Here is a 71129-nt window from a genome sequence, read left to right as displayed (position 1 = left end):
GGTAAAGGACCCTGGGCAGAGCCAGTGGAGTGTCGCCGCCCCAAAGCGGAGCTGGAGGCAGCGAAAGCGGAGAGGAGGCTAAAGCAAGGCAGAGCGGCTGGAAGCCCGAGAGGCTCACCCAAAAATTTCTTGGGGGGGGGGGCTGAAGGGGAGTGTGGCGAAGCCGGGTTGGTTACCTGAGCCAACTCCCCAGGCTTACCGTGGAGTGAGAGGGCGTCGTACTGGTCAGACACCGTGTTATGCGGTAAAGCGCACGGTGTCCCCAGTACGCGTGCTTAGCCCAGTGCGGGCTATTCCACCTTGCCGCACTGGGAGGGCTAGGTTAGGCATCGAGCCGGATGTCATGAAGCCGGCCCAACGTATCTGGCCTCCAGTACGTCTCCTCGGGCCGGCGTACATGGCACCAGCCTTACAGGTGGTGTCCCCGGTTCGCCTGCATAGCCCAGTGCGGGCTATTCCACCTCGCCGCACTGGCAGGGCTACGGGGACCATTCAACCTGGTAAGGTTGGGGAGGCTCGGTGCTCAAGAGCGCGTGTCCTCCTTCACGGTCCGGTAGATCCGGCGCCACCTTCCCACCCCAGCCCAGTACCATCAGTGCCGACACCACGCACCAGGCTTCCAGTGCGTTTCCAGAGCCCTGTTCCTCCTCCACGCACTCTCCCTGTGGTGCGTGTCTCCAGCCCAGTGCCTCCAGTTCCAGCACCACGCACCAGGCCTACTGTGCGCCTCAGCAGGTCAGAGTCGGCCGTCTGCCCAACGCCGCCTGCGCTGCTTGCCTGCTCAGCGCTGCCCGAACTGTCTGCCTTCCCAGCGCTGTCTGAATTGCCTGCCTGCCCAGCGTGGTCTGAACTGTCTGCCTGCCCAGCGCTGCCCGTCTGTCCCGAGCCTTCAGAGCCGTCCAGCCAGGACCAGCCAGAGCCGTCCAGCCAGGACCAGCCAGAGCCGTCCAGCCAGGACCAGCCAGAGCCGTCCAGCCAGGACCAGCCAGAGCCGTCCAGCCAGGACCAGCCAGAGCCGTCCAGCCAGGACCAGCCAGAGCCGTCCAGCCAGGAGCTGCCAGCCAGTCAGGAGCTGCCGGAGCCAGCCAGCCAGGATCCGCCAGAGCCTTCCGCCAGCCAGGATCCGCCAGAGCCTTCCGCCAGCCAGGATCCGCCAGAGCCTTCCGCCAGCCAGGATCCGCCAGAGCCAGCCGCCAGCCAGGATCCGCCAGAGCCAGCCGCCAGCCAGGATCCGCCAGAGCCAGCCGCCAGCCAGGATCCGCCAGAGCCAGCCGCCAGCCAGGATCCGCCAGAGCCAGCCAGGATCCGCCAGAGCCAGCCAGGATCCGCCAGCCGCCAGCCAGGATCCGCCAGCCGCCAGCCAGGATCCGCCAGCCGCCAGCCAGGATCCGCCAGCCGCCAGCCAGGATCCGCCAGCCGCCAGCCAGGATCCGCCAGCCGCCAGCCAGGATCCGCCAGCCGCCAGCCAGGACCCGCCAGAGCCAGCCGCCAGCCAGGACCCGCCAGAGCCAGCCGCCAGCCAGGACCCGCCAGAGTCCCTCAGCCAGGACCCGCCAGAGTCCCTCAGCCAGGACCCGCCAGAGTCCCTCAGCCAGGACCCGCCAGAGTCCCTCAGCCAGGACCCGCCAGAGTCCCTCAGCCAGGACCCGCCAGAGTCCCTCAGCCTGGAGCTGCCGCCCCTTATCCCGGTGCTGCCCCTTATCCCGATGCTGCCCCTTCATTTAGGTGGGTTTAGTTGGAGGGTGGTCATTGGGAGGGGGGTACGGAAGCGGGGAGTGACTATGGTGGGGTGGGGACCTCGCCCAGAGCCTGAGCCACCACCGTGGTCAGATGCCCACCCAGACCCTCCCCTAGACTTTGTGCTGGTGCGCCCGGAGTTCGCACCTTAAGGGGGGGTTATGTCACATTCCTGACCTGTTTTCTCTTGTTTTGTATGTGTTTATTGGTCAGGGCGTGAGTTTTGGGTGGGCAGTCTATGTTTTCTATTTCTATGTTGGGATTTTGTGTTCGGCCTGGTATGATTCTCAATCAGAGACAGGTGTCTATCGTTGTCCCTGATTGAGAATCATACTAAGGCAGCCTGGGTTTCACTTGTGTTTGGTGGGTGTTTGTTCCTGTGTCAGCGTTTGGGCCACACAGGACTGTTTCGGGTTTGTCACGTTTGTTGTTTTGTATGTTGAAGTGCTTTGTTGTTTTGTCATTAAATAATGAACACTTATCCCTCCGCATCTTGGTCCGATCCATGCTCCTCCTCGTCTGAGGAGGAGAACGACTACGACAGCGTTACAGGCCTGTGTTAGGTGTTCTAATTACCTTTTTTCCAAACACCAATGGACCAATGTTAGTTAAGTTATATCTAGTCTGCATTATGTTCTAATATAACTGAAGATGACTCATCTCACCAACAAGCATATTTTCCATCCACAGCAATGTTGTTAATCGAGAACAATAACACATTAACGTTTAACACTGTGACTCACCACAGCCACTATTTCTGTGTTAAGCTCCCCCTTATTTCCCTCATCTCTCTCTCTCTCACACACACACAGACACACACACACACACACACACACCATATTCACACCCCTCCACTACTTAATTTGAACCCTTTAGTGAGTCTGAGGTCTCTGGTCTATTGATGGGAATCACTGTCTTCAGGGCTGCGTCCCAAATGACACCCTGTTCCCCAGATACGGTAGTGCACTTATTTTGACCAGGGCTCAATGTCATTTGGGAAACGCCCTCTGGTGGAATATGTTTTAACCTCATCTGGCTCACACCTCCCCACTGTGTATGCGCTCGGTCTCGCTCTCTTTCCTACCTGCTTCACTTTCTCACGGTCTCGAGGGAGTAGCTCTGATCTTTAGCTCCACACAGTCCACAGTACCTCGTCTCCTCCAGGGCTCCAGTCCACAGTACCTCGTCTCCTCCAGGGCTCCAGTCCACAGTACCTCGTCTCCTCCAGGGCTCCAGTCCACAGTACCTCGTCTCCTCCAGGGCTCCAGTCCACAGTACCTCGTCTCCTCCAGGGCTCCAGTCCACAGTACCTCGTCTCCTCCAGGACTCCAGTCCACAGTACCTCGTCTCCTCCAGGGCTCCAGTCCACAGTACCTCGTCTCCTCCAGGGCTCCAGTCCACAGTACCTCGTCTCCTCCAGGACTCCAGTCCACAGTACCTCGTCTCCTCCAGGACTCCAGTCCACAGTACCTCGTCTCCTCCAGGGCTCCTGTTCACAGTACCTCGTCTCCTCCAGGGCTCCAGTTCACAGTACCTCGTTTCCTCCAGGACTCCAAAAAGGTAAGGGGCAGTGTTGGGGGGTTTCAGAGTGGTTCTTTGCAGAATATAATAAAATATGAAAGAGTTGTGTGTAGGACTAGGAATATCTGTGTTTGTTTTGTGTGTGTTGCTATGTGAGAAGGAAAAGACTTGTTAGAAGAGGGGTGTTTTTTAAATTGGTTTAAAGAAAACAGCACCAGTCACCCTACCTTCTAACTCTGTCTTGGTGCCTAATGTTTGACAGCGCTGTTAGATGTGTACACACAGACAGCGCTGTTAGATGTGTACACACAGACAGAGGGGAAAACAGTACTTCACACATCAGATATGGTTCCTGCCCATGGTAAATGGGGTATAGTAAAGGTCAGGTTTGGGGTCAATTCGAATTGAGGTCAGTCAGTTCAGGAGATAATCTGAAACAATCTATATTCAATGACTTCTCAATAAATGGAAGAGAAGCTATTTATTTAAAAAGTTGTAACATTTTGTATTTAAAATTCAATACACTTCCGGAATTGGGTGTCTTTAATTCTAATTAACCCACTGTTGACCAGGGCCCATAGGGTAGTGTACTACTGTTGACCAGGGCCCATAGGGTAGTGTACTACTGTTGACCAGGGCCCATACGGTAGAATACTACTGTTGACCAGGGCCCATACGGTAGTGTACCACTGTTGACCAGGGCCCATACGGTAGCGTACTACTGTTGACCAGGGCCCATACGGTAGTGTACTACGGTACTGCGGTGTGCTTTAGGACCATGTGGACGCCTCCGAGCCGTCAGGTAGGTTGTTTGGAGTGTTTATCCGAGTGGATAAAAATAATACAACTATGTCCCCCCACTTCTAAAACCAAAGTTGCGCCCCTGGTTTTAACAGTGATCAAGTAGACTACTATTTGGTCATAATGTAGACCTACCAGTTTGGTCTACCATCAAAAACAATGGAGAAAATGCATCCCATAACATTTTAACATGGAAATACCTGTTCTCTCATTCAGACAACAGTAGCAGCCAATGTGCGGTGTTCAATATAGGCGTACATTCCATGAGACGTTTGAAAAAAACATTCAGGGCTTAACATTAACCTGTTTATCCACTTGTCCTTCAGACAAGGAGGTGACTGAAAATGTTGTTGAGTCATTTGATGCAAGAAACCATTTTATTCCCATACCATTATTACAGCAAATCTGACAAATACAACAAAATACAACACTGCCCCTTTAAGACAAAAACGCTCTTTAACTGACTCAGGCCATTTGAAATGGGCACCTTTCATCCAAGCTACTCCTGCAGCCATAAGAAGTTAACTGACTCCCTTTTCAAAGATGTCTAGAAATGCACACGTGTTGTGCTCTTGTAGGAAGCAACCACTCCCCCATTGCTGACTCAAACGTATCTATAACTGGGCTAATAACTCACTAATGAGCAAAGGACATGAACAGATGTGTACACGTTGCTACATGCAGCTCTCGCTTTGATCTCAGAACAAGCTCATCTACTCACGGCCGCTGATTCTGTAAAGACAGTAAGTTCAAACAGTGTTGCCAAATCCTCAGTAAGGAAAGTAGCTATTGGCTGTCCTAAAAGTTGCTAAATGACGCCATCACCTAATTTGCATAATTGGCCTTGTGCATGTAATTGTGATGGACACTGTAGGAGAGAGGAATAATGTCGTGGGAGGGACAAAAAGTGAGTAAAAAAACACCCTAAATATGTTTAGAACTACAAATGAACTTTCTTCTGTCGATTCTTGTTTTTTTTAATGTCACAATTTCAACCCTCCTCCTTTATCCGGGCTTGGGACCAGCAAAAGTGACCCAAAAGAAACACTCTGGCGGAGTTATTTAAAAATATATATATATATATTTTAGTTTTTTTATTTATTTTTGTGCAGTGATTTATTTTAGACAAAGAACATTTTACATGTACATCCTACCCTGAATGTAAGCCAGGATGGGATCAGCCAGCGGCAGCTTCCCGCATGCGTGATTCATTTGCAGTCTGGACGTGGAGGGGTGAACATCTCCTGCTCTGACTGCAGCTGGAAGGGACTGCTGCGCGAGGACTGGGCCGCCTGTGAGTGCTTTGGGACTAGAGCTCTGTCAGAGTGACCATCGGTCCTTCTCCCCCGATTGCTCAGTTTGGCCGTGTGGCCAGCTCTAGGTAGAGTCTTGGTGGTTCCAATCTTCTTTCATTTAAGAATGATGGAGGCCACTGTGTTCTTGGTGACCTTCAATGCTGCACATTCTTTTGGTACCCTTCCCCAGATCTGTTCCTCGACACAATCCTGTCTCGGAGCTCTACGGACAATTCCTTCGACCTCATGGCTTGGTTTTTGCTGTGACATGCACTGTCAACTGTGAACCCTTATTTAGACAGGTGTGTGCCTTTCCAAATCATGTCCAATCAATTGAATTTACCACAGGTGGACTCAAATCAAGTTGTAGAAACATTTCAAGGATGATCAATGGAAACAGGATGCACCCGAGCTCAATTTAGAGTAAATTTCATAGCAAAGGCTCTGAATACTTATGTAAATGAGGTATTTCTGTTTATTTGTTTTTTTAAATTTGCAAACATTTTTACGAACCTGTTTTTGCTTTGTCATTATGGGGTATTGTGATGTCATTATTGTCACGTTCCTGACCTATTTCTGTTAGTTTGTTATATGTGTTAGTTGGTCAGGACGTGAGTTTGGGTGGGCATTCTATGTTTTCTGTTTCTGTGTTGGTTTATTGGGTTGCCTGGTATGGCTCTTAATTAGAGGCAGGTGTTTGGCGTTCCTCTAATTAAGAGTCATATTTAGGTAGGCGTTTTCACAGTGTTCGTTGTGGGTGGTTGTCTCCTGTGTCTGTGTATATGTTAGCACCATACAGGACTGTTTACGGTTTGTTCGTTTTATGTAGTCTGTTCCTGTTCATTGCGTTCTTCACATTATATGTAAGTTCGTCGTTCAGGTCTGTCTGCATCGTTTATTTGTTTTGTTGGTTTATGCAAGTTTAGTTTGTTTTTCCGTCGTGTTCAATAAATCATGTCATTTCACTACGCTGCGCCTTGGTTCGATCACTACTCCTCCTCTTCTGATGAAGAGGAGGAGGACCGCCGTTACAATTATGTTGTATTGTGTGTAGATTTTGGAGGATTTCCATTTTAAAATAAGGCTGTAACTTAAATAAATGTGGAAAAAGTCAAGGGGTCTGAATACTTCCCAAATGCACTGTATGTATAGCGCAGTAGTATAATCTATGCATTTCCTTATAATAGTTTGTTTTTAACGACTGACCTGGTTACTGTAATTAAAGGTTATTGATGAGCCTGAGGTTAGACTGAATCATGAAGTTAGAATTTGTATTTATTTATTGATGACATACTGCACTGTGTATTATAGCTGATTCCACATTACATACTGCACTGTGTATTATAGCTGATTCCAGATGACATACTGCACTGTGTATTATAGATGATTCCACATGACATACTGCACAGTGTATTATAGCTGATTCCACATTACATACTGCACTGTGTATTATAGCTGATTCCAGATCACATACTGTACTGTGTATTATAGATGATTCCAGATGACATACTGTACTGTGTATTACAGCTGATTACAGATGACATACTGCACTGTGTATTATAGCTGATTCCACAATACATACTGCACTGTGTATTATAGCTGATTCCACATGACATACTGCACTGTGTATTATAGCTGATTCCAGATCACATACTGTACTGTGTATTATAGATGATTCCAGATGACATACTGTACTGTGTATTACAGCTGATTACAGATGACATACTGCACTGTGTATTATAGCTGATTCCACAATACATACTGCACTGTGTAATATAGCTGATTCCACATGACATACTGCACTGTGTATTATAGATGATTCCACATTACATACTGTACTGTGTATTATAGCTGATTACAGATGACATACTGCACTGTGTATTATAGCTGATTCCAGATTACATACTGCACTGTGTATTATAGCTGATTCCAGATGACATACTGCACTGTGTATTATAGCTGATTCCACATGACATACTGCACTGTGTATTATAGCTGATTCCACATTACATACTGCACTGTGTATTATAGCTGATTCCAGATGACATACTGTACTGTGTATTATAGCTGATTCCACATTACATACTGTACTGTGTATTATAGCTGATTCCAGATGACATACTGCACTGCGTAATACAGCTGATTCCACATGACATACTGCACTGTGTATTATAGCTGATTCCACATGACATACTGTACTGTGTATTATAGCTGATTCCAGATTACATACTGTACTGTGTATTATAGCTGATTCCAGATGACATACTACACTGCGTAATACAGCTGATTCCACATGACATACTGCACTGTGTATTATAGCTGATTCCAGATCACATACTGTACTGTGTATTATAGATGATTCCAGATGACATACTGTACTGTGTATTACAGCTGATTACAGATGACATACTGCACTGTGTATTATAGCTGATTCCACAATACATACTGCACTGTGTATTATAGCTGATTCCACATGACATACTGCACTGTGTATTATAGCTGATTCCAGATCACATACTGTACTGTGTATTATAGATGATTCCAGATGACATACTGTACTGTGTATTACAGCTGATTACAGATGACATACTGCACTGTGTATTATAGCTGATTCCACAATACATACTGCACTGTGTAATATAGCTGATTCCACATGACATACTGCACTGTGTATTATAGATGATTCCACATTACATACTGTACTGTGTATTATAGCTGATTACAGATGACATACTGCACTGTGTATTATAGCTGATTCCAGATTACATACTGCACTGTGTATTATAGCTGATTCCACAATACATACTGCACTGTGTATTATAGCTGATTCCAGATTACATACTGCACTGTGTATTATAGCTGATTCCACATTACATACTGCACTGTGTATTATAGCTGATTCCAGATGACATACTGTACTGTGTATTATAGCTGATTCCACATTACATACTGTACTGTGTATTATAGCTGATTCCAGATGACATACTGCACTGCGTAATACAGCTGATTCCACATGACATACTGCACTGTGTATTATAGCTGATTCCACATGACATACTGTACTGTGTATTATAGCTGATTCCAGATTACATACTGCACTGTGTATTATAGCTGATTCCACATGACATACTGCACTGTGTATTATAGCTGATTCCACATGACATACTGTACTGTGTATTATAGCTGATTCCACATGACATACTGTACTGTGTATTATAGCTGATTCCACATGACATACTGTACTGTGTATTATAGCTGATTCCACATGACATACTGCACTGTGTATTATAGCTGATTCCACATGACATACTGCACTGTGTATTATAGCTGATTCCACATGACATACTGTACTGTGTATTATAGCTGATTCCACATGACATACTGTACTGTGTATTATAGCTGATTCCACATGACATACTGTACTGTGTATTATAGCTGATTCCACATGACATACTGTACTGTGTATTATAGCTGATTCCAGATGACATACTGTACCGTGTATTACAGCTGATTCCACATGACATACTGCACTGTGTATTATAGATGATTCCAGATTACATACTGCACTGTGTATTACAGCTGATTCCACATGACATACTGTACTGTGGATTATAGCTGATTCCAGATGACATACTGCACTGTGTATTATAGCTGATTCCAGATGACATACTGCACTGTGTATTATAGCTGATTCCACATGACATACTGCACTGTGTATTATAGCCGATTCCACATGACATACTGCACTGTGTATTATAGCCGATTCCACATGACATACTGCACTGTGTGTTATAGCTGATTCCACATGACATACTGTACTGTGTATTATAGCTGATTCCAGATGACATACTCCACTGCGTAATACAGCTGATTCCACATGACATACTGCACTGTGTATTATAGCTGATTCCAGATGACATACTGCACTGTGTATTATAGCTGATTCCAGATGACATACTACACTGTGTATTATAGCTGATTCCACATGACATACTGCACTGTGTATTATAGCTGATTCCACATGACATACTGCACTGTGTATTATAGCTGATTCTACATGACATACTGCACTGTGTATTATAGCTGATTCCACATGACATACTGCACTGTGTATTATAGCTGATTCCACATGACATACTGCACTGTGTATTACAGCTGATTCCACATGACATACTGCACTGTGTTTGCCTATGACTGACTAGTGTCTAAAAACTATCTGAGGGGTCCATAATATGGCTTGGAACCTTTTACTGCAGTGAGTGATTTTGGTAGTCTTTAACAAATCTACTTTGAAACCAAAGTATACACCTCACACACATGGTTATGGGCTCAAAAAAAGAAGACACCTGTACCATGTCAGGTATAGAGTTGAAATGTATTCAGTTTTGAGTTTGCATCCCAATATTACATTTTATATACATCACAGAAGACTGAAATATAACAAAACAGTTTGACATAGAAACACTGGATTTTCGTCGTGAATAACATTCCACCCATGAGGTCACAGAGGCACTTCTGGAAATTGACTGCAGGAAAGGGCCATGAGGTCACAGAGGGCGTGTAAGGGCTGTTGTCCTCCTCTTCCTCGGACGAGGAGAGGAGAGAAGGATCAGTGGACCAATACGCCGCAAGGTATGATGACATAATGATATTTATTGAAACACAAAGACGAATACGAAAACACTTGGAAAATTACAAAATAAGAAAACGACGTAGACGAAACCTGAACATGAACTTACATAACTACACGTAGAACTCACGGACAGGAACAGACTACATCAAACGAACGAACAGCCAAACAGTCCCGTATGGTACAGACATGGACGACACAGGAGACAATCACCCACAAACAAACAGTGAGAACACCCTACCTAAATATGACTCTCAATTAGAGGAAAATGCAAAACACCTGCCTCTAATTAAGAGCCATACCAGGCAACCCAAAACCAACATAGAAACAGAAAACATAGACTGCCCACCCAAAACTCACGCCCTGACCATCACACACATACAAAACCAACAGAAAACAGGTCAGGAACGTGACAGGGCGCTTCTGGACATTGACTGCAGGAAAGGGCCATGATGTCACAGAGGGCACTTCTGGACATTGACTGCAGGAAAGGGCCATGAGGTCACAGAGGGCGCTTCTGAACATTGACTGCAGGAAAGGGCCATGAGGTCACAGAGGGCACTTCTGAACATTGACTGCAGGAAAGGGCCATGAGGTCACAGAGGGCGCTTCTGGACATTGACTGCAGGAAAGGGCCATGATGTCACAGAGGGCACTTCAGGACATTGACTGCAGGAAAGGGCTACCTCTGTATTTTGTATTGTCAATTGATGTGTCATTGTGGATTGACACTTAAACGTTTTCTAACTGACTCTAACTGTTGATCATTCACCAGTAACATAGACCAGGGTTAGGGTTATTCTGATAGATTTAGTGGGTGTGTGGCATTCATTAGTGGTGGTGTTGTTATAGGCTTGTACTACTCAGAGTCTACAGGCCAAGTCTTTGTCCAATGAAATGTCACCAAACCTGCCCGGTTGAATACAGGGGTGTGTATCATTGTTATAAGCAACAGCTTGAACAAGAAGTGTGTGTGTATGTGTATGTGTGTGTGTGTGTGTGTGTGTGTGTGTGTGTGTGTGTGTGTGTGTGTGTGTGTGTGTGTGTGTGTGTGTGTGTGTGTGTGTGTGTGTGTGTGTGTGTGTGTGTGTGTGTGTGTGTGTGTGTGAGTGAGTGAAAGAAGACAGGTGAGAGAGATAGGGGGGAGAGAAGGTGGGGGCAGAGATATGTTTTCTCAATGTGATATTTTCATAAGGTGCTCACTGTCTTCCTCTCTCTCTCTCACTTCCCCCCAGACAGTATGGAGAAGAGCCAGTATGGACCCCCGCAGGACGTGTCTGCTCCCCCCTACCCCGGCCTCCCAGCGGGCTACCAGGGAAGTGGAGGGGGAACAGCCTACCCCCCTCAGCCTGGCTACCAGGGAAGTGGCGGGGGAACCGCCTACCCCCCTCAGCCTGGCTACCAGGGAAGTGGCGGGGGAACCGCCTACCCCCCTCAGCCTGGCTACCAGGGAAGTGGAGGGGGAACAGCCTACCCCCCTCAGCCTGGCTTCCAGGGAGGTATGAGATCAGATCTACACTGATACTCTTAGGGACAGTTTAAGCTTACACTCCTAGAAAATAAGGTGATGTCTAGAACTTGAAAGGGTCATACGACTGTCCCCATAGGAGAACCCTTTGAAGAGCTTTTCAGACCAGGACTAGGTTTCATCTGTGTTCAAGAAACCAGACCTTATTCTTTATGTATTATGTATATTAAAATGTTCCTGGAGAGCAACTCCCTTCAAAGTGTTTTCATTAAGCGTTTTGGAAGTGTCTGTTACGATAGCCATAGATGTCATGAACATCATTGTTAAGGGCTGGCCAACCACTCTGTATCCCTGGGTTTGTGTTCGCATAATACTGGCCAACCACTCTGTATCCCTGGGATTGTGGTCCCATAATGCTGGCCAACCACTCTGTATCTCTGGGTTTGTGTTCCTGTAATGCTGGCCAACCACTCTGTATCCCTGGGTTTGTGTTCCTATAATGCTGGCCAACCACTCTGTATCCCTGGGTTTGTGTTCCCATAATGCTGACCAACCACTCTGTATCTCTGGGTTTGTGTTCCCATAACGCTGGCCAACCACTCTGTATCCCTGGGTTTCTGTTCCCATAATGCTGGCCAACCACTCTGTATCCCTGGGTTTGTGATAAATGACACAGTGTATTGATGTATTTATTTATCCCTTATTTATCAGGTCCCCAACCCGGCATGTACCCACCACCTCCCCAACCCGGCATGTACCCACCACCTCCCCAATACGGCACGAGCATGGCACAACCTACAAACGCCCCCAGTGGTGAGTCACACACACACTGAAGAAAACTCCTAACTGTGTGACCAAAACTACATCAATCGGGTACCCCTACTCCTACCCCGTGAAAAGAGAACCAAGTTGTACACACACAAGGTATTGGCTGGACGTCCTGGCCATAGCAACCCTTCTAATCCTCTACCCTCTGTGGGGGTGTGAAATATAGAACAAAGAACACAATTTTGGGGGGGCCTAATTGGTTGTATCCACTTCTGTTCTGTTATATTGTGTATTTTCCGGTTCTGTCCAGTTCCATCCAGACTATCCAATGCTATCTGGTTCTGACCAGTATTTCCCTCTCCCTACAGTAACCTGGGTGGTGGTGATTCTTTCTAGTCTTGTCCAGTTCTATCCAATTCTATGAAGTTCTATCCAGTTTTATCTGGTTTTAACCAGTATTCTCTTCCTTCTGCAGTAACCCAGGTGGTGGTTCTGTCCTGTTCTAACCAGTATTCTCTTCCCTCTGCAGTAACCCAGGTGGTGGTTCTGTCCTGTTCTATCTGGATCTAACCAGTATTCTCTTCCTTCTGCAGTAACCCAGGTGGTGGTTCTGTCCTGTTCTATCTGGTTCTAACCAGTATTCTCCTCCCTCTGCAGTAACCCAGGTGGTGGTGATGCAGCAGCTGCTGCCTAGAGACGTACCCGGCCAGATGACGTGTCCCCACTGTCAGGTCCCGGTTCTGACAGAGACCACACACACCCCTGGACTGCGCACCTGGGTCCTCTGTGGAGTCCTCGGCGTCTTAATGTAAGTTGGTACACGTGGCAAACATTATTTTTTCTCTCTCTCATAAACAGCAAAGATGTCATCCAGACGTGGCAGGGGGTATTGGTCCACATGCAACATTGAATTCACAGTACAGATGGATACACACACTGAATCCCTTCTCTCTCTCTCTCTCTCTCTCTACCCCACCTCTCTCTCTCTCTCTCTCTCTCTCTCTCTCTCTCTCTCTCTCTCTCTCTCTCTACCCCACCTCTCTGTCTCTGTCTCTCTCTCTCTACCCCACCTCTCTGTCTGTATCTCTCTCTCTCTCTCTACCCCACCTCTCTGTCTCTGTCTCTGTCTCTCTGTCGCTCTCCTTCTCTAGGTGCTGGCCATGCTGTTTGATTCCGTTCTGTGTTGACTCCTGTAAGGATGTAGAACACCACTGCCCCAACTGCAAGAGAGTGATCCACATCCACAAACACATGTGAACAGACCAAGATGAGACGTCTGCCACAAAGTGATCCACATCCACAACTAGCCCCGGCCCACAGATACTGCTGCCACAAAGTGATCCATACCAATACACCACTACTCTACACCACTAGTCTACACTACACCACTAGTCTACACTACACCGCTAGTCTACACTACACCGCTAGTCTACATCACAACTCTACACCTCTACACCACTAGTCTACACTACACCACTAGTCTACACTACATCACTAGTCTACATCAGAACTCTACACCACTAGTAGATCAAGAACGCTTTTAGTACCTGAGTAATGGTGACTCATTTCCAACCATAACACACACACACACATACACACACACACACACACACACACACACACACACACACACACACACACACACATACTTGTGAAGCAACGTGCTCCTCATGAAAATATAAATATCTGTGGTGAGAAGTCACAGTGTAAAGACAATAGTCTGTCTGTGGCTGAAATGACTACTGGAAGACCAGCTTAACATTGACTAGTGTCAGTGTGTAACAAGCTAAGGTCACTTCTAGCAGACCTTTTACACTGATTGTAATGTATGTTTTCTTTCATTCTGTATTTGTATTGACGTTGGTATCGATTGGTTGTTGGGTTTTTTAAAGGCACAGTCCACAGTTGAAACAATAAAAAAGCTGAACCCCGCCTCTGTTTTTGTAAAAAGCTGTGGGATGGGGCTGGAGAAATGTAACCGCTCTCAAAGACAGAGCTATGCATGCAATGACTGACCATCCAACGTTATAGCTTTATCCAAGTTTTGAGGCTATACGGTGTTTGTTTACATGTACAAACATTGGAGCAAAACAAGCTTATATGTTGGGTTCTGATGGGGTACAACAGTTGAACTAAGCACAAGAAGCAGTCATAAGTTATATTCTTCTAGATCAAAAAATGGATGTATTAACTGCGGATTGCCCCTTTAATTGATTAACAATAATTGTTCTAATAAAGTTAATAACTTTGACTTTTGAGACGATAGTGGCCCTTGTTTCCAGAAACACACATATACACTTTAAAATATTTCTTTCTAAAATGTATTCACCTGAAAAAAGGCCTGTGTTAGGTGTTCTAATGACCTTTCTTCCAAACACCAATGGACCAATGTTAGTAAAGAAATGACTGTCTGGTCTGCATTATGTTCTAATAGTCTAACTGAAGATGAGTCATGGTGATAATAGGCTGCTCATGCATGGTTAATGCTCTCTGCTGGCTACTAGGTTTTCTGTCTTCTCACTAACAAACGTATTTTCCACAACGTTGTTTATCGAGAACTATTTCCCCTCAAAACACACACACACACACACACTAACACACACACACACTAACACACACACACACACACTAACACAAACAAACACACACACTAACACACTAACACACACACACACCCACACACTAACACACACACACTAACACAGCATATTCCCACCTCTTCACTTTAAAACCCTTTAGTAAGTCAGAGGTCTCTGGTCTATTGATGGGAATCAGTGTCTTCAGGTCTGCGTCCCAAATGACATCCTGTTCCCTAGGTACAGGAGTGCACTGCATTTGACCAGGGCTCATTGTCATTTGGGAAACACCCCTGGTGTGAGTGGAATTTAGTGTTTCCTGTTATACTGGGATTCGTCGTCACACAGTGATGATGCAATTACACTGGAACTAGTGATTGACCAACAGGTGTAGTTATTTTCCATCAGGCTTGTGTTCACTATTCAGCCACTTAAGATAACGTTGTTATCTCATCTGCCTCACACCTTCCTCATTCCTCCCCTCTGTGTGTGCTCTCGTTCTCGCTCTCTTTTCTACGTGGTTCACTTTCTCACGGTCTCGAGGGGGTAGCAGCTCTGATCTTTAGCTCCACACAGTCCACAGTACCTCGTCTCCTCCAGGACTCCAGTCCACAGTACCTCGTCTCCTCCAGGACTCCAGTCCACAGTACCTCGTCTCCTCCAGGACTCCAGTCCACAGTACCTCGTCTCCTCCAGGACTCCAGTCCACAGTACCTCGTCTCCTCCAGGACTCCAGTCCACAGTACCTCGTCTCCTCCAGGACTCCAGTCCACAGTACCTCGTCTCCTCCAGGTCTCCAGTCCACAGTACCTCGTCTCCTCTAGGACTCCAGTCCACAGTACCTCGTCTCCTCCAGGACTCCAGTCCACAGTACCTCGTCTCCTCCAGGACTCCAGTCCACAGTACCTCGTCTCCTCCAGGGCTCCAGTCCATAGTACCTAATCTCCTCCAGGACTCCAGTCCACAGTACCTCGTCTCCTCCAGGGCTCCAGTCCACAGTACCTCGTCTCCTCCAGGACTCCAGTCCACAGTACCTCGTCTCCTCCAGGACTCCAGTCCACAGTACCTCATCTCCTCCAGGGCTCCAGTCCACAGTACCTCGTCTCCTCCAGGGCTGCAGTCCACAGTACCTCGTCTCCTCCAGGACTCCAGTCCACAGTACCTCGTCTCCTCCAGGACTCCAGTCCACAGTACCTCGTCTCCTCCAGGGCTCCAGTCCACAGTACCTCGTCTCCTCCAGGGCTCCAGTCCACAGTACCTCGTCTCCTCCAGGACTCCAGTCCACAGTACCTCGTCTCCTCCAGGGCTCCAGTCCACAGTATCTCGTCTCCTCCAGGACTCCAAAAAGGTAAGGGGCTGTCTCTCTGCTCGAGGCTGGGTAAGGGTGCTCTCAGTTGAGGGGTTTCAGAGTGCTTCTTTGCAGAATATAATAAAATATGAAAGAGTTGTGTGTAGGACTAGGAATATCTGTGTTTGTTTTGTGTGTGTTGCTACGTGAGAAGGAAAAGACTTAGAAGAGGGGTGTTTTTTAAATTGGTTTAGAGAACAGCACCAGTCACCCTACCTTCTAACTCTGTCTTGGTGCCTAATGATAGATGTGTACACACAGACAGAGCTGTTAGATGTGTACACACAGACAGCGCTGTTAGATGTGTACACACAGACAGCGCTGTTAGATGTGTACACACAGACAGCGCTGTTAGATGTGTACACACAGACAGCGCTGTTAGATGTGTACACACAGACAGCGCTGTTAGATGTGTACACACAGACAGCGCTGTTAGATGTGTACACAGACAGCGCTGTTAGATGTGTACACACAGACAGCGCTGTTAGATGTGTACACACAGACAGAGGCAAACTGTACTTACATTTACATTTAAGTCATTTAGCAGACGCTCTTATCCAGAGCGACTTACAAATTGGTGCATTCACCTTATGATATCCAGTGGAACAACCACTTTACAATAGTGCATCTAACTCTTTTAAGGGGGGGGGGGGGGGGGGGGGGGGGTTAGAAGGATTACTTTATCCTATCCTAGGTATTCCTTAAAGAGGTGGGGTTTCAGGTGTCTCCGGAAGGTCTGATTGACTCCGCTGACCTGGCGTCGTGAGGGAGTTTGTTCCACCATTGGGGTGCCAGAGCAGCAAACAGTTTTGACTGGGCTGAGCGGGAACTGTACTTCCTCAGAGGTAGGGAGGCGAGCAGGCCAGAGGTGCAGGCCAGAGGTGGATGAACGCAGTGCCCTTGTTTGGTTGTAGGGCCTGATCAGAGCCTGAAGGTACGGAGGTGCCGTTCCCCTCACAGCTCCGTAGGCAAGCACCATGGTCTTGTAGCGGATCCGAGCTTCAACTGGAAGCCAGTGGAGAGAGTGGAGGAGCGGGGTGACGTGAGAGAACTTGGGCAGGTTGAACACCAGACGGGCTGCGGCGTTCTGGATGAGTTGTAGGGGTTTAATGGCACAGGCAGGGAGCCCAGCCAACAGCGAGTTGCAGTAATCCAGACGGGAGATGACAAGTGCCTGGATTAGGACCTGCGCCGCTTCCTGTGTGAGGCAGGGTCGTACTCTGCAAATGTTGTAGAGCATGAACCTACAGGAACGGGTCACCGCCTTGATGTTAGTTGAGAACGACAGGGTGTTGTCCAGGATCACGCCAAGGTTCTTAGCACTCTGGGAGGAGGACACAATGGAGTTGTCAACCGTGATGGCGAGATCACGGAACGGGCAGTCCTTCCCCGGGAGGAAGAGCAGCTCCGTCTTGCCGAGGTTCAGCTTGAGGTGGTGATCCGTCATCCACACTGATATGTCTGCCAGACATGCAGAGATGCGATTCGCCACCTGGTTATCAGAAGGGGGAAAGGAGAAGATTCATTGTGTGTCATCTGCATAGCAATGATAGGAGAGACCATGTGAAGATATGACAGAGCCAAGTGACTTGGTGTATAGCGAGAATAGGAGAGGGCCTAGAACAGAGCCCTGGGGGACACCAGTGGTGAGAGCACGTGGTGCGGAGACAGATTCTCGCCACGCCACCTGGTAGGAGCGACCTGTCAGGTAGGACGCAATCCAAGCGTGGGCCGCGCCGGAGATGCCCAACTCGGAGAGGGTGGAGAGGAGGATCTGATGATTCACAGTATCAAAGGCAGCCGATAGGTCTAGAAGGATGAGAGCAGAGGAGAGTTAGCTTTAGCAGTGCGGAGCGCCTCCGTGACACAGAGAAGAGCAGTCTCAGTTGAATGACTAGTCTTGAAACCTGACTGATTTGGATCAAGAAGGTCATTCTGAGAGAGATAGCAGGAGAGCTGGCCAAGGACGGCACGTTCAAGAGTTTTGGAGAGAAAAGAAAGAAGGGATACTGGTCTGTAGTTGTTGACATCAGAGGGATCGAGTGTAGGTTTTTTCAGAAGGGGTGCAACTCTCGCTCTCTTGAAGACGGAAGGGACGTAGCCAGCGGTCAAGGATGAGTTGATGAGCGAGGTGAGGTAAGGGAGAAGGTCTCCGGAAATGGTCTGGAGAAGAGAGGAGGGGATAGGGTCAAGCGGGCAGGTTGTTGGGCGGCCGGCCGTCACAAGACGCGAGATTTCATCTGGAGAGAGAGGGGAGAAAGAGGTCAAAGCACAGGGTAGGGCAGTGTGAGCAGAACCAGTGGTGTCGTTTGACTTAGCAAACGAGGATCGGATGTCGTCGTCCTTCTTTTCAAAATGGTTGACGAAGTCATCTGCAGAGAGGAAGGAGGGGGTGGGGGTGGGAGGAGGATTCAGAAGGGAGGAGAAGGTGGCAAAGAGCTTCCTAGGGTTAGAGGCAGATGCTTGGAATTTAGAGTGGTAGAAAGTGGCTTTAGCAGCAGAGACAGAAGAGGAGAATGTAGAGAGGAGGCAGTGAAAGGATGCCAGGTCCGCAGGGAGGCGAGTTTTCCTCCATTTCCGCTCGGCTGCCCGGAGCCCTGTTCTGTGAGCTCGCAATGAGTCGTCGAGCCACGGAGCAGGAGGGGAGGACCGAGCCGGCCTGGAGGATAGGGGACATAGAGAGTCAAAGGATGCAGAAAGGGAGGAGAGGAGGGTTGAGGAGGCAGAATCAGGAGATAGGTTGGAGAAGGTTTGAGCAGAGGAAAGAGATGATAGGATGGAAGAGGAGAGAGTAGCGGGGGGGGGAGAGCGAAGGTTGGGACGGCGCGATACCATCCGAGTAGGGGCAGTGTGGGAAGTGTTGGATGAGAGCGAGAGGGAAAAGGATACAAGGTAGTGGTCGGAGACTTGGAGGGGAGTTGCAATGAGATTAGTGGAAGAACAGCATCTAGTAAAGATGAGGTCAAGCGTATTGCCTGCCTTGTGAGTAGGGGGGGAAGGTGAGAGGGTGAGGTCAAAAGAGGAGAGGAGTGGAAAGAAGGAGGCAGAGAGGAATGAGTCAAAGGTAGACGTGGGGAGGTTAAAGTCACCCAGAACTGTGAGAGGTGAGCCATCCTCAGGAAAGGAACTTATCAAGGCGTCAAGCTCATTGATGAACTCTCTAAGGGAACCTGGAGGGCGATAAATGATAAGGATGTTAAGCTTGAAAGGGCTGGTAACTGTGACAGCATGGAATTCAAAGGAGGCGATAGACAGATGGGTCAGGGGAGAAGGAGAGAATGTCCACTTGGGAGAGATGAGGATCCCAGTGCCACCACCCCGCTGACCAGAAGCTCTCTGGGTGTGCGAGAACACGTGGGCAGACGAGGAGAGAGCAGTAGGAGTAGCAGTGTTATCTGTGGTAATCAATGTTTCCGTCAGTGCCAAGAAGTCGAGGGACTGGAGGGAAGCATAGGCTGAGATGAACTCTGCCTTGTTGGCCGCAGATCGGCAGTTCCAGAGGCTGCCGGAGACCTGGAACTCCACGTGGGTCGTGCGCGCTGGGACCACCAGGTTAGAGTGGCAGCGGCCACGCGGTGTGAAGCGTTTGTATGGTCTTTGCAGAGAGGAGAGAAGAGGGATAGACAGACACATAGTTGACAGGCTACAGAAGAGGCTACGCTAATGCAAAGGAGATTGGAATGACAAGTGGACTACACATCTCGAATGTTCAGAAAGTTAAGCTTACGTTGCAAAAAATCTTATTGACTAAAATAATCCGGTACTGCTGGCTGGTGAAGTAGGCTAGCTAGCAGTGGCTGCGTTGTTGACTTTGTTTGAAAGTGTAGCTGGCTAGGTAACCTCGATAATTATTCTAAACTACACAATTATCTTGGATACAAAGACAGCAAAGACAACTATGTAGCTAGCTAACACTACACTAATCAAGTCGCTCCGTTGTAATGTAATAGTTTCTACAGTGCTGCTACAGTGCTGCTATTCGGTAGAAGTTGGCTAGCTGGCTAGCTAGCAGTGTTGACTAGGTAGGAGAACGGCAGCGCGGCAGACGAAAATAGCTGGCTAGCTAACCTCGATAATTACTCTAAACTACACAATTATCTTAGATAGAAAGACAGCAAAGACAACTATGTAGCTAGCTAACACTACACTAATCAAGTCGTTCCGTTGTAATGTAATAGTTTCTACAGTGCTGCTATTCGGTAGAAGTTGGCTAGCTGGCTAGCTAGCAGTGTTGACTACGTTAGAAGGACGAAAATAGCTGGCTAGCTAACCTCGATAATTACTCTAATCTACACAATTAACTACACAACTACACAATTATCTTTGATACAAAGACGGCTATGTAGCTAGCTAAGAAAAAATTGCTAAGATCAAACAAATCAAACCGTTGTACTGTAATGAAATGAAATGAAATGTAATACTACCTGTGGAGCGAAGCGAAATGCGACTACTCGCTCCAACACATCAGTGAATTTGATAGCTAACCAAACCATGATATCATTTATGGGGAAATGTCCAGCTGTTTTGTGAGATGTTGGATTAAGGAAATGAAAATAAAGCCTTGCGTAAATGATTAACTGACTAGGATGTGTGAGTTTGGGTTTCTGCCCATTGTAAATGGGTATAGTAAAGGTCAGGTTTGGGGTCAATTCGAATTGAAGTCAGTTAGTTCAGGAAGTAATCTGAAAAAATCTATATTCAATGACTTCTCAATAAAAAAAATTAAAAGATGTTAAATGTTTTACGTTTAAAAATAAAATCACTGTGTGTGTCTTTAATTCTAATTAACCTGTTTGGCATCCCTAATGGCCCCATGTTACCTTTTGTAGTGGACTACTGTTGACCAGGGCCCATAGGGTAGAGGACTACTGTTGACCAGGGCCCATAGGGTAGAGTACTACTGTTGTCCAGGGCCCATAGGGTAGTGTACTACTGTTGACCAGGGCCCATAGGGTATAGTACTACTGTTGAGCAAGGCCCATAATGTAGAGTACTACTGTTGAGCAGGGCCCATGGGGTAGTGGACTACTGTTAAGCAGGGCCCATAGTGTAGTGTTACAGATACAAGTATTCTGTGTGTATCCTGTGTATTTCTTTTCTCTCCTTCTCCCCTACTCACAGGTGACAATCATCATTCCCCAATCAGTCATCAATCAGTCGCTAATCGGAAGACACCTGCTCCTTTTCCCTTACCCAATCACAACCGCTCAATCTCTCTGTAAATGCCATATGTTTGTAGATATCTTGTGTGGTTTAGGATACATGTCACTTTGTCCCCACCTGTGAGTATTGTTTTTGGTTATGGTGTTGGAGTGTTTGTTTGATGGTGGGAAAAGGGTGTAACCAGACAGGTCGCCCATGGGCAAACACTACCCGTAGGTAAACTGTTAAATATACTAGTTAGAACTGGGCGGACCACCCCCTGTATTATTGGTTAGTTAGCTGTTGTTGAAATAGTCAAGTCTAGTTTAGGGGTGTTTTTGGATTATTATTCATTCTTTCCTTGGGTCCAACTCAGCCCCTTTTCCTGCCCCCCCTTACCGTGTGTTTAGAAATAAAACCTGAGTGTTTGACAGTAATTAAGTTGTCTGTGTTATTTCGTTCTCACCGTTACTTTGTCACTGTTACACTTTGCATGAGTTATGTTACGGGTCTCGTTACCATCCCCCCCTAGACTGTCGGGCCAAAGGGATTCATAACAGGTAGTGGACTACTGTTGACCAGGGCCCATAGGGTAGGACACTACTGTTGACCAGGGCCCATAGGGTAGTATACTACTGTTGACCAGGGCCCATAGGGTAGTGTACTACTGTTGACCAGGGCCCATAGGGTAGAGTACTACTGTTGACCAGGGCCCATAGGGTAGAGTACTACTGTTGACCAGGGCCCATAGGGTAGAGTACTACTGTTGACCAGGGCCCATAGGGTAGAATACTACTGTTGACCAGGGCCCATAGGGTAGAGTACTACTCTTGACCAGGGCCCATAGGGTAGAGTACTACTCTTGACCAGGGCCCATAGGGTAGAGTACTACTGTTGACCAGGGTCCATAGGGTATAGTACTACTGTTGACCAGGGTCCATGGGGTAGAGTACTACTGTTGACCAGGGCCCATAGGGTAGAGTACTACTGTTGACCAGGGCCCATGGGGTAGAAGACTACTGTTGACCAGGGTCCATGGGGTAGAAGACTACTGTTGACCAGGGCCCATAGGGTGGAGTACTACTGTTGACCAGGGCCCATAGGGTAGAATACTACTGTTGACCAGGGTCCATAGGGTAGAGGACTACTGTTGACCAGGGCCCATAGGGTAGAGGACTACTGTTGACCAGGGCCCATAGGGTAGAGGACTACTGTTGACCAGGGCCCATAGGGTAGAGGACTACTGTTGACCAGGGCCCATAGGGTAGAGGACTACTGTTGACCAGGGCCCATAGGGTAGAGTACTACTGTTGACCAGGGCCCATAGGGTAGAGTACTACTGTTGACCAGGGCCCATAGGGTAGAGTACTACTGTTGACCAGGGCCCATAGGGTAGAGTACTACTGTTGACCAGGGCCCATAGGGTAGAGTACTACTGTTGACCAGGGCCCATAGGGTAGAGTACTACTGTTGACCAGGGCCCATAGGGTAGAATACTACTGTTGACCAGGGCCCATAGGGTAGAATACTACTGTTGACCAGGGCCCATAGGGTAGAATACTACTGTTGACCAGGGCCCATAGGGTAGAATACTACTGTTGACCAGGGCCCATAGGGTAGAATACTACTGTTGACCAGGGCCCATAGGGTAGAGTACTACTGTTGACCAGGGCCCATAGGGTAGAGTACTACTGTTGACCAGGGCCCATGGGGTAGAAGACTACTGTTGACCAGGGTCCATGGGGTAGAAGACTACTGTTGACCAGGGTCCATGGGGTAGAAGACTACTGTTGACCAGGGTCCATGGGGTAGAAGACTACTGTTGACCAGGGCCCATGGGGTAGAAGACTACTGTTGACCAATAGAGAAGGTGGGGGCAGAGACATGTGTTTTCTAAATGTGAAAACACAGCACCAGTCACACTACCTTTTAACTCTGTCTTGGTGCCTAATGTTTGACAGAGCTGTTAGATGTGTACACACAGAGTGGAAAACTGTACTCACACATCAGTGAATTTGATAGCTAACCAAACCATGATAGGGTAGAATACCCAGGGACCATTATGTGGACATGTCCAGCTGTTCTGTGAGATGTTGGATTAAGGAAATGAAAATGAATCCTTGTGTAAATGTTTAACTGACTAGGGTGTGTGAGTTATGGTTCCTGCCCTTGGTAAATGGGTATAGTAAAGGTCAGGTTTGGGGTCAATTTGAATTGAGGTCAGTCAGTTCAGAAAGTAATCTGAAATAATCTATATTCAATGACTTCTCAATAAATGGAAGAGGAGAAGCTACTTTAAAAAAAAGTTGTAACATTTTGTATTTAAAATTCAAAACACTTCCTGAAATGGGTGTCTTTAATTCTATTAAGCCCACTGTTGACCAGGGCCCATAGGGTAGTGTACTACTGTTGACCAGGGCCCATGGGGTAGTGTACTACTGTTGACCAGGGCCCATGGGGTAGTGTACTACTGTTGACCAGGGCCCATGGGGTAGTGTACTACTGTTGACCAGGGCCCATGGGGTAGTGTACTACTGTTGACCAGGGCCCATGGGGTAGTGTACTACTGTTGACCAGGGCCCATGGGGTAGAGTACTACTGTTGACCAGGGCCCATGGGGTAGTGTACTACTGTTGACCAGGGCCCATGGGGTAGTGTACTACTGTTGACCAGGGCCCATGGGGTAGTGTACTACTGTTGACCAGGGCCCATAGGACTCCGGTTATTAAAAGTAGTGAACGACAGTATATAGGGAATAGGCTGTTCCCTCTAATGTTTTCATCACTGAGCAAATTTCAGGTCTGCTGAGCGTAACCTTCAACATTCTGTTTAACTTCTGGTGCATGTTTACTGTGAGCACTGAGGCTGTACCCACTTTAGGTTAGTTTTAACCAGGGGCGCAACTTTCACTGGGGACATGTCCCCCCACATTCTGAAATTCCATTTGGAACCCCCCAGTTTTATCATTGGAATGTGATACAAAATGAGGCAACGGTGTGCTTTAGGACCATGCGGACGCCTCCGAGCCGTCAGGTAGGTTGTTTACAGTGTTTATCCGAGTGGATAAAAATAATACAACTATGTCCCCCCACTTATAAAACCAAAGTTGCGCCCCTGGTTTTAACAGTGACATTGACTGCAGGACAGGCCTGCCTCTGTATTTTGTATTGTCAATTGATGTGTCATTGTAGATTGACACTTAAACGTTTTCTAACTGACTCTAACTGTTGATCATTCACCAGTAACATAGACCAGGGTTAGGGTTATAGCAACCCTTCTAATCCTCTACCCTCTGTGGGGGTGTGAAATATAGAACAAAGAACACAATTTTGGGGGGGGCCTAATTGGTTATATCCTGTTCTGTTCTGTTATATTGTGTATTGTCCGGTTCTGCCCAGTTCTATCTGGTTCTGACCAGTATTTCCCTCTCCCTACAGTAACCTGGGTGGTGGTGATTCTTTCAAGTTCTATCTGGATCTAACCAGTATTCTCTTCCCTCTGCAGTAACCCAGGTGGTGGTTCTGTCCAGTTCTATCTGGTTCTAACCAGTATTCTCCTCCCTCTGCAGTAACCCAGGTGGTGGTTCTGTCCAGTTCTATCTGGTTCTAACCAGTATTCTCCTCCCTCTGCAGTAACCCAGGTGGTGGTGATGCAGCAGCTGCTGCCTAGAGACGTACCCGGCCAGATGACGTGTCCCCACTGTCAGGTCCCGGTTCTGACAGAGACCACACACACCCCTGGACTGCGCACCTGGGTCCTCTGTGGAGTCCTCGGCGTCTTAATGTAAGTTGGTACACGTGGCAAACATTATTTTTCTCTCTCTCATAAATACACATACACTGTAGAGATGGGTACACACACTGAATCCCTTCTCTCGCTCTACCCCAACTCCGTCTCTGTCTCTCTCTCTCTCTCTCTAGGTGCTGGCCATGCTGTTTGATTCCGTTCTGTGTTGACTCCTGTAAGGACGTAGAACACCACTGCCCCAACTGCAAGAGAGTGATCCACATCCACAAACACATGTGAACAGACCAAGATGACACCTGCCACAAAGTGATCCACATCCACAACTAGCCCCGGCCCACAGCCACTGCTGCCACAAAGTGATCCATTCCAATACACCATTACTCTACTCTACACTACACCACTAGTCTACACTACACCACTAGTCTACACTACACCGCTAGTCTACACTACACCGCTAGTCTACACTACACCGCTAGTCTACACTACACCGCTAGTCTACACTACACCGCTAGTCTACACTACACCGCTAGTCTACATCACAACTCTACACCACTAGTCTACACTACACCACTAGTCTACACTACACCACTAGTCTACACTACACCGCTAGTCTACACTACACCGCTAGTCTACACTACACCGCTAGTCTACATCACAACTCTACACCACTAGTCTACACTACACCACTAGTCTACACTACACCACTAGTCTACACTACACCACTAGTCTACACTACACCACTAGTCTACACTACACCACTAGTTTACACTACACCACTAGTTTACACTACACCACTAGTTTACACTACACCACTAGTTTACACTACACCACTAGTCTACATCACAACTCTATACCACTAGTCTACTCTATACCACTAGTCTACATCACAACTCTACACCACTAGTTTACACTACACCACTAGTCTACACTACACCACTAGTCTACATCACAGCTCTACACCACTAGTCTACTCTATACCACTAGTCTACATCACAACTCTACACCACTAGTTTACTCTACACCACTAGTTTACTCTACACCACTAGTTTACTCTACACCACTAGTTTACACTACACCACTAGTTTACACTACACCACTAGTCTACATCACAACTCTACACCACTAGTCTACACTACACCACTAGTCTACACTACACCACTAGTTTACACTACACCACTAGTTTACACTACACCACTAGTTTACACTACACCACTAGTCTACACTACACCACTAGTCTACACTACACCACTAGTTTACACTACACCACTACTCTATACCACTAGTCCACATCACAGCTCTACACCACTAGTCTACACCACTAGTAGGTCAAGAACGCTTTTAGTACCTGAGTAATGGTGACTCATTTCCAACCATAACACACACACACACACATACTTGTGAAGCAACGTGCTCCTCATGAAAATATAAATATCTGTGGTGAGAAGTCACAGTGTAAAGACAATAGTCTGTCTGTGGCTGAGATGACTACTGGAAGATCAGCTTAATATTGACTAGTGTCAGTGTGTAACAAGCTAAGGCCACTTCTAGCAGACCTTTTACACTGATTGTAATGTATGTTTTCTTTCATTCTGTATTTGTATTGACATTGGTATCTATTGGTTGTTGGGTTTTTTAAAGGCACAGTCCACAGTTGAAACAATAAAAAAGCTGAACCCCGCCTCTGTTTTTGTAAAAAGCTGCGGGATGGGGCTGGAGAAATGTAACTGCTCTCAAAGACAGAGCTATGCATGCAATGACTGACCATCCAACGTTATAGCTTTATCCATGTTTTGAGGCTATACAGTGTTTGTTTACATTTACAAACATTGGAGCAAAACCAGCTTATATTTTGGGTTCTGATGGGGTACAACAGTTGAACTAAGCACAAAAGCAGTCATAAGTTATATTCTTCAAGATCCCAAAAAATAATGTATTAACTGTGGATTGCCCCTTTAATTGATTAACAATAATTGTTCTAATAAAGTTAATAATAACTTTGACTTTTGAGACGATAGTGGCCCTTGTTTCCAGAAACACACACTTTAATATTTCTTTCTAAAATGTATTCATCTGAAAAAAGGCCTGTGTTAGGTGTTCTAATGACCTTTTCTCCAAACACCAATGGACCAATGTTAGTAAAGTAATAACTAGTCTGCATTATGTTCTAATAATCTAACTGAAGATTACTCATCATGATGATACTGTTTGATGCTCTCTGTCTGCTCACCAAAAACCACATTTTCCAACCCCAACAATTTGTTTATCGACAACAACATAACCACTATGTCTAAATCCCCCACACACACCATACAGACACACACACACACACACCATACAGACACACGAACACACACACACACACACCATACAGACACACGATCTGTATTTCAATGTAAAGCATCTCTTTAATAATACTTCCTATAGACCCAACCAAGTGACCTCTCACCTCTGATCATGCTGTACCCTCTATGTAGCCAGTTAAGATGCGGGAGGGGTTCACCGACACAGCTGATATAACCTACAGCAGGTATTCCCAAACAAAAATGTGATTCACATTTCAAAAACACGTTTTATATGTAAGATGGTTAAATAAATAGCAAATTTATTGAATTTATTATATTATTTTGTGCCCTTGTCCTATAAGAGCTCTTTGTCAATTCCCATGAGCCAGGTTGTGACAAACTCACACTCATTCTTATGTTTAAGAAATGTATCATATAGTGTGTGTGTGGCAGGCTTACAATGATGGCAAAAAACAACATTTGAGAGTGTGCTGACCCTGGTGCTAGAGGGGGTACAGCTGGAGGTTGAATGTTTGAAGGGGTACAGGACTATAAAAAGTTTGGGAACCACTGACCTAGAGGATTATGGGAGAAAGGGATGGAGTGAAGGAGACTTAGAGAAAATAAGTCAGAGACTTATTGAATAACTGCAGTTGACATAGCTAAGTAAATGGAAGAATACACTTATTGCAATGTGGATGGCTCTTAAAAGAGCCTTTGGTTGTGCATAGTGTAGTCTGGTGTTGCCAGGGAACAGCATCCTCTTTGAAGAAGTAGGAGGTGAAGGTCTCCTGCACAGATTGCCTCCTGTGCTGCGTTGTTGGCCCCCATCCTGGCAATATCCTGCAGAGCAGTAGACCTCTCCTCTGGCACATGGTGGAGAGCAGCAGTCCTCTCCTCTGGCACATGGTGGTGAGCAGCAGACCTCTCCTCTGGCACATGGTGGTGAGCAGCAGACCTCTCCTCTGGCACATGGTGGTGAGCAGCAGACCTCTCCTCTGGCACATGGTGGTGAGCAGCAGACCTCTCCTCTGGCACATGGTGGAGAGCAGCAGACCTCTCCTCTGGCACATGGTGGTGAGCAGCAGACCTCTCCTCTGGCACATGGTGGTGAGCAGCAGACCTCTCCTCTGGCACATGGTGGAGAGCTGCAGGTCCCCTCCTGTTCATCATCATGAAGTTATGCAGGACACAGGTAGCCTTCACAGATGCCTGAAATCCCCCACGAGACCAGGTGGCCCTGGTCACCCAACTGTGCAGTGCCCTACACAGTGACTGTAGGCAATCGTTTTGAAGAAATCTCAAGTTGCAAGGCATCTGTAGGAATATGGAAGATAATGTCATTAGACATTTAGGTCACCAGGTCATTGTGGATTACTAAAGTATAATATATCTTATAACAAACATGATAGCATTGGATAGATGCATGTGTAGCATGTGACAACAGCAGCATCATATCAAGGATAGCGTCACAAATGAATACATAAATACCACTTGAAGCTTGATGATGACTTGATCATTTGAATCAGCTAAGGCAAAAATAAAAATGTGCACCCCAGGAACAGGACTGGGAACCATTGCTCTTCATCTGCAGACAATGTTTTACAGCTCTGTATCTGAGGACAGAAAACAGACTTCATTATACTAAAATTAGACCGCACTGAATATTATGTTACTATTATCTCCGTCCTCACTTCTTACTATGGAGTGGAACTACACAACAGTACCTGCCCAACCAGAATAGCCTACTCTACCTTCTTTAACAGTTGGAGCAGCTATCCTTTCACTCTCTTCCATGGCTGTTAGCTAGCTACCTACAAATGCATTTGGAGTTTGTTTTACAATTACATCATGATAGCCATTATGAAGTTAGGTAACTGGTGATATTTAATTCCGTTAGTCGTTGAGCGTTCTTAATGGACATTGTTAATGAAGTTGTAAGAGGTCTTATTTGTTTTTACTAACAAGCTAGCAATAAGTTGCATAGTAACAGCATCAACTAACGAATTGGAAGGATACCGTTCGTTTAGTTTCCTAAAATTAACTAATAGTATATACACTCATTTAATATGTAGTATACAGTATGTTATGGGTATTCGAACACGGGTATAGTCTTTTCCCCAAAGTGTATTTACTTACTTGAATAGGTTCATACAGCATCAATGTGGACGATTGGAAACAGGGCAGCAACGTTCGTCACCAAAGCGGTTTAAAGCACGCTACTATTTAACTGTCTTTAAACTGGTTTCCCATTTAATAACCAGATCGTCATACAAACTTACTATGTTGAATTATTGTTATAATATAAATGACGACGCGACACACAGCTTTTGTTTCTTATATCCCATATGTAGTGTTTTAGCTCTTATTATTTATATAATAAGAAAGACTCTGAATACAAGAAATTGACAATTTCAAATTCCAACATGACCTTCTTGTAGTTGCTGCAAAAGCTGATGTTGGCATTTCTGGGGTATCATGACTCTCATTCCCCACATCAAACATCCTTGGTACGTTGTAATTACGTTTCTCCGCTGGAAATACGGAGTCAGCTCCTCTCTGCCTGTAGCTGGCCATCCTGACATGGTGTAGGTGAACCCTTTTGACAAGGTCACATCTTTCCTTGTCTCCTGTTTGATAACTGTGCTTGTGACCGGTAGTGCCTCGAGCTGAGCGGTATGGAAAATGTCCACTGCATCCACACTCCTTTGTCTTTCTCTTGTACACGGCAGTCTGGATAATCCATCTGCATTTGTGTGGAGGGACGACGGCTTCAACTCAATGTCATTCATATGACTGGGAGGAACAAGGCATATCGCTGTAACCTGGCTGCTGTCATTCATATGACTGGGAGGAACAAGGCATATCGTTGTAACCTGGCTGCTGTCATTCATATGACTGGGAAGAACAAGGCATATCGTTGTAACCTGGCTGCTGTCATTCATATGACTGGGAGGAACAAGGCATATCGCTGTAACCTGGCTGCTGTCATTCATATGACTGGGAGGAACAAGGCGTATCGTTGTAACCTGGCTGCTGGCATTCCCAGAATGCCTTTCTTTGGACTGAAAATGGAAAGCAATGGCTGGTGATCCGTAACCAGAGAAACGCTTGCCATTTGGGTATGCGTGGAGTGTCTTGACGCCCCACACTAGCGCCAGTGCTTCTTTGTCGATTTGTGAGTAGTTTCTCTGCATCATTCAACGTTCGTGACGCAAATGCAACTGGCCTCTCTGACCCATCTTTCAGTGTGTGTGAAAGGACGGCCCCGCAGCCATAAGGGGACGCATCACAAGCCAACTTCACTGGCAGTTCAGGGTCGTAATGCATCAGGACCTGTTCAGATGTGATGAGCCGTTTTGCCTCAAGAAATGCAGTTTCACACTGTTCTGTCCACCGCCATGTCCTATTCTTTTCCAGGAGCTGATTTAGAGGCTGGAGTACTGCTGAAAGGTTTGGGAGGAATCTTCTGTAGTAATTGATCAGTCCAGTGAAAGATCTCACTACTGTGATATTTTGTGATCGTGGTGCCTGTACCACTGCCTCGATTTTGTCCTGTGTTTTGTGCAATCCATTGCGGTCAATTTCATGTCCACAGAAGACAATCTTGTCTTTGAAGAACTCACACTTCTGTAAGTTTGCCTGTAGACACCATACTCTTTCAGTCTTTTCAGGACCTCTTCCAGGTTAGCCAGGTGCTCTTTGTCGGTGCGTCCTGTTATGATCATGTCATCCAGGATACACTGGGTTCCTGGGATTCCTTGCAAAATCTGGTCAATAGTTCGTTGCCAAATGGATGGGGCCGATGCAATGCCAAAAACCAGGCGGTTATACCTGTATAGACCTTTGTGTGTGTTCATTGTCAGGTACTGTTTGGAGCTCTCTTCAACCGGTAGCTACAGGTAAGCCTGTTTCAGATCAATTTTACTGAAGTGTTTCCCACCAGTTAGTGCAGCAAAGATGTCATCCAGGCGTGGCAGGGGGTATTGGTCCACATGCAACATTGAATTCACAGTTACCTTGAAGTCCCCACACATTCTAACAGACCCGTCTTTCTTCACAATAGGATCTATGGGTGTGGCCCATTCGCTTCTGTCCACTTTCGTCAGGATCCCTGTATCCTGCAAGCGATCGATTTCCGCTTCCACCTTTGGTCTCAGGGAGTATGGAACAGATCTGGCTTTGCAGAATTTTGGGGTTGCGTCATCTCTCAGTACAAGTTTAGCTGTGAAGCCTTTTACTGTTCCCATCTGATCACTGTGTTGTATTTCTTCCGCAAGTGTTCCAGTGTTTGGTCGGTGCCTTTCTCTTTGGACTGGAACATGTGGAGCATTTTCAAGTCACACCAGTTCAGCTTCATTTTTGAAAGCCATTCCCTGCCAAATAATGGTGGGCCAGTTCCAGGCACCACATACAGCTGTAACTGCTGTGTTTGCCCCCCATACCGCACTCTGACCTGCAACGCCCCCATTGGGCTCAATCGCTCTCCTGAGTAGGTCTTCAGCAACACATTTGTGTTCTTCAGCATGATAGCCTTGAAGTGCTCATTGTAGACAGTAGTGGAAATTATAGACACTGCAGATCCTGTGTCCAGCTCCATTTTGAGGGGTTTGCCTTCGATATCTGGTGTCACCCATATTATGCTACTGCTGGGAGAAGTCACTGTGTTTAACTCCATTGTACCAATTCATCATCCATTGTACCAATTCATCTGAATCACTGCCACTGTTCTCTGCTAGTGCATTCACAGACCCTTTAATTATCTCAGTTTTCCTGTTGTGACTGAACTTTGCTCTGCGTGCTCTTTGAATGTGCCCCCTTCTACTGCATTTGTGACAAATTTCGTCTTTGAAACGGCAGTCCTCTGGTCTGTGACCATCTCCGTCACACCTGTTGCATTTTTCGGCCACACGTGGGCGCTGTCGGCTGCGTGAAAACTTGTGCAGGGAAGTTTGTGATAGGTCAGTATCTCTTTTACTTTGCAACTCAAATGCATCTTTAGTCGCGATTTCCATAGTCACAGCAATTTCAACAGCCTTTGCAAACGTGAGATCTGATTCTGTGAGGAAACGTTTTTACACGTTTTTGAATGTGTTCATGTTTCAGTCCACAAACAAATCTATCCCTTAATGTGTCATTTAGGTTCTCTCCAAACTGGCAATGTTCAGACAGTTTCTTCAACTCCGCTACAAATGTACTAACACCCTCCCCTCATTCTGATCTCTCTTGTGGAAACGAAAACGTTCCGCGATGAGGAGTGGTTTAGGTGATTTTGCAATATCTCCACAATCTCTGTGAATGTTTTATTTGAGGGCTTCAGAGGGGCAATCAGATCTCTTAACAAACTGTACGTTTTTGGACCAATTAAACTCAACGCTGGTTCTCTCTTGTTATCAGCAATGTCGTTTGCAATGAAGTACTGTTCCAGTCGTTCAATGTAAGTTGCCCAGTTTTCTTGCGTGTCATCAAACATCTATTTTCCCGATGCTAGCCATTCTCTTTACCTCCGGCTCCACGGGTCTTTGACCTGCCGCCCCGTTCTCGCTCTCCCCTCGTCGTCACTGCTTGCTAGCTGTTGTGCTACAGGGTCAACATCTTCCTCTCTTACAGGGTCATAATCTTCCTCTTACAGGGTCATAATCTTCCTCTCTTCCTACGAGCTCCATCTGCATTCGTGATGCACACTGCAGGTAATCATCCTCGTCGCCATTGTAGTGTCTTAGCTCTTATGACTTATTTATATAATAAAAAAGACTCTGAATACAAGAAATTGAACTGGAGCTTCACATTTACTAAAACGAGTTAGTACCAGAATAACATAGAACAACACTGCGCATGGCCAAGGGTGCTCCATTCTTAAAGGGGACATCAGTAATTAACAGAACATAACACCATACGTAACTGTACTGCAGAAATACAGTTTGACATTTGCTATCATTGTTTTCTATGTTGCGTGAACGCTTCATAGTTTACGTGGTAACAGTCATTGGTATAATTGAACCATTATCATTCTCAAGTAAATAGTCACGGTTCAAATCTACTCCAAGGTGGCTTAGCAGTTCAGACGTCTTTTCCGTATTGTCTTGTCGTGTCCTGTATATATATATATTTACACCTTTTCTTCACATATCTTTTATTTATTTTATTATCCAAGAACTCAACTACAAAAGCTTTCCTGCAAAAGCTTTCCTGCAACCCGCTTCACCAATTACAATAAGTAATATTTACCTCAATCTGAAAATCCATCGTGGAAGATAGCCAGGGGCTAATTCAGAAGCTAGCCTGATAGCTAACCAGAAGCTACTCCGATAGCTAGCCAGAAGCTAATCTGTAGCTGCCCCGAAATTAGCCGGTTTGCTAGCTAGCGTTGGTGTTTCAGCTGCCCACGTTTTGCGGTCATCAGCTATTCCTTTAGCTCGATAATCTACCGGCACTTTTGTGCAACGCGACTCGGACCGGAGCATTCCGGGACTTTTTTTCTCCCAGTTTCCCCGGATTCCAACCGCAGGCTCTGGACACTTGCACCTTGATTTCGCAGCTAGCTAGCTGCATACCGTGTGACTATTGGCTTACGTCGACCCCGGAGCAAACTCAAATCATGCTGGAGCTAGCCAGCTGAGGAGTTCCATCACCATCCGGACCCGTTTCTTTTGTTGCTGCTGCAGATACGGAACCCCACCGGGCCTTCACGACTGACTGCCGACGTTATCTGCCCGAGGGATTTATCCAACCGGCAAATCCGTCCCGACGTTACCTGAACGCTCACCTGAGGCCCGCTAATCGTTAGCTGTCCTATCGGCTGCTATCTGAACAAAACCCCACTACACGGAACCTACCGACGGAAACGCACGAGGTATCTACAAACAGACCTCCATCCTATGCTGCTACCGATAGCCATATACCCGGCCAGCTGTCTGGATCGCCACGACCCCAACCAACCTCTACTCACTGGACCCTTACTGATCACTCGATTAAGCATGCCTCTCCTTAATGTAAATATGCCTTGTCCATTGCTGTTCTGGTTAGTGTTTATTGGCTTATTTCACTGTAGAGATTCTAGCCCTGCTCTCTATACCATATCCAACCTATCAGTTCCACCACCCACATATGCGATGACATCACCTGGTTTCAATGATGTTTCTAGAGACAAGATCTCTCTCATCATCACTCAATACCTAGGTTTACCTCCACTGTATTCACATCCTACCATACCTTTGTCTGTACATTATTCCTTTAAACTATTTTATCGCCCCCAGAAACTTCCTTTTACTCTCTGCTCTAGTAGCTCTAGGCGACCAATTCTCATAGCTTTTAGCCGTACCATTATCCTACTTCTCCTCTGTTCCTCTGGTGATGTAGAGGTGAATCCAGGCCCTGCAGTACCTGGCTCCACTCCTATTCCCCAGGCGCTCTCTTTTGATGACTTCTGTAACCGTAATAGCCTTGGCTTCATGCATGTTAACATTAGAAGCCTCCTCCCTAAGTTTGTTTTGTTCACTGCTTTAGCACACTCTACCAACCCGGATGTTTTAGCCGTGTCTGAATCCTGGCTTAGAAAGACCACCAAAAATTCAGACATTTTTATCCCCAATTACAATATTTTCAGACAAGATAGGACGGCCAAAGGGGGCGGTGTTGCAATCTACTGCAAAGACTGCCTGCAGAGTTCTGTTATACTATCCAGGTCTGTTCCCAAACAATTTGAACTTCTACTTTTAAAAATCCACCTCTCTAAAAACAAGTCTCTCACCGTTGCCGCCTGCTATAGACCACCCTCTGCCCCCAGCTGTGCTCTGGACACTATATGTGAACTGATTGCCCCCCATCTATCTTCAGAGCTCGTGCTGCTAGGCGACCTAAATTTGAACATGCTCAACACCCCAGCCACCCTACAATCTAAGCTTGATGCCCTCAATCTCACACAAATTATCAATGAACCTACCAGGTACCACCCCACTTCCGTAAACACGGGTACCCTCATAGATATCATCCTAACAAACTTGCCCTCCAAATACACCTCTGCTGTTTTCAACCAAGATCTCAGCGATCACTGCCTCATTGCCTGCATCCGCAATGGGTCAGCGGTCAAACGACCTCCACTCATCACTGTCAAACGCTCCCTGAAACACTTCAGCGAGCAGGCCTTCCTAATCGACCTGGCCGGGATATCCTGGAAGGATATTGATCTCATCCCGTCAGTAGAGGATGCCTGGTCATTTTTAAAAAATGCCTTCCTCACCATCTTGAATAAGCATGCCCCATTCAAGAAATTTAGAACCAGGAACAGATATAGCCCTTGGTTCTCTCCTGACCTGACTGCCCTTAACCATCAGAAAAACATCCTATGGCGTTCTGCATTAGCATCGAACAGCCCCCGTGATATGCAACTTTTCAGGGAAGCCAGAAACCAATATACACAGGCAGTTAGAACAGCCAAGGCTAGCTTTTTCAAGCAGAAATTTGCTTCCTGCTACACAAATTCAAAAAAGTTCTGGGACACCGTAAAGTCCATGGAGAATAAGAACACCTCCTCCCAGCTTCCAACCGCTCTGAAGATAGGAAACACTGTCACCACCGACAAATCCACTATAATTGAGAATTTCAATAAGCATTTTTCTACGGCTGGCCATGCTTTCCACCTGGCTACCCCTACCCCGGACAACAGCACTGCCCTCCCCTCTGCTACTCGCCCAAGCCTTCCCCATTTCTCTTTCTCCCAAATACAGTCAGCTGATGTTCTTAATGAGCTGCAAAATCTGGACCCTTACAAATCAGCCGGGCTAGATAATCTGGACCCTTTCTTTCTAAAACTATCTGCTGAAATTGTTGCCACCCCTATTACTAGCCTCTTCAACCTCTCTTTCGTGTCGTCTGAGATCCCCAAAGATTGGAAAGCAGCTGCGGTTATCCCCCTCTTCAAAGGGGGGGACACCCTTGACCCTAACTGCTACAGACCTATATCTATCCTACCCTGCCTTTCTAAGGTCTTCGAAAGCCAAGTCAACAAACAGATTACCGACCATTTCGAATCACACCACACCTTCTCCGCTATGCAATCTGGTTTCAGAGCTGGTCATGGGTGCACCTCAGCCACGCTCAAGGTCATAAACGATATCGTAACCGCCATCGATAGGAAACAATACTGTGCAGCCGTATTCATTGACCTGGCCAAGGCTTTTGACTCTGTCAATCACCACATCCTCATTGGCAGACTCGACAGCCTTGGTTTCTCTAATGATTGCCTCGCCTGGTTCACCAACTACTTCTCTGATAGAGTTCAGTGTGTCAAATCGGAGGGTCTGTTGTCCGGGCCTCTGGCAGTCTCTATGGGGGTGCCACAGGGTTCAATTCTTGGACCGACCCTCTTCTCTGTTTACATCAATGATGTCGCTCTTGCTGCTGGTGATTCTCTGATCCACCTCTACGCAGACGACACTATTCTGTATACTTCTGGCCCTTCTTTTGACACTGTGTTAACAACCCTCCAGGCGAGCTTCAATGCCATACAACTCTCCTTCCGTGGCCTCCAACTGCTCTTAAATACAAGTAAAACCAAATGCATGCTCTTCAACCGATCGCTGCCTGCTCCTGCCCGCCTGTCCAACATCACTACTTTGGACGGCTCTGACTTAGAATATGTGAACAACTACAAATACCTAGGTGTCTGGTTAGACTGTAAACTCTCCTTCCAGACCCACATCAAACATCTCCAATCCAAAGTCAAATCTAGAATTGGCTTCCTATTCCGCAACAAAGCATCCTTTACTCATGCTGCCAAACATACCCTTGTAAAACTGACCATCCTACCAATCCTCGACTTCGGTGATGTCATTTACAAAATAGCCTCCAAAACCCTACTCAATAAATTGGATGCAGTCTATCACAGTGCCATCCGTTTTGTCACCAAAGCCCCATATACTACCCACCACTGCGACCTGTACACTCTCGTTGGCTGGCCCTCGCTTCATACTCGTCGCCAAACCCACTGGTTCCAGGTCATCTACAAGACCCTGCTAGGTAAAGTCCCCCCTTATCTCAGCTCGCTGGTCACCATAGCAGCACCTACCTGTAGCACGCGCTCCAGCAGGTATATCTCTCTAGTCACCCCCAAAACCAATTCTTCCTTTGGACGCCTCTCCTTCCAGTTCTCTGCTGCCAATGACTGGAACGAACTACAAAAATCTCTGAAACTGGAAACACCTATCTCCCTCACTAGCTTTAAGCACCAGCTGTCAGAGCAGCTCATAGATTACTGCACCTGTACATAACCCATCTACAATTTAGCCCAAACAACTACCTCTTTACCTACTGTATTTATTTATTAATTTATTTTGCTCCTTTGCACCCCATTATTTCTGTCTCTACTTTGCACTTTCTTCCAATGCAAACCAACCATTCCAGTGTTTTTTAGTTTTTATTTTACTTGCTGTGTTGTACTCACTTCGCCTCCATGGCCTTTTTATATTTTATTTATTTATACATATATCTGTTTGCCTTCACCTCCCTTATCTCACCTCACTTGCTCACATTGTATATAGACTTATTTTTTTTCACTGTATTATTGACTATATGTTTGTTTTTACTCCATGTGTAACTATGTGTTGTTGTATGTGTCGAACTGCTTTGCTTTATCTTGGCCAGGTCGCAATTGTAAATGAGAACGTGTTCTCAATTTGCCTACCTGGTTAAATAAAGGTTAAATAAAAAATAAAAATAAAAAAAATAAAAAAGTAATGTCTTGTTTACGTCTATTTCTCAGCAGTGATGGATGCCGCGGTGTTCTGATAAAGGAGGTCCGACCTGAATCCCAGGGTTAAAATACGGTTCCGGAAGGGCGTTGGGAAATGCCCACTCTCTGTTCAACCCAGTGGAACTCTTTTTCCCTTTGAGGAGTTTACAATAGCGAAGTACAGTTATACATTGATATTGTGTACTGTTATTGTTAAAATAATGCTTGTATTTAACGTTATCATTATTGTAGAAATGTAAAAATGGATGGTTTGCAGACTTGCCTTGGAGCTGGCCACTCCCCTTATAGTCTCCGTGGAACGTCCCACCAGTGAGTTGATTTTTGGTTTATGTACGTTCTGTTCCTGCACGTTATAGCTTAGTTATTTTTCACGTTAATACTTTATAGGACAGTCCGTTTTTCAAGTCATTTAGCTCTTGCTATATTTTAAAGCACTTTGGTTTATTTCCTTGTCATAATTTGTATCATCCAAGTTTTGAGAAATAAAAACCCTTATTGTTTAATTGTGACACTCACTTGATTTGATTGACAGCCTGACTCAGCGTTCTCTTCAACAGAGCCTGGATGATCCTGATCAACTCCACCTCCTGTGGTACACAAACACAACCATCACGTTATTTTCAGATTGGTTTCTAGTGAAGTAACGTCTAGGCAACATTTAGTAATGATACAAGTATTTAGGTGAACTAGAGCAAAGACAAATCAATATTTTTTTGTATCATCAGCAGCTCCTCTTCTACGTGGTCACTGTTACCGACAGGTTAGGTTATCCGTGGCGATGGCGAACGGGGTCTCGGTGGCGTCCAGCGCCTTCAACAGCCTCCTCTTCTGCCCCAGGATGAGGTCTGTCTCGGCCACCAGCTTTTCGATGTGCCGCTGCAGCTCTGACTTCCAGAAATGGATATGCTGCAGTCTCTCGCCCAGGTGCCGCGTCCCCTCAGCTTGGGTGTGCAGAGTCCCAGCCTCGGTCTCCTTATACAGTGTTTTGGACTCCTCTGGTGAGGTGAATCCTCTGCGTTGTTTCAGTCTGTAACCACCTGGTGAAGGGTAGAGAAAGGCTTGAAGTGCCATTCCTCCGGGATGCCATTCCTCTGAACGGTACCCCGCGGTAGCCAAGCCGGAGGAGGGATACAAGTGTATGTGGGCGAGAGGCCACTCTAAAAGTGTGCAATGCCACAGATGTCTCAAGTTTTGAGGGAGCATGCAATTGGCACGCTGACTGCAGGAATTATCACCAGAGCTGTTGCCAGAAATTTATGTTAATTTCTCTACCATAAGCCACCTCCAACGTTGTTTTAGAGAATATGGCAGAATGTTGAATAACCACGCCAGTCCAGGACCTCCACATCCGGGTTCTTCACCTGCGGGATCGTCTGAGACCAGCCACCCAGACAGCTGATGAAACTGAGGACTATTTCTGTCTGTAATAAAGCCCTTTTGTGGGGAAACAAATCAGTCTGATTGGCTGGGCCTGGCTCCCAAGTGGGTGGACCTATGCTCTTCCAGGCCCATCTATGGCTGCGCCCCTGCCCAGTCATATGAAATCCATAGATTAGGGCCTAATGAATTTATTTAAATTGACTGATTTACTGTAACTCAGTAAAACTGTTGAAATTGTTGCATGTTACGTTTATATTTTTGTTCAGGATACATTCTCAGGTAACAACAAATGGTGGATGGATGAACACACACACTTTTCTAAAATGTATTCACATGAAAATAGGCCTGTGTTAGGTGTTCTAATTACCTTTTTTCCAAACACCAATGGACCAATGTTAGTTAAGTAATATCTAGTCTGCAGTACGTTCTAATAGTCTAGCTGAAGATGACTCATCTCACCAACAAGCATATTTTCCAACCACAACGTTGTTTTTCGAGAACTATAAACACATTCATTCACCACAGCCACAATTTCCCCTCAAAACACACACACACACACACACACACACACACACACACACACACACACACACACACACACACACACACACACACACACACACACACACACACACACACACACACACACACACACACAAACACTGATTGACCAACAGGTGTAGTTATTTTCCATCAGGCTTGTGTTCACTATTCAGCCACTTAAGATAACGTTGTTACCTCATCTGCCTCACACCTTCCTCATTCCTCCCTTCTGTGTGTGCTCTCGTTCTCGCTCTCTTTCCTGCCTGGTTCACTTTCTCACGGTCTCAAGGGAGTAGCAGCTCTGATCTTTAGCTCCACACAGTCCACAGTACCTCGTCTCCTCCAGGGCTCCAGTCCACAGTACCTCATCTCCTCCAGGGCTCCAGTCCACAGTACCTCGTCTCCTCCAGGACTCCAAAAAGGTAAGGGGCTGTCTCTCTGCTCGAGGCTGGGAAAGAGTGCTCTGAGTTGAGGGGTTTCAGAGTGCTTCTTTGCAGGATGTAATAAAATATGAAAGAGTTGTGTGTAGGACTAGGAATATCTGTGTTTGTTTTGTGTGTGTTGCTACGTGAGAAGGAAAAGACTTAGAAGAGGGGTGTTTTTTAAATTGGTTTAGAGAAAACAGCACCAGTCACCCTACCTTCTTCTAACTCTGTCTTGGTGCCTAATGATAGATGTGTACACACAGACAGCGCTGTTAGATGTGTACACACAGACAGAGCTGTTAGATGTGTACACACAGACAGAGCTGTTAGATGTGTACACACAGACAGCGCTGTTAGATGTGTACACACAGACAGAGCTATTAGATGTGTACACACAGACAGCGCTGTTAGATGTGTACACACAGACAACGCTGTTAGATGTGTACACAGACAGAGCTGTTAGATGTGTACACACAGACAGAGCTATTAGATGTGTACACACAGACAGAGCTGTTAGATGTGTACACACAGACAGAGCTGTTAGATGTGTACACACAGACAGCGCTGTTAGATGTGTACACACAGACAGCGCCAGGGCCCATGGGGTAGAGTACTACTGTTGACTAGGGCCCATAGGGTAGTATACTACTGTTGACCAGGGCCAAAAGGGTAGTGTACTACTGTTGACCAGGGCCCATAGGGTAGAGTACTACTGTTGACCAGGGCCCATAGGGTAGTGTACTACTGTTGACCAGGGCCCATAGGGTAGTGTACTACTGTTGACCAGGGCCCATAGGGTAGAATACTACTGTTGACCAGGGCCCATAGGGTAGAATACTACTGTTGACCAGGGCCCATAGGGTAGAATACTACTGTTGACCAGGGCCCATAGGGTAGAATACTACTGTTGACCAGGGCCCATAGGGTAGAATACTACTGTTGACCAGGGCCCATAGGGTAGAATACTACTGTTGACCAGGGCCCATGGGGTAGTGTACTACTGTTGACCAGGGCCCATAGGGTAGAGTACTACTGTTGACCAGGGCCCATAGGGTGGGATACTACTGTTGACCAGGGCCCATGGGGTAGTGTACTACTGTTGACCAGGGCCCATAGGGTAGAGTACTACTGTTGACCAGGGCCCATAGGGTGGGATACTACTGTTGACCAGGGCCCATAGGGTAGTGTACTACTGTTGACCAGGGCCCATAGGGTAGAATACTACTGTTGACCAGGGCCCATAGGGTAGAATACTACTGTTGACCAGGGCCCATAGGGTAGAATACTACTGTTGACCAGGGCCCATAGGGTGGAGTACTACTGTTGACCAGGGCCCATAGGGTAGAATACTACTGTTGACCAGGGCCCATAGGGTAGAGTACTACTGTTGACCAGGGCCCATAGGGTAGAATACTACTGTTGACCAGGGCCCATAGGGTAGTGTACTACTGTTGACCAGGGCCCATAGGGTAGAATACTACTGTTGACCAGGGCCCATAGGGTAGAGTACTACTGTTGACCAGGGCCCATACGGTAGTGTACTACGGTACTGCGGTGTGCTTTAGGACCATGCGGACGCCTCCGAGCCGTCAGGTAGGTTGTTTGGAGTGTTTATCCGAGTGGATAAAAATAATACAACTATGTCCCCCCCACTTATAAAACCAAAGTTGCGCCCCTGGTTTTAACAGTGATCAAGTAGAATACTATTTGGTCATAATGTAGACCTACCAGTTTGGTCTACCATCAAAAACAATGGAGAAAATGCATCCCATAACATTTTAACATGGAAATACCTGTTCTATCATTCAGCCTACAGTAGCAGCCAATGTGTGGTGTTCAATGTAGGCGTACATTCTATGAGACGTTTGAAAAAATCATTCAGGGCTTGACATGAACCTGTTTATCCACTTGTCCTTCAGACAAGGAGGTGACTGAAAATGTTGTTGAGTCGTTTGATGCAAGAAACCATTTTATTCCCATACCATTATTACAGAGAATCTGACAAATACAACAAAATACAACACTGCCCCTTTAACACAAAAACGCTCTTTAACTGACTCCCTTTTCAAAGATGTCTAGAAATGCACACGTGTTGTGCTCTTGTAGGAAGCAACCACTCCCCTATTGCTGACTAAAACTATCTATAACTGGGCTAATAGCTCACTAACTAGCAGAGGATATGATCTCAAAACAGCTCATCTACTCACGACCGCAGATTCTGTAAAGACAGGCACGTTCAACGTGAACGGCACATATATGGCAGTGGTTTATTTGCATATAGGCCTACTGCAGCTCTGATTGGTTATGGCGCACCGGTCTGTTTAGATCAGAGTATGTGCAAGTCAATGCAATAGAATCCTACTCTGATGTGTTCTGTCTACAACAAAGTCCGATGAATCGATGGTTTTGTTTCGGTATGTTGCATTGAAAGTAGCTAATATTGCGTTGATTAGATCCCAATTCCCACAGTAGAGGGAAACGTTGATAGTGTTAACGGGGGAAACTAGAAAGTCGAGAGGTTCAATCTCGTGCTACTCTGCGCGGGCTGATTTTTCTTCTGCGCAGCAGCAGCTCCCCGCAACACTAAACAACTCAACCTCACTTCCTCATGATCCCGTGGAACAAAGTCCAACAGATAAGCCTCCGTTACAGCTTCATAACAACACCATCGTCAACTACATGATGCTGTATAACATTTACTCATAGGCTTATGTCCCAAGTTGTAGAAACATTTCAAGGATGATCGATGGAAACAGGATGCACCTGAGCTCAATTTAGAGTAAATTTCATAGCAAAGGGTCTGAATACTTATGTAAATAAGGTATTTCTGTTTTTTTGAAAATTGCAATCATTTTTAAGAGCCTGTTTTTGCTTTGTCATTATGGGGTATTGTGATTAGAATTAGAATTTGTATTTATTTATTGAACCTTAATTGAACCAGGAAGTCCCATTGGGATCAGAAGACCTGTGTCCTAATGGAGACCACGTAGATCAATTATGTTTAGATCATGTGATGTATTATAGCTGATTCCAGATGACATACTGCACTGTGTATTATAGCTGATTACAGATGACATACAGATGACATACTGCACTGTGTATTATAGCTGATTCCAAATGACATACTGCACTGTGTATTATAGCTGATTCCACATGACATACTGTACTGTGTATTATAGCTGATTCCACATGACATACTGCACTGTGTATTATAGCTGATTACAGATGACATACTGCACTGTGTATTATAGCTGATTCCACATTACATACTGTACTGTGTATATAGCTGATTCCAGATGACATACTGCACTGTGTTTGCCTATGACTGACTAGTGTCTAAAAACTATCTGAGGGGTCCATAATATGGCTTGGAACCTTTTACTGCAGTGAGTGATTTTTGGTAGTCTTTAACAAATCTACTTTGAAACCAAAGTATACACCTCACACACATGGTTATGGGCTTAAACAAAGAAGACACCTGTACCATGTCAGGTATAGAGTTTAAATGTATTCAGTTTTGAGTTTGCATCCCAATATTACACTTTATATACATCACAGAAGACTGAAATATAACAAAACAGATTGACATAGAAACACTGGATTTTCATCGTGAATAACATTCCACCCATGAGGTCACAGAGGGCACTTCTGGACATTGACTGCAGGAAAGGGCCATGAGGTCACAGAGGGCACTTCTGGACATTGACTGCAGGAAAGGGCCATGAGGTCACAGAGGGCGCTTCTGGACATTGACTGCAGGAAAGGGCCATGAGGTCACAGAGGGCACTTCTGGACATTGACTGCAGGAAAGGGCCATGAGGTCACAGAGGGCACTTCTGGACATTGACTGCAGGAAAGGGCCATGAGGTCACAGAGGGCACTTCTGGACATTGACTGCAGGAAAGGGCCATGAGGTCACAGAGGGCACTTCTGGACATTGACTGCAGGAAAGGGCCATGAGGTCACAGAGGGCGCTTCTGGACATTGACTGCAGGAAAGGGCCATGAGGTCACAGAGGGCACTTCTGGACATTGACTGCAGGAAAGGGCCATGAGGTCACAGAGGGCACTTCTGGACATTGACTGCAGGAAAGGGCCATGAGGTCACAGAGGGCACTTCTGGACATTGACTGCAGGAAAGGGCCATGAGGTCACAGAGGGCACTTCTGAACATTGACTGCAGGAAAGGGCCATGAGGTCACAGAGGGCGCTTCTGAACATTGACTGCAGGAAAGGGCCATGAGGTCACAGAGGGCACTTCTGAACATTGACTGCAGGAAAGGGCCATGAGGTCACAGAGGGCACTTCTGGACATTGACTGCAGGAAAGGGCTGCCTCTGTATTTTGTATTGTCAATGGATGTGTCATTGTAGATTGACACTTAAACATTTTCTAACTGACTCTAACTGTTGATCATTCACCAGTAACATAGACCAGGGTGAGGGTTATTCTGATATATTTAGTGGGTGTGTGGCATTCATTAGTGGTGGTGTTGTTTTTGGCTTGTACTACTCAGATTCTACAGGCCAAGTCTTTGTCCAATGAAATGTCACCAAACCTGCCCGGTTGAATACAGGGGTGTGTATCATTGTTATAAGCAACAGCTTGAACAAGAAGTGTGTGTGTGTGTGTGTGTGTGTGTGTGTGTGTGTGTGTGTGTGTGTGTGTGTGTGTGTGTGTGTGTGTGTGTGTGTGTGTGTGTGTGTGTGTGTGTGTGTGTGTGTGTGTGTGTGTGTGTGTGAAAGAAGATAGGTGAGAGAGATAAGGGGGAGAGAAGGTGGGGGCAGAGACATATGTTTTCTCAATGTGATATTTTCAAAAGGTGTGCTCACTGTGTTTGTGCTCACTGTCTTCCACTCTCTCTCTCTTCCCCCCCCCCCCCCCCCCCCCCCAGACAGTATGGAGAAGAGCCAGTATGGACCCCCGCTGGATGCGTCTGCTCCCCCCTACCCCTACCCCGGCTACCAGGGAAGTGGCGGGGGAACAGCCTACCCCCCTCAGCCAGGCTACCAGGGAAGTGGCGGGGGAACAGCCTACCCCCCTCAGCCTGGCTTCCAGGGAGGTAAGAGATCAGATCTACACTGATACTCTTAGGGACAGTTTAAGCTTATACTCTTAGAAAATAAGGCGCTATCTAGAACCTTCCTGGAACATGAAAGGGTTCTTCTTGGAACCTAAAAGGGTTCTTCCTGGAACCGAAAAGGGTTCTTCTTGGAACCTAAAAGGGTTCTTCCTTGAACCGAAAAGGGTGCTCCTATGGGGACAGCCGATGTGTGTGTCACGATAGCCATAGATGTCATGAACATCATTGTTAAGGGCTGGCCAACCACTCTGTATCCCTAGGTTTGTTCCCATAATGCTGGCCAACCACTCTGTATCTCTGGGTTTGTGTTCCCATAATGCTGGCCAACCACTCTGTATCTCTGGGTTTGTGTTCCCATAACGCTGGCCAACCACTCTGTATATCTGGGTTTGTTGTCCCATAATGCTGGCCAACCATTCTGTATCTCTGGGTTTGTGGTTCCATAATGCTGGCCAACCATTCTGTATCCCTGGGTTTGTGTTCCCATAGTGCTGGCCAACCACTCTGTATCTCTGGGTTTGTGTTCCCATAACGCTGGCCAACCACTCTGTGTCCCTGGGTTTGTGTTCCCATAATGCTGGCCAACCACTCTGTATCCCTGGGTTTGCGGTAAATGACAGTGTATTGATGTATTTATTCATCCCTTGTTTATCAGGTCCCCAACCCGGCATGTACCCACCACCTCCCCAATATGACATGGGCATGGCACAACCTACAAATGCCCCCAGCGGTGAGTCACACACACACTGAAAAAAACTCCAAACTGTCTGACCAAAACTACCTAAATCGGTTCCTTTTTTTATTATTCACAGTACCCCGTGACAAACGAGAACGAAGTTGTACAAACACAAGGTATTTGCTGGACGTCCTGGCCTTAGCAACAGCCAGCCTTAGCAACCCCTTGAATCCTCTACCTCTTTAGGGGTTTTAAATATAGAACTAACAACAAGCGACACAATTTTTTTGGGGCCTAAGTTGTTCTATCCAGTTCTATCCTGTTCTATCTAGCTCTGTCTGGTTCTGTCCAGTTCTATCCCATTCTATTGAGTTCTATCCAGTTCTGACCAGTATTTCCCTCTCCCCGCAGTAACCCGGGTGGTGGTGATTCTTTCTAGTCCTGTCCAGTTCTATCTGGTTCTATCTGGTTCTGACCAGTATTTCCCTCTCCCTACAGTAACCTGGGTGGTGGTGATTCTTTCTAGTTCTGTCCAGTTCTATCCAATTCTATGAAGTTATATCCAGTTTTATCCAGTTCTATCTGGTTCTAACCAGTATTCTCCTCCCTCTGCAGTAACCCAGGTGGTGGTGATGCAGCAGCCGCTGCCTAGAGACGTGTCCGGCCAGATGACGTGTCCACACTGTCAGGTCCAGGTTCTGACAGAGACCACACACACCACTGCACTACTCACCTGGGTCATCTGTGGAGCCCTCTGCTGCTTCATGTGAGTTATGCACACACACACACACACACACACACACACACACACACACACACACACACATATATACACTGCTCAAAAAAATAAAGGGAACACTTAAACAACACAATGTAACTCCAAGTCAATCACACTTCTGTGAAATCAAACTGTCCACTTAGGAAGCAACACTGATTGACAATAAATTTCACATGCTGTTGTGCAAATGGAATAGACAACAGGTGGAAATTATAGGCAATTAGCAAGACACCCCCAATAAAGGAGTGGTTCTGCAGGTGGTGACCACCGACCACTTCTCAGTTACTATGCTTCCTGGCTGATGTTTTGGTCACTTTTGAATGCTGGCGGTGCTTTCACTCTAGTGGTAGCATGAGACGGAGTCTACAACCCACACAAGTGGCTCAGGTAGTGCAGCTCATCCAGGATGGCACATCAATGCGAGCTGTGACAAGAAGGTTTGCTGTGTCTGTCAGCGTAGTGTCCAGAGCATGGAGGCGCTACCAGGAGACAGGCCAGTACATCAGGAGACGTGGAGGAGGCTGTAGGAGGGCAACAACCCAGCAGCAGGACCGCTACCTCCGCCTTTGTGCAAGGAGGAGCACTGCCAGAGCCCTGCAAAATGACCTCCAGCAGGCCACAAATGTGCATGTGTCTGCTCAAACGGTCAGAAACAGACTCCATGAGGGTGGTATGAGGGTCCGACGTCCACAGGTGGGGGTTGTGCTTACAGCCCAACACCGTGCAGGACGTTTGGCATTTGCCAGAGAACACCAAGATTGGCAAATTTGCCACTGGCGCCCTGTGCTCTTCACAGATGAAAGCAGGTTCACACTGAGCACGTGACAGACGTGACAGTCTGGAGACGCCGTGGAGAACGTTCTGCTGCCTGCAACATCCTCCAGCATGACCGGTTTGGCGGTAGGTCAGTCATGGTGTGGGGTGGCATTTCTTTGTGGGGCCGCACAGCCCTCCATGGGCTCGCCAGAGGTAGCCTGACTGCCATTAGGTACCGAGATAAGCTCCTCAGACCCCATGTGAGACCATATGCTGGTGCGGTTGGCCCTGGGTTCCTCCTAATGCAAGACAATGCTAGACCTCATGTGGCTGGAGTGTGTCAGCAGTTCCTGCAAGAGGAAGGCATTGATGCTATGGACTGGCACGCCCGTTCCCCAGACCTGAATCCAATTGAGCACATCTGGGACATCATGTCTCGCTCCATCCACCAACGCCACGTTGCACCACAGACTGTCCAGGAGTTGGCGGATGCTTTAGTCCAAGTCTGGGAGGAGATCCCTCAGGAGACCATCCGCCACCTCATCAGGAGCATGCCCAGGCGTTGTAGGGAGGTCATACAGGCACGTGGAGGCCACACACACTACTGAGCCTCATTTTGACTTGTTTTAAGGACATTACATCAAAGTTGGATCAGCCTGTAGTGTGGTTTTCCACTTTAATTTTGAGTGTGACTCCAAATCCAGACCTCCATGGGTTGATAAATTTGATTTCCATTGATCATTTTTGTATGATTTTGTTGTCAGCACATTCAACTATGTAAAGAAAAAAGTATTTAATAAGAATATTTCATTCATTCAGATCTAGGATGTGTTATTTTAGTGTTCCCTTTATTTTTTTGAGCAGTGTATATATATGCCTGTACGTAGGGGTGGCAGGTAACCTAGTGGTTAGAGCTTTGGACTAGTAACCGAAAGGTTGCTAGATCGAATCCCCGAGCTGACAAGGTGAAAATCTGTCGTTCTGCCCCTGAACAGGGCATCATTGTAAATAATTATTTTTTTCTTAACTGACTTGCCTAGTTAAATCAAATCAGATGTTAATGGTCACATACACATGGTTAGCAGATGTTATTGGTCACATACACATGGTTAGTAGATGTTAATGGTCACATACACATGGTTAGCAGATGTTAATGTGAGTGTAGTGAAATGCTTGTGCTTCTAGTTCTGACAGTGCAGTAATATCTAACAAGTCATCTAACAATTCCACAACAACTCCCTTATAAACACAAATGTAAAGGAATGAATAAGAATATGTACATATAAATATATGGATGAGCGATGGCCGAACGGCATAGGCAGTAGATGGTATAGAGTACAGTATATACATATGAGATGAGTAATGTAGGGTATGTAAACATTATATAAAGTGGCATTGTTTAAGTGACTAGTGATACATTTATTACATCCAATTATTAATTATTAAAGTGGCTAGAGATTGAGTCTGTATGTTGGCAGCAGCCACTCAATGTTAGCGATGGCTGTTTAACAGTCTGATGGCCTTGAGATAGAAGCTGTTTTTCAGTCTCTCGGTCCCAGCTTTGATACACCTGTACTGACCTCGCCTTCTGGATGATAGCGGGGTGAACAGGCAGTGGTTGTTGTCCTTGATTATCTTTTTGGCCTTCCTGTGACATCGGGTGGTGTAGGTGTCCTGGAGGGCAGGTAGTTTGCCCCCGGTGATGCGTTGTGCAGACCTCACTACCCTCAGGAGAGCCTTACGGTTGTGGGCGGAGCAGTTGCCGTACCAGGCGGTGATACAGCCCAACAGGATGCTCTCGATTGTGCATCTGTAAAAGTTTGTGAGTGTTTCTGGTGACAAGCCAAATTTCTTCAGCCTCCTGAGGTTGAAGAGGCGCTGTTGCTCCTTCTTCACCACGCTGTCTGTGTGGGTGGACCATTTCAGTTTGTCCGTGATGTGTACGCCGAGGAACTTTCCACCTTCTCCACTACTGTCCCGTCGATGTGGATAGGGGGGTGCTCCCTCTGCTGTTTCCTGAAGTCCACAATCATCTCCTTTGTTTTGTTGACGTTGAGTGTGAGGTTATTTTCCTGACACCACACTCTGAGGGCCCTCACCTCCCTGTAGGCCGTCTCGTCGTTGTTGGTAATCAAGCCTAACGCTGTACTGTCGTCTGCAAACTTGATGATTGAGTTGGAGGCGTGCATGGCCACGCAGTCATGGGTGAACAGGGAGTACAGGAGAGGACTGAGAACACACCCTTGTGGGGCCCCAGTGTTGAGGATCAGCGGGGTGGAGATGTTACCTACCCTCACCACCTGGGGGCATACCGTCAGAAAGTCCAGGACCCAGTAGCACAGGGTCTCGAGCTTAATGACGAGTTTGGAGGGTACTATCATGTTAAATGCTGAGCTGTGATCAATGAACAGCATTCTTACATAGGTATCCCTCTTGTGCAGATGGGTTAGGGTAGTGTGCAGTGTGATTGCGATTGCGTCGTCTGTGGACCTATTGGGGCAGTAAGCAAATTGGAGTGGGTCTAGGGTGTCAGGTAGGGTGGAGGTGATATGATCCTTGACTAGTCTCTCAAAGCACTTCATGATGACGGAAGTGAGTGGCACGAAGCCTCCAGTGGTGATCCATGGCACGAAGCCTCCAGTGAGGAGTCATGGCACAAAGCCTCCAACGAAGGCCTCCAGTCCGGAGCCTCCAGCGACGTTCTCCAGTCCAGAGCCTCCAGCGACGGCCTCCAGTCCGGAGCCTCCAGCGACGTTCTCCGTCCGGAGCCTCCAGCGACGGCCTCCAGTCCGGAGCCTCCAGCGACGGTCTCCAGTCCGGAGCCTCCAGCGACGGTCTCCAGTCCGGAGTCTCCAGCGACGGTCTCCAGTCCGGAGTCTCCAGCGACGGTCTCCAGTCCGGAGCCTCCAGCGACGGTCTCCAGTCCGGAGTCTCCAGCGACGGTCTCCAGTCCGGAGCCTCCAGCGACGGTCTCCAGTCCGGAGTCTCCAGCGACGGTCTCCAGTCCGGAGCCCCCAGCGACGGTCTCCAGTCCGGAGCCCCCAGCGACGGTCTCCAGTCCGGAGCCCCCAGCGACGGTCTCCAGTCCGGAGCCTCCAGCGACGGTCTCCAGTCCGGAGTCTCCAGCGACGGTCTCCAGTCCGGAGTCTCCAGCGACGGTCTCCAGTCCGGAGCCTCCAGCGACGGTCTCCAGTCCGGAGTCTCCAGCGACGGTCTCCAGTCCGGAGCCTCCAGCGACGGTCTCCAGTCCGGAGCCCCCAGCGACGGTCTCCAGTCCGGAGCCCCCAGCGACGGTCTCCAGTCCGGAGCCCCCAGCGACGGTCTCCAGTCCGGAGCCCCCAGCGACGGTCTCCAGTCTGGGGCCTGCAACGAGGGTGCTCCGTCCGGGGTCGGCGACGAGGGTCCCCGCACCAGAGGTGCCACCAAAGTGGGGTGAGCCAGTGGTGGAGTGGGGTCTGCGTCTAAGGTCAGGGCGTGACAGTAGCCCCCCCAAAGGTGCGGCCGGAGTCCCCACCTTTGGGGGGGGGGGGGGGGGTACAGTCACGGCCTGACCTTAGAGATCCTTTTTATGTCTCTATTTTGGTTTGGTCAGGGTGTGAGTTGGGGTGGGTATTCTATCTTCTATTATTTGTATTTCTATGTTTTTGGGCGGGTAGGGTTCTCAATCAGGGACAGCTGTCTATCGTTGTCTCTGATTGAGGACCATACTTAGGTAGCCCTTTTTCCCACCTGTCTTTGTGGGAAGTTGACTTTGTTTATGGCACATAGACTTTAGCTTCACGGTTTGTTTTGTAGTGTTTATTGTTTTGTCGGCGTCATTTTTCAAATAAAAGAACATGTACGCTCACCACGCTGCACCTTGGTCCAGTTCTTTCAACGACCGTGACAGTAGCAATGATCTAGTGTTGCCAGCCCGGGTCGCGCATTCGATATGCTGATAAAATTTAGGGAGCCTTGTTTTTAGATTAGCCATGTTAAAATCCCCAGCTACAATAAATGCAGCCTCAGGATATGTGGTTTCCAATTTACATAGAGTCTAATGAAGTTCTTTCAGGGCCGTCGAGGTGTCTGCTTGGGGGGGATATACACAGCTGTGATTATAATCTGAGACAATTCTCTTGGTTGATAATGCGGTCGGCATTTGATCGTAAGAAATTCTAGGTCAGGTGAACAAAAGGACTTGAGTTCCTGTATGTTGTTATGATTACACCACAACTCGTTAATCATAAGGCATACACCCCCGCCCTTCTTCTTACCAGAGAGATGTTTATTTCTGTCGGCGCGATGTGTGAAGAAACCAGGTGGCTGTACCGACTCTGATAACGTATCCCGAGTGAGCCATGTTTCTGTGAAACAAAGAACGTTACAGTCTCTGATGTCTCTCTGGAAGGCAACCCTTGCTCGAATTTCATCTACCTTGTTGTCAAGAGACTGGACATTGGCGAGTAATATACTTGGGAGCGGTGAGCAGTGTGCCCGTCTGAAACTTCTGCGGCACCGTTGTTTTGGGTCGCCTACTGGGATCCGATCCAGGAATACACACACACAGGTTACAGGAATACACACACACAGGTTACAGGAATACACACACACACAGGTTACAGGAATACACACACACACAGGTTACAGGAATACACACACACACACAGGTTACAGGAATACACACACACACAGGTTACAGGAATACACACACACACAGGTTACAGGAATACACACACACAGGTTACAGGAATACACACACACACAGGTTACAGGAATACACACACACACAGGTTACAGGAATACACACACACACAGGTTACAGGAATACACACACACAGGTTACAGGAATACACACACACAGGTTACAGGAATACACACACACACACAGGTTACAGGAATACACACACACAGGTTACAAGAATACACACACACAGGTTACAGGAATACACACACACAGGTTACAGGAATACACACACACAGGTTACAGGAATACACACACACAGGTTACAAGAATACACACACACAGGTTACAGGAATACACACACACAGGTTACAGGAATACACACACACAGGTTACAGGAATACACACACAGGTTACAGGAATACACACAAACAGGTTACAGGAATACACACACACAGGTTACATGAACACACACACAGGTTGCAGGAATACACACATAGGTTACAGGAATACACACACACAGGTTACATGAACACACACACAGGTTACAGGAATACACACACACAGGTTACAGGAATACTCACACACGTTACAGGAATACACACACACAGATTACATGAACACACACACAGGTTACAGGAATACACACACAGGTTACATGAACACACACACAGGTTACAGGAATACACACACACTGAATCTTCATCTCTCTCTGTCTCTGTCTCGCTCTAGGTGCTGGCCATGCTGTTTGATTCCGTTCTGTGTTGACTCCTGTAAGGACGTAGAACACCGCTGCCCCAACTGCAAGAGAGTGATCCACATCCACAAACGCATGTGAACAGACCAAGATGAGACGCCTGCCACAAAGTGATCTACCTGCCAGAAAGTGATCATCTACTGTATATATGAACAGCCACAGTCCACTGACAGTTCAGTGCGTAATCTACATCAGAAATACAATAGTCTACTGTCTCTCTGAAATGACTGCAGCAGTAAAGCTTCCTCTACTGTCTCTGAAATGACTACAGCAGGGCAGCTTCCTCTACTGTCTCTCTGAAATGACTACAGCAGGGAAGCTTCCTCTACTGTCTCTCTGAAATGACTACAGCAGGGCAGCTTCCTCTACTGTCTCTCTGAAATGACTACAGCAGGGAAGCTTCCTCTACTGTCTCTCTGAAATGACCACAGCAGGGCAGCTTCCTCTACTGTCTCTCTGAAATGACTACAGCAGGGAAGCTTCCTCTACTGTCTCTCTGAAATGACCACAGCAGGGCAGCTTCCTCTACTGTCTCTCTGAAATGACTACAGCAGGGCAGCTTCCTCTACTGTCTCTCTGAAATGACCACAGCAGGGCAGCTTCCTCTACTGTCTCTCTGAAATGACTACAGCAGGGAAGCTTCCTCTACTGTCTCTCTGAAATGACTACAGCAGGGCAGCTTCCTCTACTGTCTCTCTGAAATGACTACAGCAGGGCAGCTTCCTCTACTGTCTCTCTGAAATGACCACAGCAGGGAAGCTTCCTCTGCTGTCTCTCTGAAATGACTACAGCAGGGCAGCTTCCTCTACTGTCTCTCTGAAATGACTACAGCAGGGCAGCTTCCTCTCTGTCAATGGGAATGTGTGACAGGATATTCTTCACCATATGTGCCGGCTGCAAAGTAAAAATGTACTATATCGTAAAAATTCATGAAACCAAAAATTTGTTTTTTGGTCTTAATTTAAGGTGAGGCATTAGGGTTAGCAGTGTGGTTATATTGGATGACTTTGTGGCTGTGCTACTGATTGTAATGACGTGTTTTAATTAAATGGATTTAAACAGAACGTATTGTTCTGTCCAGTGAAAAACAGTAAAGTTTGTTGATTGGTTGTTTGCTGTTAACTGAGACTTTTGAGATCATAATGGTTATTGTATTATTTCAGAAACACACACACACACACACACCACACACACACACACACACACACACACACACACACACACTCACACACCACACACACACACACTCACACACCACACTCACACACACACACACACACACTCACACACCACACACACACACACACCACACACCACACTCACACACACCACACTCACACACTCACACCACACACCCACACACCCACACACCCACACACCCACACTCACACACACACACACACACACCACACTCACACACACACACCACACACACACACACACACACCACACACCACACTCACACACACCACACTCACACACTCACACCACACACCCACACACCACACTCACACACACCACACTCACACACACACACACCACACTCACACACACACACCACACACACACACACACAAACACCACACTCACACACACCACACTCACACACCACACACACACACACCACACACAGACACCACACTCACACACACCACACTCACACACCACACTCACACACCACACACACACCACACTCACACACTCACACACACCACACTCACACACACACACCACACTCACACACCACACTCACACACACCACACTCACACACACACACCACACTCACACACACCACACTCACACACCACACTCACCACACTCACACACACACACACCACACTCACCACACACACACACACTCACACACACCACACTCATACACACCACACTCACACACACACACACACTCACACACTCACACACCACACTCACACACCACACTCACACACACACACCACACTCACACACACACACCACACTCACACACACACACACACCACCCCCTCTTCACTAATCTGTCTGCACTTTAACCCTTTAGTCACTAAAGCTTAGTGAGTCCGAGGTCTCTGGTCTGAGGTCCCTGTTCCCTGGCATACTGGGCACTTTAACCCTTTAGTCACTACAGCTTAGTGAGTCAGAGGTCTCTGGTCTGAGGTCCTGTTCCCTGGTATACTGGGCACTTTAACCCTTTAGTCACTACAGCTTAGTGAGTCAGAGGTCTCTGGTCTGAGGTCCTGTTCCCTGGTATACTGGGCACTTTAACCCTTTAGTCACTAAAGCTTAGTGAGTCAGAGGTTTCTGGTCTGAGGTCCTGTTCCCTGGTATACTGGGCACTTTAACCCTTTAGTCACTAAAGCTTAGTGAGTCAGAGGTCTCTGGTCTGAGGTCCTGTTCCCTGGTATACTGGGCACTTTAACACTTTAGTCACTACAGCTTAGTGAGTCAGAGGTCTCTGGTCTGAGGTCCTGTTCCCTGATATACTGGGCACTTTAACCCTTTAGTCACTAAAGCTTAGTGAGTCAGAGGTCTCTGGTCTGAGGTCCTGTTCCCTGGTATACTGGGCACTTTAACCCTTTAGTCACTAAAGCTTAGTGAGTCAGAGGTCTTTGGTCTGAGGTCCCTGTTCCCTGGCATACTGGGCACTTTAACCCTTTAGTCACTTGTGTTTCTAGCTCCAACAGTGCAGTAATACCTAATGCTTGTGTTTCTAGCTCCAACAGTGTAGTAATACCTAATGCTTGTGTTTCTAGCTCCAACAGTGCAGTAATACATAATGCTTGTGTTTCTAGCTCCAACATTGCAGTAATACCTCATGCTTGTGTTTCTAGCTCCAACAGTGCAGTAATACCTAGTAATACAAAACAATACACACATAAACCACAAAGTTGAAAGAAAGAAATTAAGAAATATCAGAATGAGCAATGTCAGAGTCCAGGATATACACTGCCTTCAGGAAGTATTCACAGCAATGTCAGAGTCCAGGATATACACTGCCTTCAGGAAGTATTCACAGCAATGTCAGAGTCCAGGATATACAGAGCCTTCAGGAAGTATTCACAGCAATGTCAGAGTCCAGGATATACACTGTCTTCAGGAAGTATTCACACCCCTTGACTTTTTCCACATTTTGTTGTGTTACAAAGTGAGATTAAAATGGATTTAATTATCATTATTGATACACACAGGAAACTATTGAGTGTGAAAAATCCAGCAGTTCTTGGCACACTCAAACCGGTGCGCCTGGCACCTACTACCATACCCTGTTCAAAGACACTTAGGACTTTTGTCTCGCCCATCCACCCTCTGAATGACACACATACACACTCCATGTTTAATCTTGTTTTACCTTGTCTCCTCCCCTTCATCTACACTGCTAAAATGGGTTTCAACAGGTGACATCAATATGGGATCATAGGTTTCACCTGGATTCACCTGGTCAGTCTGTCATGGAAAGAGCAGGTGTTCCTAACGTTTTGTACACTCAGTATGGGTAAAACAGTATGTAAACATGTAAAATGTAGAAGTGTCCAGTGTTCAGTGAGTCCATGTACACAGGGCAGCAGTCTCTAAGGTTCAGGGCAGGGCAGGTAACTGGGCGCAGTGGTGACTGTTTAACAGTCTGATGGTCTTGAGATAGAAGATGTTTATAAAGTCTCTCAGTCCCAGCTTCGATGCACCTGTACCGTCTCCGTCTTCTAGATGGTAGCGGGGTGTACAGGCCGTGGCTCGTTTGGAGCAACTTAGAAATTTGACGTTTGGAGAAACGTGGACAAACGTCAGAAGCTGAAGTCAAATTGGTAAAACTGTGAGATCTTGTTGAGATCAAAGCTGAATGTCTGCAAGATTACATCATGTTAGCATTCTACATAACACAACCCAACATAATAGCCGAGTATAAAGTTGCTGTAAGACAAAACATACCACCTATGAGATTTTCGGATGATATTTCTGGCAGTTCTCTCATGCGGCCAGAAGTCAACAGTGCACACCCCTAGGACAAATATGTGCTTTAATAGAAACTAAACACAGGTATGCTACAGTTTGTTAAAACCATCTTCTTTCAAATGTGCTCACTGTCCATCATCAAATCAACACTGTACAACTCAACAAGATCTAAATACAGATCCCTGTTAAACTGATGGAGAACACATGGTTGGTACGCAGATGCTGCATGGACATTTCACTGGTAAAACGTGAAGAATTATCATTCACGATTGACAGGGAGAAATGTGAAGGGAGGGTGACCACAACAATGTGTGTGTAAAGTAGAGGTAAAGAGACACAAAACGTGATTGGGACCTTCAGCTGTTGGGAAGAGGCTTCCAGGAGGAGGACGGTTACCTACAGACATGTTTTCAGGCTTGTGTTGCTCATCATCACTTTATATTTATCTGTTATTTTACCAGGTAAGTTGACTGAGAACACGTTCTCATTTACAGCAACGACCTGGGGAATAGTTACAGGGGAGAGGAGGGGGATGAAAGAGCCAATTGTAAACTGGGGATTATTAGGTGACCGTGATGGTTTGAGGGCCAGATTGGGAATTTAGCCAGGACACCAGGTGTTAACACCCCTACTCTTACAATGAATCCCATGGGATCTTTAATGACCTCAGAGAGTCACCCATTTAACATCCCTTCCGAAAGACACCACCCTACACAGGGCAGTGTCAATCACTGCCCTGGGGTATTGGGATATTTTTTAGACCAAAGGAAAGAGTGCCTCCTACTGGCCCTCCAACACCACTTCCAGCAGCATTTGGTCTCCCATCCAGGGGCTGACCAGGACCAACCGTGCTTAGCTTCAGAAGCCAGCCAGCAGTGGTATGCAGGGTGGTATGCTACTGGCAGGTTATCTGAAGTGACAATTCAGTCACTTCAGATAAAGTTATTACCTTATCTACCTGACACCTCCCTAACAGCTTAGCCCGCCCCCTCTATAAATTAAATTTCAATTCAAGGGCTTTATTGGCATGGGAAACACATGTTAACATTGCCAAAGCAAGTGAAGTAGATAATAAACAAAAGTGAAGTAAACAATAAAAATGAACAGTAAATATTACACTCACATAAGTTCCAAAAGAATAAAGACATTTAAAATGTCATATGTGCAAATAGTCTCTTCCTCTCTCTATCACACTATCTCTCTTCCTCTCTCTATCACACTCGCTCTCTTCCTCTCTCTATCACACTCGCTCTCTTCCTCTGTGCTTAAGTTTCTCTCTCTCTCTCTCTCTGTCTCTCGCTGCTTCAGTTTTTCTCTCTCTCTGTCTCTCTCTGCTTCAGTTTCGTTGTCTCTTGAGGGAGTTGCAGCTCTTATCTTTAGCTCCACAGTACCTCGTCTCCTCCAGGACTCCAGACAGGTAAGGGACTGTCGCTCTGCTCGTGGCTGGGAAAGGGTGTTCTGAGCTGGGGTAAAGTGGGCTGGTATAGGGTGTTCTGAGCTGGGGTAAAGTGGGCTGGGATAGGGTGTTCTGAGCTGGGGTAAGGTGGGCTGGGATAGGGTGTTCTGAGCTGGGGTATGATGTGCTGGGATAGTGGGCTCTGAGCTGGGGTAAAGTGGGCTGGATTAGGGTGTTCTGAGCTGGGGAAAGGTGGGCTGGGATAGGGTGTTCTGAGCTGGGTAAGAGGGGTTGGGATAGGGTGTTCTGAGCTGGGTAAGAGGGGTTGGGATAGAGTGTTCTGAGCTGGGTAAGAGGGGTTGGTATAGAGTGTTCTGAGCTGGGTAAGAGGGGTTGGTATAGAGTGTTCTGAGCTGGGTAAGAGGGGTTGGGATAGAGTGTTCTGAGCTGGGTAAGAGGGGTTGGGATAGAGTGTTCTGAGCTGGGTAAGAGGGGTTGGGATAGAGTGTTCTGAGCTGGGTAAGAGGGGTTGGGATAGAGTGTTCTGAGCTGAGTAAGAGGGGTTGGGATAGAGTGTTCTGAGCTGGGTAAGAGGGGTTGGGATAGTGTTCTGAGCTGGATAAGAGGGGTTGGGATAGAGTGTTCTGAGCTGGGTAAGAGGGGTTGGGATAGAGTGTTCTGAGCTGGGTAAGGTGGGCAGTTTTTTTTAGCTTGTCTGTGTGTGTGTGTGTGTGTGTGTGTGTGTTCTACATTTGTGTTTGTCTGAAAGAAAAGAGAACGGTAGGCAAGTCAGTTAAGAACAAATTCTTATTTACAATGGCGGCCTACCACGGCCAAACCCGGACGATGCTGGGCCAATTGTGCGTCACCCTATGGGACTCCCGATCACGGCCGGGTGTGATACAGCCCGGGATCAAACCAGGGTCTGTAGTGACGCCTCTAGCACTACGATGCAGTGCCTTAGACCTCTGCGCCACTCTGTCCATGCAATGAATAAGACTGCATGGACAGATCCCAGAACAGGACTCCTACTGTGAGAAGCTTTGTGGATATGGGCCCAGGTCCCTTCTGCCCATGTAATCAGATTTTCTGAAGGGCAAAACTGATGCCAGATCAGTACTCCTACTGTGAGGCGCCGTACGTGACCCTGTAAAACAACACATTACTGCACCTATCCGGTGTATAGTCGTGGCCAAAAGTTTTGAGAATGACACAAATATTAATTTCCACAAAGTTTCCTGCTTCAGTGTCTTTAGATATTTTTGTCAGATGTTACTTTGGAATACTGAAGTATAATTAACAAGCATTTCATAAGTGTCAAAGGCTTTTATTGACAATTACATGACGTTGATGCAAAGAGTCAATGTCTGCAGTGTTGACCCTTCTTTTTCAAGACCTCTGCAATCCGCCCTGGCATGCTGTCAATTAACTTCTGGGCCACATCCTGACTGATGGCAGCCTATTCTTGCATAATCAATGCTTGGAGTTTGTCAGAATTTGTGGGTTTTTGTTTGTCCACCCGCCTCTTGAGGATTGACCACAAGTTCTCAAATGGGATTAAGGTCTGGGCAGTTTCCTGGCCATGGACCCAAAATATTGATGTTTTGTTCCCCGAGCCACTTATTTATCACTTTTGCCTTATGGCAAGGTGCTCCATCATGCTGGAAAAGGCATTGATCGTCACCAAACTGTTCCAGGATGGTTGGGAGAAGTTGCTCTCGGAGGATGTGTTGGTACCATTCTTTATTCATCGCTGTGTTCTTAGGCAAAATTGTGAGTAAGCCCACACCCTGGCTGAGAAGCAACACCACACATGAATGGTCTCAGGATGCTTTACTGTTGGCATGACACAGGACTGATGGTAGCGCTCACCTTGGCTTCTCCGGACAAGCTTTTTTCCGGATGCCCCAAACAATCGGAAAAGGGATTCATCAGAGAAAATGACTTTACCCCAGTCCTCAGCAGTCCAATCCCTGTACCTTTTGCAGAATATCAGTCTGTCCCTGATGTTTTTCATGGAAAGAAGTGGCTTCTCTGCTGCCCTTCTTGACACCAGGCCATCCTCCAAAAGTCTTCGCCTCACTGTACGTGCAGATGCACTCACACCTGCCTGCTGCCATTCCTGAGCAAGCTCTGTACTGGTGGTGCCCCGATCCCGCAGCTGAATCAACTTTAGGAGACGATCCTGGCGCTTGCTGGACTTTCTTGGGCACCCTGAAACCTTCTTCACAACAATTGAACCGCTCTCCTTGAAGTTCTTGATGATCCGATAAATGGTTGATTTAGGTGCAATTTTACTGGCAGCAATATCCTTGCCTGTGAAGCCCTTTTTGTGGAAAGCAATGATGACGGCACGTGTTTCCTTGCAGGTAACCATGGTTGACAGAGGAAGAACAATGATTCCAAGCACCACCCTCCTTTTGAAGCTTCCAGTCTGTTATTCGAACTCAATCAGCATGACAGAGTGATCTCCAGCCTTGTCCTCGTCAACACTCACACCTGTGTTAACGAGAGAATCATTAACATGATGTCAGCTGGTCCTTTTGTGGCAGGGCTGAAATGCAGTGGAAATGTTTTTGGGGGATTCAGTTCATTTGCATGGCAAAGAGGGACTTTGAAATTCATCTGATCACTCTTCATAACATTCAGGAGTATATGCGAGTTGCCATCATACAAGCTGAGGCAGCAGACTTTGGGAAATGTAATATTTGTGTCATTCTCAAAACTTTTGGCCACGACTGTATGTAACAACAGAACATACGGCATAGGGGCCATTTAGGACACACCCATAGACAGAGAGGAGTTATATAACCTCCGCATTTCCTTATTACCTTCAGATTGTTATAAAATATGTTCTCAAGACTGACCTGGTTACTGTTAGTAAAGATTAAACAGATTGTTTTATAGTACAAGGTTAGTATGAATCATGAGGTTAGAATTTGTATTTATTTATTGAACCTAAATTGAACCAGGAAGTCCCATTGGGATCAGAAGACCTGTTTCCTAATGGAGACCACGTAGATCAATTATGTTTAGATCATGTGATGCATTATAGCTGATTCCAGATGACATACTGCACTGTGTCTTACAGCTGATTCCACATGACATACTGCACTGTGTATTATAGCTGATTCCAGATGACATACTGCACTGTGTATTATAGCTGATTCTAGATGACATACTGCACTGTGTATTACAGCTGATTCCAGATTACATACTGCACTGTGTATTATAGCTGATTCCAGATGACATACTGTACTGTGTATTATAGCTGATTCTACATGACATACTGTACTGTGTATTATAGCTGATTCCAGATTACATACTGTACTGTGTATTACAGCTTATTCCAGATGACATACTGCACTGTGGTTGCCTATGACTGACTACGGTTTCTCGAAACTCCATTTGATTGGTCCATTATATGGCATTTGAAACTGTATTTAGTATTGTCAGCTGATGTGTCATTGTGGAGTGACGCTTAATTGTTTTGTAACTAACTTCAACTGTTGATAATTGAATAGTACATTGCAAATGAATTGATTTTGAACATGGACCAAGTTTATGTTTTTTCTGCAAGGCAAGTGTTACATTCTGGTGATGTTAACTATATGTCCCCTTTAAGGACGGAGCGCCCTTTTATGGTTCTGATTATGAGCTCGGTACATCATGTGATGTTTGCTGAAGGTTTATTAGTAATAGTGCTGTCATAAATGACGCTCACTGGGAGAATCTCAATTGCATACTCCTCGCGTCCTCTCTCCTCGCCTCCTTCTCAAAACCCATTGGAGGAGAAAGAGGAGAGGAGAGAGTAGAGAGGACCCCATTGAGATTCTGACACTGTGTTTGCTCTCTCCCTCTCTCTACTCTCTCTCTCTCTGCTCCCTTTATCTCTCTCTCTCCCACCTGTCTTCTCTTTTTCCCCTCCCCCTCTCCCTCAATTCAATTCAATTCAAGGAACTTTATTGGCATGGGAAACATATGTAAAACATTGCCAATGCAAGTGAAGTAGATAATTAACAAAAGAGAAATAAACAATAAAAATGAACAGTAAACATTACATTCACATAAGTTCCAAAAGAATAAAGACATTTCAAATGTCATATTATGTATATATATACACAGTGTTGTAACTATGTGCAAATAGTTAAAGTACAAAAGGAAAAATAAATAAACATAAATATGGGTTGTATTTACAATGTTGTTTGTTCTTCACTGGTTGCCCCCCTCTCTCTCTCCCTCTTCCCCTGTGTTTCTCACTCCCTCACCTCATCTCTCTCTCTCTCTCTTCCACCTGTCTTACCTTTTCCCCCTACCTCTCTCTCCCCCTCCTCTCTCCACTCTGCCCCCCCCATATATCTCTCCCCCTCCTCTCTCTCTCTCTCTCCCTCTCTCTCAAACACTTCCGCATGAAATTATTATGTTGTCTTAACCTGGATGTCTTCAACCTAGGGCGACGCTCCGCTACCCCGACAGTATGGAGAATGGTCAGCAGTATAGAAGTCAGTATGGATCCCCCCAGCACATCCCAGCTCCCTCCTACCCCGTCCCCCCCGCGGCCTACGGCTTACAGGGAGGCGACAAGGGTGCAGCCTACCCCCCTCAGCCTGGCTTCCAGGGAGGTGACAGGGGTGCAGCCTACCCACCCCAGCCTGGCTTCCAGGGAGGTGAGAGGCCAGATCTACACTGATACTCTTAGGAACAGTTTAAGCCCTAGACTAAAGAGCTATTTCAATAGAGATTCTCCGTTGAGTATGCTTTTCAGACCAGGACTAGGTTTATTCTGCGTCCAGGAAACCAGCCCTTGCTCTTGATGTAAATTAAAATGTTACTGGACAGCAACTCCCTTCAATAGTGTTTTCATTAAGCGTTTTGGAAGTGTGTCACGATAGCCATAGATATCATGAGACTCATTGTTAAGGGCTGGCCAACCACTCTGTATCCCTGGGTTTGTGTCCCATAATGCTGGCCAACTACTCTGTATCCCTGGGTTTGTGTTCCCATAATGCTGGCCCTCAAATCTGTATCCCTGGGTTTGTGTCACCATAATGCTGGCCAACCACTCTGTATCCCTGGGTTTGTGTCCCCATAACGCTGGCCAACCACTCTGTATCCCTGGGTTTGTGATCCCATAATGCTGGTCAACCATTCTGTATCCCTGGGTTTGTGTTCCTATAATGCTGGCCAACCACTCTGTATCCCTGGGTTTGTGTTCCCATAACGCTGGTCAACCACTCTGTATCCCTAGGTTGTGGTACATTACGCTGGCCAACCACTCTGTATCCCTGGGTTGTGGTACATTACGCTGGCCAACCACTCAGTATCCCTGTGTTTGTGTTCCCATAATGCTGTCCAACTACTCTGTATCCCTGGGTTTGCGGTAAATGACAGTGTATTGATGTATTTATCTATCCCTTATTTATCAGGTCCCCAAGCCGGCATGTACCCACCACCTCCCCAATACAGCACGGGCATGGCACAACCTACAAACATCCCTGGGGGTGAGTCACACACACACACACACACACACACACACACACACACACACACACACACACACACACACACACACAGTGGCATGATTATTTATTCAAAATAGCTGTTATGAAAAGCCAAATCAAAATTAAAATTTTAATTAAATATTAAAATTAAATTCTCACAATAACAAAAGTAATTTGTCTGATGATTCGGGCTTACAGCTCCTTCCGACCAGCAGACTGTAGACACAACGTTGTGAAGACAGAGTCACGGTTTCGAGTTTGTGAGTGAAGTAAACCAAGCCTAACTGTGCCAGATGCACACAAGTGTTGAGTAGTGCAGACATTTTTGCTAATTTATTGAAAATGAAATACAGAAATGTCACATTTACGTAAGTATTCACACCCCTGAGTCAATACATGTTAGAATCACCTTTGGCAGCAATTACAACTGTGAGTCTTTCTGGGTAAGTCTCTAAGAGCATTGCTGACCTGGATTATACAATATTTGCCCATTATTCTTAAAAATATAACTTTTTTTTTAAAATACAGAAATAACAAATTTACATAAGTATTCACACCGCTTTGCTATGATACTCCAAATTGAGCTCAGGTATATCCAATTTCATTTGATCATCCTTGGGATGTCAATACGATTTGATTGGAGTCCACCAGTGCCCAATTCAATTGTTTGGACATGATTTAGAAAGAAACACACCTGTTGACAGAAACTATACCATGAAGTCCAAGGAACAGTCTGTAGATCTCCGAGATATAATTGTGATGAGGCATATATCTGGGAAAGGGTATAAAACTATTTCTAGAATGGTGAAAGTTTCCAAGAGCACAGTGGGCTCCATCATTGAGAAATAGAAAAATATGGAAATACCCAGACTCTGCCTAGAGCTGACTATCCGACCAAACTGAGCAGGCAAGAAGGACCTTGGTCATGGAGGTGACCAAGAACCCAATGACCACTCTGACAGAACTATAGAGTTCTTTGGCTAAGATGGGAGAACCTGCCAGAAGGACAACAGTCTCTACAGCACTTCACCAATCTGGGCTTTATGGGAGAGTGGCCAGACGGAAGACACTCCTGAGAAAAGGCACATGATAGCACGCCTGGAGTTTGCAAAAAGACACGCGAAAGACTGAGATCATAAGGTACAAGATTCTGTGGTCTAATGAGACAAAAATGGAACTCTTTGGCCTGAATGCAAAGTGCTATGACTGTAGAAAAACCAAGCACAGCTCATCACCCATCTAAAACCATCCCTACCGTGAAGCATGGTGGCGGCAGCATAATGCTATGGGGATGCTTTTCAGTGGCAGGGACTGGGACACTGGTAAGGATAGAGGAAACAATTAACGAACTTGGAAAATGAAAAGAGACTGAAGTGCAAATTCATGTGGACCAATCCGTTTGACCACGCTTCTGCAAAAGCCAAGTGCCGTTCGCACTACAACAGACGGTCGAGGCAGAGCTCGACAGGCTCCAGACCACTGGAATACTCTAACCAATCTCTTACTTTGAATGGGCTGCCCCCATTGTCCCAGTAATGAAGCCTGATGGAAATATCAGGATTTGTGGAGATTACAAGCTAACCGCCAATGTAGTTTCCAGGCTGGAGGACCTGAGCCAATGTAGCTTCTCTCTCTCGGAGGACCTGAGCCCTAGGACCATACGTCAGGACTACCGGGCATGATGACTCCTTGCTGTCCCCAGTCCACCTGGCCTTGCTGCTATTCCAGTTTCAACTGTTCTGCCTGCGGTTATGGAACCCCTACCTGTCCCAGACCTGCTGTTTTCAACTCTTAATGATCGGCTATGAAAAGCCAACTGACATTTATTCCTGATTATTATTTGACCATGCTTGTCCCTTATGAACATTTTGAACATCTTGGCCATGTTCTGTTATAATCTCCACCCGGCACAGCCAGAAGAGGACTGGCCACCCCTCATAGCCTGGTTCCTCTCTAGGTTTCTTCCTAGGTTTTGGCCTTTCTAGGGAGTTTTTCCTAGCCACCGTGCTTCTACACCTGCATTGCTTGCTGTTTGGGGTTTTAGGCTGGGTTTCTGTACAGCACTTCGAGATATTCGCTGATGTACGAAGGGCTATATAAAATAAACTTGATTTGATTTGATACTATAGTATTACTCCATCCTAAGGGGTTCTATATGGTCCTCTCCAGTCCTGTCCAGTTATATCAAGTATTACTATAGTATTACTCCACCCTAAGGGGTTCTATATGGTCCAGTCCTGTCCAGTTATATCAAGTATTACTATAGTATTACTCCACCCTAAGGGGTTCTATATGGTCCTCTCCAGTCCTGTCCAGTTATATCAAGTATTACTATAGTATTACTCCACCCTAAGGGGTTCTATATAGTCCAGTCCTGTCCAGTTCTATCCAGTATTACTATAGTATTACTCCACCCTAAGGGGTTCTATATGGTCCAGTCCTGTCCAGTTATATCAAGTATTACTATAGTATTACTCCACCCTAAGGGGTTCTATATGGTCCTCTCCAGTCCTGTCCAGTTATATCAAGTATTACTATAGTATTACTCCATCCTAAGGGGTTCTATATGGTCCTGTCCAGTTCTATCCAGTATTACTATAGTATTACTCCACCCTAAGGGGTTCTATATGGTCCAGTCCTGTCCAGTTATATCAAGTATTACTATAGTATTACTCCATCCTAAGGGGTTCTATATGGTCCAGTCCTGTCCTGTCCAGTTATATCAAGTATTACTATAGTATTACTCCACCCTAAGGGGTTCTATATGGTCCTCTCCAGTCCTGTCCAGTTATATCAAGTATTACTATAGTATTACTCCACCCTAAGGGCTTCTATATGGTCCAGTCCTGTCCAGTTATATCAAGTATTACTATAGTATTACTCCATCCTAAGGGGTTCTATATGGTCCAGTCCTGTCCTGTCCAGTTATATCAAGTATTACTATAGTATTACTCCACCCTAAGGGGTTCTATATGGTCCTCTCCAGTCCTGTCCAGTTATATCAAGTATTACTATAGTATTACTCCACCCTAAGGGGTTCTATATGGTCCAGTCCTGTCCAGTTATATCAAGTATTACTATAGTATTACTCCATCCTAAGGGGTTATATATGGTCCAGTCCTGTCCAGTTATATCAAGTATTACTATAGTATTACTCCATCTTAAGGGGTTCTATATGGTCCAGTCCTGTCCAGTTATATCAAGTATTACTATAGTATTACTCCATCTTAAGGGGTTCTATATGGTCCTCTCCAGTCCTGTCCAGTATTACTATAGTATTACTCCATCCTAAGGGGTTCTATATGGTCCTGTACAGTCCAGTCCTATCCAGTTCTGTCAAGTATTACTATAGTATTACTCCATCCTAAGGGGTTCTATATGGTCCAGTCCTGTCCAGTTCTATCCAGTTCTATCCAGTATTACTATAGTATTACTGCATCCTAAGGGGTTTTACATGGTTCTGTCCAGTCCTGTTCAGTCCTGTCCTGTCAAGTATTACTATAGTATTACTCCATCCTAAGGGGTTCTATATGGTCCTGTCCAGTTATCTGATTCTATCTGGTTCTGGCCAGTATTCCCTCCCTCCTTCCCTCTGCAGTAACCCAAGTGGTGGTTCTGTCCTATTCTATCCCGTTCTGACCAGTTCTAACCAGTATTCTCCTCCCTCTGCAATAACCCAGGTGGTGGTTCTGTCTTGTTCTATCCGGTTCTGACCAGTTATATCTGGTTCTAACCAGTATTCTCCTCCCTCTGCAATAATCCAGGTGGTGCTTCTGTTCTGTTCTATCCGGTTCTGACCAGTTATATCTGGTTCTAACCAGTATTCTCCTCCCTCTGCAGTAACCCAGGTTGTGGTGATGCAGCAGCCGCTGCCTAGAGACGTACCCGGCCAGATGACGTGTCCCCACTGTCAGGTCCAGGTTCTGACAGAGACCACACACATCGCTGGGAGTCTCGCCTGGCTCATCTGTGGAGTCCTCTTCTGCTTCCTGTGAGTTGACACACACACGGGCCGACACACACACACATGTACATACAGGAATACACACACACGTACATACAGGAATACACACACATAGTATTTGTAGCTTTTTTTCTCTCACACACACTAAATATCCTCTCTCTCACTTTCTCTCTTTGTCCCCCACCCCCCCTCTCTATCTATCTATCTCTCTCTTTGTCCCCCACCCCACTCTCTCTCGCTCTCTCTCTTTGTCCCCCACCCCCCCTCTCTATCTATCTCTCTCTCTCTTTGTCCCCCACCCCCCTCTCTCTCGCTCTCTCTCTTTGTCCCCCACCCCCCCTCTCTATCTATCTATCTCTCTCTTTGTCCCCCACCCCACTCTCTCTCGCTCTCTCTCTTTGTCCCCCACCCCCCCTCTCTATCTATCTATCTCTCTCTTTGTCCCCCACCCCACTCTCTCTCGCTCTCTCTCTTTGTCCCCCACCCCCCCTCTCTATCTATCTCTCTCTTTGTCCCCCACCCCACTCTCTCTCGCTCTCTCTCTTTGTCCCCCACCCCCCCTCTCTATCTATCTCTCTCTTTGTCCGTCCCCCCTCTCTCTCTCTCTAGGTGCATGATATTCTCTTGGATTCCGTTCTGTGTTGACTCCTGTAAGGACGTAGAACACCGCTGCCCCAACTGCAAGACAGTGATCTACATCCACAAACGCATGTGAACAGACCAAGATGAGACACCTGCCACAAAGTGATCCACAGACACTTCTGCCACAAAGTGATTCTTACCTATATTAATCTATTCCAGTAGTGTTGATCCTCTTAGGGAAACTGCAAACCCAGTTTAATGCACCAGGATTGGAAAGACAATGGGCTGACATCACTACTGCAGTACCAGCTTTTCATCTACTGGGAATGTGTGACAGGATATTATTATAGTCATCATTTACTATATCGTAAACATTCATGAAAACTAAATGTGCTTCTTGGTCTTAATTTCAGGTTAAGGTTAGGTATTATGGTCAGCAGTGTGGTTATATTTGATGACTTTGTGGCTGTGCCAGCTAGTGACCCCTCTACAGACCTGCCTCCTGGGTAAGAATCATGACAAGAAATGCCAACCTTCCCCTAATTAGGGGGAACAGGTTAAAGAGTAGACAGCCATACAAATGTACGTGCAAAGACCACGTTTAATAGGTTTTATACTAATTGTAATGAAGTTTTTCAATTAAAACAGAACATATTGTACTTTCCAATGAATAACGGTCAAGTTTATTGATTGGTTGTTTGCTTTAAATGATTGATGAATAACAAGGATTTGAATCATCTCAATAATGACTTTGACTTTTGAGATGATAATGGTTATTGTATTGTTTTCCCCAGAAACACACACTCACACATTCCACATGGTGGTGCTATTCCACATGGTGGTGCTATTCCACATGGTGGTGCTATTCCACATGGTGGTGCTATTCCACATGAACCACACCACCTCCAAACCACCTGTAGTGGTGTTAATGATGTAGCTGGATTGGACTGGGCTGATCTGGGCCTGTGTTCACTAAGAGTCTCAGAGTAGACGAGCTGGACTGGACTGATCTGGGCCTGTGTTCACTAAGAGTCTCAGAGTCCATGTAATGTTATTCATGAGGATCTTAAAGTCCAAACTGATCCTAGATCATCAGTGCTTTATGAATACTGTCCCTTCTCTATATGGTGCTGAGAGGTTCTCTGGCTGGAGAGATAGAGAGAGAGACAGAGAAAGAGAGAGAAGGGAGGAGCAGAGAGAGAGAGAGAGAGAGGGAGAAGGAAGGCACAGCGAGAGAGCGGAGAGAGAGAGGGATGGTGAGAAAGAAAGAGATAAATATATATATAGAGAGAGAAAGAGAGGGAGAGAGTAATGTATATGGACAAATTAATCACTTCCTGTACTAACTGTTTACAAGTTACTTTAACATCTCAAAACAGCTAATCACTAGTAAGTAAGTGGTTGAGGAGAGGTCAGACAGGAGAGGATGACCTTAGAATGACCCACAATGACCTTTGACCTAGAGTAATGTCCAAGCTATTTAGCCCCTCTACACACGCACACCTACTATACTGTGTGTGTGTGTGTGTGTGTGTGTGTGTGTGTGTGTGTGTACTGGCGTGTGCGTATGGGGGGCTCGATCAAAACGTCAACCTCCCAGCTTTACAAAAAATAGACAGGAGAAAGAGTGGATGAATGGAATGAAATGGAGGGAGAGAAGAAGGGATGGAGTGAGGGGGAAGGGAGGATTATGGGATGTCCCATACTTCACAACCGCAGGGTAATGACGAGGTAATCACCAAGCCAGCACTCTACTCCTCTATAGTCATTATCTTCTCTCTCACTCTGTCTCAGACTGTCTCTCCCTCTCACTCTCTCTCCCGCTCCCTCCCTCTCTCTGTCTCTCTCCCTCTCTCACTCTCTCTCCCCCCTCGCTCTCTCCCCCTCTCTCCCTCTCTCTCCTTTGCTCAGAGGTCGACATCGTTCACACCTGTTGCATGGTGCTTATATCCCGATTTGCAATTTGTTGAACTGTTTGTGTTGTTAACTGACACACATAGTCATTGAAATTGACTGATTGATTTTCGGCTCACTACACCTTCACACATTGCTACACATTGGAGTTGAGTTACACCAACACAAAGTGCTTTGAGTTTGAGAAAGACCCAACACTGTATAAAGCCATAGCAATCCATTCACCCAGAGCTCTCCTGCTCAGCCCTACTCAGGGACGGATTAGCCACTGGGCAATTCTGGCAAATGCCAGATGGGCAGGTCCATCTGTAGCCGAGTGGGACGGTCTGGATAGTTTTTTCTTCTTCTGCAGAATGACCATTATATGGCTTATAATGGAGGCTTCAAGGGAAATAAAGGCCCGGTCTCGGGGCCCAGAGGAACATAATGGGCCGCTGTGGGGGCCCAGAGGAACAAAATGGGCCGGTTTGGGGTCCCAGAGGAACAAAATGGGCCGAAATACCTGGGACAATTTGTGGTCCGTCACTGGCCCCATTCATTCAGGTCATCATGTTGTTACTAGGCTAGTTGAGACATTATTAGACACACTAATCTGCACTACTGACGCGGGGTGTGTGTATGTGTGTGTGTGTGTGTGTGTGTGTGTGTGTGTGTGTGTGTGTGTGTGTGTGTGTGTGTGTGTGTGTGTGTGTGTGTGTGTG

The 71129-nt window shown here is 46.4% G+C and overlaps 4 protein-coding genes and 1 long non-coding RNA gene across 9 annotated transcripts; 4 read left to right on the top strand and 1 right to left on the bottom strand.

Moving 5' to 3' along the window:
• Window positions 1–11171: 11171 nt before the first annotated feature.
• LOC129839772 (lipopolysaccharide-induced tumor necrosis factor-alpha factor homolog) lies at window positions 11172–14443 on the top strand. The gene is made up of 4 exons (XM_055907411.1): window positions 11172–11483; window positions 12164–12265; window positions 12878–13028; window positions 13372–14443. The coding sequence occupies exons 1-4, from the start codon at window positions 11225–11227 to the stop codon at window positions 13475–13477; spliced, it is 618 nt and encodes a 205-aa protein (XP_055763386.1). The 5' UTR covers window positions 11172–11224; the 3' UTR covers window positions 13478–14443.
• A 6942-nt stretch (window positions 14444–21385) lies between these two features.
• On the top strand, window positions 21386–25463 carry LOC129839776 (uncharacterized). The gene is made up of 3 exons (XR_008757074.1): window positions 21386–21426; window positions 24919–25069; window positions 25207–25463. It is a non-coding gene; the product is annotated as an uncharacterized LOC129839776 (long non-coding RNA).
• A 1951-nt stretch (window positions 25464–27414) lies between these two features.
• On the bottom strand, window positions 27415–32909 carry LOC129839770 (uncharacterized). 4 transcript variants are annotated; one of them, XR_008757070.1, is made up of 3 exons: window positions 29747–30426; window positions 28807–28931; window positions 27415–28632 (listed from the first exon to the last, which is right to left on the bottom strand). XR_008757070.1 is itself a non-coding variant. In XM_055907409.1 (3 exons), the coding sequence occupies exons 2-3, from the start codon at window positions 28891–28893 to the stop codon at window positions 28021–28023; spliced, it is 699 nt and encodes a 232-aa protein (XP_055763384.1). In that variant the 5' UTR covers window positions 28894–28931; window positions 32820–32909; the 3' UTR covers window positions 27415–28020. The 4 variants fall into 4 exon arrangements, 1 of the variants encoding a protein (XP_055763384.1); XR_008757071.1 differs by having other exon boundaries at window positions 29841–30426; XM_055907409.1 differs by lacking the exon at window positions 29747–30426 and adding an exon at window positions 32820–32909.
• A 5-nt stretch (window positions 32910–32914) lies between these two features.
• On the top strand, window positions 32915–54189 carry LOC129839774 (lipopolysaccharide-induced tumor necrosis factor-alpha factor homolog). Of its 2 annotated transcripts, XM_055907412.1 has the most exons (8): window positions 32915–33005; window positions 38075–38374; window positions 38623–40410; window positions 45307–45474; window positions 46151–46225; window positions 46308–46347; window positions 46787–46937; window positions 53101–54189. In XM_055907412.1, the coding sequence occupies exons 4-8, from the start codon at window positions 45328–45330 to the stop codon at window positions 53204–53206; spliced, it is 519 nt and encodes a 172-aa protein (XP_055763387.1). In that variant the 5' UTR covers window positions 32915–33005; window positions 38075–38374; window positions 38623–40410; window positions 45307–45327; the 3' UTR covers window positions 53207–54189. The 2 variants fall into 2 exon arrangements, with proteins under 2 accessions (XP_055763387.1, XP_055763388.1); XM_055907413.1 differs by lacking the exon at window positions 46308–46347.
• A 4131-nt stretch (window positions 54190–58320) lies between these two features.
• Window positions 58321–69181, top strand: LOC129839750 (lipopolysaccharide-induced tumor necrosis factor-alpha factor homolog). The gene is made up of 5 exons (XM_055907379.1): window positions 58321–58488; window positions 62920–63134; window positions 63894–63968; window positions 67809–67959; window positions 68542–69181. Exons 2-5 carry the CDS (start codon window positions 62945–62947, stop codon window positions 68645–68647), a joined length of 522 nt encoding a protein of 173 aa, XP_055763354.1. The 5' UTR covers window positions 58321–58488; window positions 62920–62944; the 3' UTR covers window positions 68648–69181.
• The last annotated feature ends 1948 nt before the right edge of the window (window positions 69182–71129 follow it).

Source organism: Salvelinus fontinalis, chromosome 40, assembly GCF_029448725.1.
Source record: "Salvelinus fontinalis isolate EN_2023a chromosome 40, ASM2944872v1, whole genome shotgun sequence".
Lineage (NCBI taxonomy): Eukaryota > Metazoa > Chordata > Actinopteri > Salmoniformes > Salmonidae > Salvelinus > Salvelinus fontinalis.
Note: the sequence above shows the minus strand (reverse complement) of the source record. Positions and strands in the feature narration are given on the sequence as shown.

Coding starts and splice junctions, on each gene's coding strand:
- LOC129839772 (XM_055907411.1), top strand. CDS start 11,225: ATGGAGAAGAGCCAGTATGGACCCCCGCAGGACGTGTCTGCTCCCCCC. Junction 11,484..12,163: donor TCAGCCTGGCTTCCAGGGAG/GTATGAGATCAG, acceptor CTTATTTATCAG/GTCCCCAACCCGGCATGTAC. Junction 12,266..12,877: donor ACCTACAAACGCCCCCAGTG/GTGAGTCACACA, acceptor CTCCCTCTGCAG/TAACCCAGGTGGTGGTGATG.
- LOC129839770 (XM_055907409.1), bottom strand. CDS start 28,893: ATGGTTCCCAGTCCTGTTCCTGGGGTGCACATTTTTATTTTTGCCTTA. Junction 28,633..28,806: donor TCATCATCAAGCTTCAAGTG/GTATTTATGTAT, acceptor ATATTCCTACAG/ATGCCTTGCAACTTGAGATT.
- LOC129839774 (XM_055907412.1), top strand. CDS start 45,328: ATGGACCCCCGCTGGATGCGTCTGCTCCCCCCTACCCCTACCCCGGCT. Junction 46,226..46,307: donor ACCTACAAATGCCCCCAGCG/GTGAGTCACACA, acceptor TATTATTCACAG/TACCCCGTGACAAACGAGAA. Junction 46,938..53,100: donor GGAGCCCTCTGCTGCTTCAT/GTGAGTTATGCA, acceptor GTCTCGCTCTAG/GTGCTGGCCATGCTGTTTGA.
- LOC129839750 (XM_055907379.1), top strand. CDS start 62,945: ATGGAGAATGGTCAGCAGTATAGAAGTCAGTATGGATCCCCCCAGCAC. Junction 63,135..63,893: donor CCAGCCTGGCTTCCAGGGAG/GTGAGAGGCCAG, acceptor CTTATTTATCAG/GTCCCCAAGCCGGCATGTAC. Junction 67,960..68,541: donor GGAGTCCTCTTCTGCTTCCT/GTGAGTTGACAC, acceptor CTCTCTCTCTAG/GTGCATGATATTCTCTTGGA.